The 70875-nt window shown below is 46.6% G+C and overlaps 1 protein-coding gene, 1 long non-coding RNA gene and 1 other non-coding gene across 6 annotated transcripts; 1 reads left to right on the plus strand and 2 right to left on the minus strand.

The window, feature by feature from the left end:
• Positions 1–2569: 2569 nt before the first annotated feature.
• LOC114709531 lies at positions 2570–2678 on the minus strand. Its single transcript, XR_003736943.1, has one exon. It is a non-coding gene; the product is annotated as a U6 spliceosomal RNA (small nuclear RNA).
• A 5686-nt stretch (positions 2679–8364) lies between these two features.
• On the minus strand, positions 8365–23338 carry LOC114709510. 2 transcript variants are annotated; one of them, XR_003736941.2, is made up of 3 exons: positions 22621–23338; positions 9418–9528; positions 8365–8554 (listed from the first exon to the last, which is right to left on the minus strand). It is a non-coding gene; the product is annotated as an uncharacterized LOC114709510 (long non-coding RNA). The 2 variants fall into 2 exon arrangements; XR_005091403.1 differs by lacking the exon at positions 22621–23338 and adding an exon at positions 11125–12902.
• Positions 23339–23449: 111 nt separating this feature from the next.
• On the plus strand, positions 23450–37303 carry Slc20a1 (solute carrier family 20 member 1). Of its 3 annotated transcripts, XM_028893385.1 has the most exons (11): positions 23450–23671; positions 24130–24742; positions 24935–25075; positions 25270–25355; positions 29398–29494; positions 31683–31802; positions 32982–33248; positions 33358–33916; positions 34425–34610; positions 35289–35373; positions 36369–37303. In XM_028893385.1, the coding sequence occupies exons 2-11, from the start codon at positions 24397–24399 to the stop codon at positions 36528–36530; spliced, it is 2049 nt and encodes a 682-aa protein (XP_028749218.1). In that variant the 5' UTR covers positions 23450–23671; positions 24130–24396; the 3' UTR covers positions 36531–37303. The 3 variants fall into 3 exon arrangements, with proteins under 3 accessions (XP_028749218.1, XP_028749219.1, XP_037061108.1); XM_037205213.1 differs by lacking the exons at positions 23450–23671; positions 24130–24742; positions 24935–25075; positions 25270–25355; positions 29398–29494 and adding an exon at positions 29625–29643; XM_028893386.1 differs by lacking the exons at positions 32982–33248; positions 33358–33916; positions 34425–34610; positions 35289–35373; positions 36369–37303 and having other exon boundaries at positions 29585–31775.
• The last annotated feature ends 33572 nt before the right edge of the window (positions 37304–70875 follow it).

Below are 70875 nucleotides of genomic sequence, written 5' to 3' on the forward strand. Positions count from 1 at the left end.
AAATAGGTCTGGGGTCTCAAGAAAGTGATCACACAACCCAAGGCATTTTTGCAAGGCAAAACCTTTTATTTCTTTCGAAGGGCGCTTAGTCAAATCAAGCAAAGGAGCCCTGTCCCTCACTCTGAGGGGTCAAGAGCTTGGCCTCACATTCCTAAATTTGTCTGCTTTAAAGCAACAAGCAAAATGCGATTCTGAGGGGAAAGTGCTACCTTGAGTCCATCTTTTTTTCAAAAAGTGCTGTCCCTTAAGGAATTTGTGTTCTGTCCAAGTTTCTTCTTTAAAACAAATTTTGATGGACTTTTGTCTCTTTAAACTTTTGATAGAAAGGATACATTTTGTTTATGTTTTCCACAGAATCGCCCACTTCCTTGTGCTGGAACCAGTCTGGGCTTTCTATTATCTTCTTTATGAGACTGGGTGCACCTGTGTTTGGAGCACATCTGCTCAGCAGTTGTAACGTCCTCCTGATAGGTCATTCCCTTATTCAGAATGAAGTGACTCTTGTGTTTTCTCACTGGTTCAGTTTGAGGTCTACTTCGTCAGCAGTGTCCCCAGTTTATTTCCTAGGTCTATTTGCTTACAACATTTTTCCTCATGATTCCGTGCTAAGGTTTTAGCTGTATTCTGTGGTGAGGTGCATTTCTTGGAGGTAGTAAATAGATGCTTCCTGTGTTTTGATCCACTCTACCAGTCTGCCTTTTGGTTGGGAAGTTGAGACCATTTAAAGTCTTATTATTGAAAGGTATGCATGGATTCCTTTCATTTTGTTTACTTGGTAGTTGTCTTAGTTAAGGTTTCTATTGCTGCAAAGAGACACCATTATATCTCACTGGCAACTCTTATAAAGGAAAACATTCAGTTGAGGTGGTGGCTTACATTTTCAGAGGTTTAGTCCATTATCATCATGGTGGGGAACATAGCAGCATGCAGGCAGACATGGTGCTGGAGAAGGAGCTGCTACATGTTGATACGTAGGCAACAGGAAGTAGTCTGAGACAGTTGGTGGTATCTTGAGCATATATGAGACCTGAAAGCCCGCCTCCAGAGTGACACACTTCCTCCAATAAGACCACACCTACTCCACAAGGCCATACCTCCTAATAGTGCCACTCCCTTTGGGGGCCATTTTCTTTCAAACCACCACAGTAGTGGGTCCCCCCCCTTTCTCTCTTACTTAACTATTATTCTGGTGTGGTTTATTTTTTTCCTGTGACCTCATGGATGGATATTTCTCTTCAGTCCAAAGGGATCATTCAAGTATTTCTGTAGTGTTATCTTAGTAAATTCCTTGGCCTACTTTTATCATGGAAAGTTTTTATTTCTCCTTAACTATAACAAATAGCTAGTTTTGCTAGGTATAATAATCTGTGCTGGCAGTTTTTGCTTTTCAGAAATACATCTTGAAATACTCGTCCAGGCCATCCTGGTTTTTAAAGTCTTGAGTTAAGAAATCTGCTACTATTTTGATGGGTCTTCTTTTATATGTGACTTGGTGTTTTTATCTTGCTACTTTCAATATGGTTTCTTTTCTCTGTATATTTAGTGTTTTAATTATAATTACAACATGAGATGGGACATTCTTTTTTGGTCTTGTCTGTTTGGTGTCTCAAATGCTCCTATATCTAGATTGGCATCCCCTTTACCAACTCTGGGACATATTCTGTTATTTTTTTAAATTAATTTATTTATTTAATGTGTGTGTGTGTGTGTGTGTGTGTGTACACCACTTATGTGCAGACACCCACAGAAATCAAAATGACCATTGGGTTCCCTGGAACTAGAGTTATAGATGGTTATGACTCGTCACATGGGCACTGGGACCTGAACCCTGGTCTTTTGCAGGAGCAGTAAATGCTCTTAACCACTGAGCCATCTCTCCAGCTTCTCTAGTGATTCTCTTTTTAAAATGTTTTCTATGCCTTTGGAAACACACCGTTTTCCTTCTTCTACCCCCGCCACTGGTAGACTTGTGTTTTTCATGGTGCTGCATATGACTTGGAATTCTCACTCACCTTATCATTGTCCTTGTTTGATTGTCCCGGTTCCTTTACCATGCTTAAAGGCCCAGTGTTCTGGTCTCTCCTTCGACTGGTCCTTTGGGTGAGACTTTCTCTGGAGTATTTTATTTGCTTTACTGTGTTCTCTATTTCTAGTATTTCAGATTGGATTTACCTCAGTGTTTCTATCTCTCTGATGAATTTCTCTCCCATCCTGCATCACTTTTCTTATCTCATCCAGCTGTTTGTTTGTGTTCTTAGTCAAAACTTATGTTCATTGACTTAATAACAAAGAATCTTTGATTAAGTCTAAATAAAAAAAAAAAAAAGAAATCAAAAAAAAACCAAAAAAACAAAAAAAAAACTTATGTTCTTTGATTTCTTTGAACATATTTAGAATCTTGAGTTCTCTGTCTAGGATTTCATCTAATTCACTCTTGCTAGATACCATTACTAGAAGAGTAGTAATTTTTGGAGAAGTTATGCTGTCTTGGGTTTTGTGTGTTTCTTATGTTACTGGGTTGGGATTATGCGTCTGGGGGTATTTCTTTTCTATTCTTTTCCTTTTTTAAAAAAATATGGAACGCTTCATTAATTTGTGTGTCATCCTTGCACAGGGGCAATGCTAACCTTCTCTGTATCGTTCTAATTTTTTAGTATATGTGCTGCCGAAGCAAGCATGGTATTTCTTTTCTTGGTTCAATTTTTAATCAACTCTATCTTTTTTCAGTTGAAGTATTTATAGTGTTCATGTGGGGTTTGGATGTGGTAGAGTTGAATATATGGTTAAGAAAACAGTTCCTCAGTCCAGGAACTCAGGGTCTTGGTGCAAGCTCTATACTATTACTTGAACAGGACATTAACTGGTTGAGTCACCACAGTTGCTTGGTATTACTACCATGCAAATGTCATACCAGATGACTCATAACGATGTCCCTTTAACTTCAGTAACTACTGGAGGGTAAACAACCAAGATAGTATGGTGTATACTCAGGTTTTAGTTAATAATATTAGGATTGGGAAGGAAATAAGTGGGTGAGGATAGAGATAAATAAGTAAAAAATATTGAGGTGGGTAAAGTAGCTGGGAAGGGAAAGTTGGTTGAGATACTGTTCGGGTCCACATATTTTAGTGATTATAAAAAGAGGAAGACTGAAGAGATGACTCAGCAGTTAAGAGCATTTAATTACTGCTCTTCCAGAGGACCTGGGTTCAATTCCCAGCACCCATATGGCAGCCCACACTGTCTATAACACCAGTTCCAGGGAATCTGACACCCTCACATAGACATAGATGCAGGCAAAACACTAGCACACATGAAATAAAAATGAATCTTTTAACAAATTTTAAAAAGAAGAAAAAAGAGACTGAACATCGTGGCATACAACTTTAATCCCAGCACTCAGGAGGCAGAGGCAGGTGGATCTCTGTGAGTTTCAGGCCAGTCTGTTCTACATATTGGGTTCCAGGCCATTCAGGGCTACAAAGTGAGATCCTGTCTAAAAACAAACAAACAAACAAACAAAAATGAAGAGAGGAGTGGGAAGGATAAGAGAAAGAAGACAATACCTAGGAATCAGATGGGAAGTATGAGATGTGATTGAGGAGTATGGTAACGAATGCCTCAGGATTAACTGGCCTCGGAAAATAATCAGCAGTTCTGGTGTTGATTTCTCTGTTCTAGCAGACTGTGGTTGTTGATCAGTGATGGTGGATGCTCCAGAAAGTTCCAGTTCCTGTGGAGCATCTCCACAAATGCCTCTACAAGATTGCTCCATCATTCCAGGGGAGTGCCTTCCTGCTGCATGTTCTTCTTGAATTATGACCCTCACTAAGCATGCTCAGATGTATGGGTCTTAAATTGAACATGCACTGGTTTGGACCCTTCCCAAAGTGCCTCCCTCATGTGAATAGATGTAGGCCTCCCCAACAATTCCTCACCCTTTCTTTGTTTGAGGGGAGCACTATGTTCTAGCTGTAGGTGATAAAAATCTTTCACGGTTGTGTCCTGGCTGTGAGTTTACGTCTTGCACCTGAAGTTGCTCACACAGCCACAGCTGGAATGCTGGTGTTAGGCTTGCTTTCTTCATTTTCATCCATTTCCTCCAGTCTAGGACCCCAGACCATGGGACGGTGCAGCTCACCTTCAGTGCAAGTCTTCTCCACTCGGTTCAACTTTTTGGAAACATCCTCGTAGACACACGCAGAGGTGTGATGCCACGGTGTGTCTAAATTTAGACAATTTGACGACGAAGATTAACGATCACACTCATTACTAATTAGGAAAGCTCAGGCCTTAGGATTTCTATTGTTGTGATGAACACCATGACCAAAATTAACTCAGGGGAGAAATAGTTAATTTTATCTTACAGCTCTCAGGTCACACTCTATCACTGAGGGAAGTCGGGGCAGGAGCCTGGAGGCAGAAACTGAAGCAGAGGCCATGGAGGAATGCTGCTTGCTGGCTCGCTTCTCGTGTCTTGTTCAGCCTGCCTTCCGATACACCTCAAGACCATCTGTCCAGGGGTAGCACCATCCCCCATGGGCTGGGCCCATTCATATCAACCTGGATAGAGGCATTTTATCAACTGGGTTTCCCTTTTTCCAGATGACTAAAGCATTGGTCAGGTTGACGAGCTAACACATGAAGAAAGAGGAAAAACAGGCCTAATAAAAATATGAGTCCCTTTCCACCAAAAATAAATAAATAAAAAATAAATACGATTCAACTGTTGCATAATGCGGTGTGACACCTGAGACGGTTTGGGGCAACTCTGTGTTGACTAAACATGCTGTCATGGAGCCTGTGGGCCTGGGTCTGAGGACCCACCATAGATACTAACACCACCAGGAGAGGTCCAAGTCTTCCTTGGGAGGTGGCCGGAAAGCAGAAGCCCACACACATCTGGGCTCACATCTGGGCTCCATCCGCGCCTCATTCCAGAACTCCCCAGCAGAGGGCAGTCTGAGCTCAGGCACCATTTTTGCCTGGCCACTGGTTTAGCCAGCAGGGCAGATGGGCACCTAGCCCCGTCACTGCCCACTGAAGCTTGGGCATGGAGCCCACTCGCTGGCGGCAGCAGCAGCACCAGAGAAACAGGATGCACAAGGAGGTTGGGTAAAAAGGTTGTTTTGAGTTCTCCCTAAGCCTGGCAGATGCCCGGCCCTGGCATCCTGCCACGTTCCCCCATCTAGGATCCTGGACTGAAGGCTCATCTCGCTCTCAGCCCAGTGCAGGCTGCTCACTGTTTTCATTCACAGCTCGGAATCTGTGTCTCAGAGGCATAGACTCCTAGAGGCTCCGAGGTGGGGGGAGCTCTGTTGCTGTAAGTCTACAAGCTGGCATTTCAAAGAACTTCAAAGGGCAGGTGGGGGCCCTAAACCGTGAAGCTGTCTTAGAGTTAAGAGGTGGCAGCTATGCTGAATGGGGGAGGTGAGTCTTGTGAAGAAATGTCTCAGTCCTATTGTTTTTCTAACTGAGTGACAAGAAATGTGGCTGGGGGTGGGGGTGGGGTGGCTGCAGAGATGGCTCAGCGGTTAAGACCACTGGCTGTTCTTCCAGAGGACCCATGTTTGACTCCCAGCACCCACATGGCAGTTCACAACCCACAACCATCTGTAACTCCAGTCCCAGGAGATCGGATGCCCTCTTCTGGCCCTCTGGGACACTAGGCACACACAAGGTACATACATATACTTATAGGCAATTAAAAAAAAAAAAAAAAAAACCTACTTGAGGAGGATTTTGGAGGAGTTGAGGAAAGAATATGATCAAAATATATTAAATCAACAAATTTTAATTCGGAAGAGAAAGAAAGAAAAAAAAGAAAAGTGGCCATGCCTGAGTTACATCACTGGTTACCAAATATCTCCTTATTTAATAGAAGAGTTAAGGCCCAGAGAGAAGGAACTTCTTACCCAAGGAGAGGCTCCATTCTCTTTCTCGATAGAACACTATGGCATATTAGTGACCTGATACCTAGGGGGCAAAGGCCGACTATTAAGCAGAAGTAGCTGGGCATGGCTTGGACTTCTAGATCTGTCTGACTGGTGGCCGCTGAATAATCCTAAGATTGCCTCATTTCCTTCCTCGGCCAAAAAACTCTTGTTTGGAGAAAGCAGCCTCTCTTAGGACACAGGACACTCCTTTTCCTCGGTGAGTCACAGCCTCCGAACCACTGTGGACAGCTTGACCCCAAGGCAAGACTCTTCCCTGCTCCTGCTTTTTCCAACGAACACCGCCATCAGTGGCACTCCACTGCTTTGGCCAACTCCCTATAACTTAAACTAGCTTCCCTAGACATGTTACATACTCCTTGAAATGGGATCCTAGGGATCCAGAGGATTGCCCATCTTCAATCCTCAAAGTTCATAAGGAAAACGGGTAGAGGCACACTACCTTAGGGTTACTATGCTGTGATGAAACACCATGACCAAATGCAACTTGGGGAGGAAAGGGTTTGCTTCCATAGAAATGTTTGCTCACAGTTCCATAGAACAGTTCATCATCAGAAGCAGTGAGGGCAGGAACCTGAAGGCAGAAGCTGATGCAGAGGCCATGGAGGGGTGCTGCTTACTAGCTTGTTCTACATGACTTGCTCATCCTGCTTTCTTATAAAACCCAGGACCACCAGCCTAGGGACGGCACCACCCACAATGGTCTGGGCCTTCTCCCATCAATCACTAATTAAGAAAAGGCCCTACAGGCTTGCCTACAGCCTGAACTTATGGAGACATTTTCTTAATTGAGGTTCGCTCCTCTCAGATGACTTCAGCTTGTGTCAAGTTGACATGACACTAACCAGCACAGGCACAGAGTGTGGTTTTCCTGCCATGTGCGCAGGTCTCGTGGATGTTGCATGTGCTGGCAGAGGTCTTACCAGTGGCTTTTCAGAAGCCAGTGCGTGTTGGCACTGTGTCCACCTCTGGGAGAATGAGCAGGCCAGAGCTTGGTTATGGATGTTTCCTCAGTCTCAGCCTCCTCCTGAGTAGCTGGGATTGAGCTCTGGCTGCAGGGCCGATCACAGGACTACACTTTTAGGTCTCAGGCCTGTAATTGGAAGTGAGCTAGCCCTGGGAAAAAAATGTCATTTCCTTGTCACTATGACTAACTCCAGCGGGGAGTATTACATAACAAATCCCTTTGTTATGGGCTCTTCCTTGTCCAGCTCCTCCCAGCCAGCAGACACAGGATGTAGTGGAGGTGGTGGTGGTGGTGGTGGTGGTGGTGGTGGTGATGGTGGTGGTGGTGGTGAGACAATCCTGAAAAACTAGTTTTGAAAGAAATTACCTCAAGAATACCTCCTAGGGGAAGAAGTGAGAGCCTGTACCTATTTGTTCAAGGAAAAAGGAACAGAAATAGAAGAAGAAAAAAAAAAAAAAAAAGCGGAGACTAATGAGATTAGCTATCCGCAGGTCGTGGCCAAGACAGGATGAAAAGGATAAAGTGGATGAAGCCTTTTGTTCTGACTTAGGAGCCACTGCAACATTAAAACTTAAATGAAATAAAATTCAGAAGGGATGGAGAACTCTAAAATCAAATTAAAAAAAAAAGCAGAAATAAACAAATTGAAAAATAATGTCCTCTTCATCTTATCACTTTATAGTAAAAGTAATCAAACTTTACTCTGCATGAAACAATTAATTAAACAATTCATTTAATCTCTGTGGTTTCTTTAAGTGATTGCTGCCATGGCTCCTTTGATAAGGGCAGGGATGGATCATGGTGAGCTAAAAGCCCACTAAAGGTCCCCAACAACTGAGCCCAGGTTTCCCATCAGATTGATGATGCTAGAGCTCAGAGCTCAGCGCTGAGATCCCATTATATACTCAGCGCTGGGGCAAGCATAGAGGATGAGCTAGGTGTCCCCCAGGTTCCAGGCATCTATGAGCTCAGTGACAAACATCATGAGGTCCCACAGGAGGGGACAAACGATTCCTTTTATTATCCATAAATACTTAAGTGCCATAAGGACTTGATAAATTCTGAGAGCCCTTTGTGGGTTGGCTTCCTGGAAGATAAGGAATTTGAGATCATCCTTGTTGGCAGGATTCAGATAGGTACAGGGAAAAGAGATGAGGGAAACCCTGACAGCAGAACTCACCTAGAGCAAGGCGGGAGCTTGGGCAGGGAGTGAGGAGAAGGTATTGCATGCAACACAACTGTATACATATACATCCCTTATATATACAATCATGTGACTTTCCCGTTTCATAGGAGGAAGAAATCCACGGAAGACTGAGGCACATGTTGGGTTCCTGTCTCCAAATCTTAGCCCTTTGGTAGCTCCATCTTGGTAATGGTATTTTTGCGTAGGGGGAGAGAGAATCTGCTCGCTCCTTCCGTTGATTTCACTCTTTTCTTTCCTTTCTAGTGTCCGTGCTGAGATGCAGAAGTGGGAAGACAGGCCACTCCCTGTTTGCAGAGCAGGAAATCAAAATTCTCCAGCCTGCTGCATTTTTCTGCAGCCAACCTGTCTGCAACCCCAGGTGTGTGAGGGGAAGCGCGGGCAGGAAAGACTTCGGCTTCCTCTCCCCTCCCAGCTGTGCTGGGGGCTCTGCAGGGAAACAGAAAATGAGAAGAGAAAGCAAGAATGCTCCGGGTGGTAAGGGCCTGAGCTAGGCCTGGCAGCCAGAGGTCAGCATTGGGTCCAGTTAGACGGCAAAGCGTAAGAAGAAAATCTAAATACAGACGGTTCCTATCTGACCATGGGCTCATCGTGCCCTGTGTCCTTATCCTAATCATTATTGAAGTCTGAAAAAGCCCTGGGGTGGGAACAAAGGTAACATCTGGCCTTCCTGATGCTGCCCTCCATTGTTCCAGGCCCTTCCCTATGAAACAAACAACACAGGTACCCACAGCTCCAAGAAGGTAAGGCCAACACCTGCTCCCTTTGGTCCTTTTCATTCCTGACTGTTCCCAACACCCTTGTCCTTCCCGGGCATCCAATGCAAGGTCTTGGTAGCAGCTCCAGCCATGGGGCCTGGGGCTGTAGCTCTGTAGCCATGCTTCACCAGGAACATCCTTTTTTCCTTCGTCCCCCAGCTGATGTCAGAACCAGCCACCAGGGCCCAAAGGTGGTGGTTTCTCTCATGACACCCCTCCGACAGTGTGGTTTTTACATCCTGTCCTGGTTGGTGTGTTTGTCATCTCCCCCCCTCCCACCATCCAGAGCTTTCCAGGTGCAGTAGCCAAATTTTGTTTTTCTCTTTCTCCTAGCACAAGACACAGCTCTGATAATATTTGTGTAATAGTTGAGGCATGGATATTTTCCTTTAAACCAATGTTTTAAAAACCTTTTTAGCCTCCACCCTCACTAAGAAATACATTTTATATTATAAACAGTTTGCACAAACAGACAGACAGACAACCCCCCCCACACACACACCTGTAACACAGTTTTTAAGGAAGAATACTTACAATGTTGGCTGCAGTCTGGTATTTTCTTTATTTCATTTTTTACAAGGCTGCCTGTTGTAGGTTTGGAGATGTAGCTCAGTGGTCCAGCACTTGCCCAGCAAACATGAGACCCTAGCATCAAAACCAAAAAGAGCTTGTCGGGATCTGGAGGTGGAAAGCTCCATCCTAAAGCACAGGGTACTCTGTCACTGCTAAACTGGGATGAGCTTTACATACAAACCTGATCAGATTAGAATTAAGCTGTAAACAAACGAGGGTTCAGCCGGGTTCTGCTTTGCAGACTGTGAATATGGCCTCATTACAAGGAAGGAGCCCCTGGAGCAGGGGTGGGGTGGGTGGGGTGGGGTGGGGTGGGGGTGGGGTTACTGACAGTGGCCATAGCTTCCATGGTCTGGATAAGAAATAGGCCCTAGTCCTGCTTTTTGTATTTTTCCGCTTTGGTAATTTTGTTATGCCCAGATGGCGGAGACCCCAAAAGACCACCACGGAGACCGAATCCCATATGTAAAAGCAAAGAGCCTTTATTCAAGCTCCGGGGCTCTGCAAGGGCAGGAGGTGATTAGACATTCACAGGGAGTAGTGGCAGGGAATAAACAGGTTAACCGGCCCCTCCTGTCTGCACAGCCTCACCGTGGATAAGAGTTAAGAGGAATGCCAGGGTGAGGAAGGATATTCCCGCCTCCCATCCCAATATAGCAACATTCCAGCTATAAACTCTTTTAGTAACTGTCAAAAGAACATCATAAAACATAATTGATATATAAATCATGAAATTACATTGCAAAATGTTGTCATGATTCTGTTTGTCTACTGATGACAGTAACCACACATCTTTTATAGAGAAAGGAGAAACATGGTGGGCTACATCCTAGTAGGCATGCCACCTCCATGAGGAAAGCTGAGGAGAACACTCCAGCTAGGATCTGCAGTCTCACATACCTGGGTCTTTGTTCTCTCAACCTCATCAAACACTTTCTAGGATAGCTTTGTGCTGTCGGTCAAAGGGACACCATTGGTCTGGAGAGATAACTCAGCAGTTAAGAGAGCTGGCTGCTCCTCCAGAGGACTTGTATTCAGTTCCCAGCACCCACGTGGTGGCTAGCAGTTCTCCGTAACTCCAGTTCCAGGGGATCTGACACCCTTTTCTGACCCCCTCAAACACAGCACACGCGGTGCACAGCCATACACACAGGCAAAAGCGCTCCTATACAGTTTTTAAAAATCTCAAATGGAGGGAGAGGAAAGTAAGTTTATCTTTTTGAGACAGGGCCTTCTGTAACCCTGGGTGGTCTTGAACTACTAGCCCAGGATGACCTTGAACTTCTGCCCCTCCTGCCCCCACCTCCCAAGTGCTAGGATTGCCGGCCCATACCACTAAGGCCAGTTTCTTTGGTGCTGGAGATGGGATTCGAGGCTTTGGGCAAGCTAAGCGAGTCCTCTCCCAACTGAGCACTCTCCTCAACCTGGCCATGTCATCCTTACACTGAATTTGAGGGGGTAGGCGAGGCCGTTGTTCAGAGTACTTGTCTACCCACTGGTGTGAAGACATGAGTTCAATAACAGGCAACACACACAGACACACACACACACACACACACACACACACACACACACACACACGAACAACTCTGTAAATGAAAACAAAAACAAAAGCTTAACTACCTACCTAGTACTTTTTTTTTTTTTAAGAGAATAGTTATAGCCCACCTGCAACAAATTCATGTGTTGAGCCTGACGCCAAATGTGGTGGCACCTGGAGGCAGGCCTTTAGCGTGGTGATTAGACCACAGTGGGGAGCCTTCGCGTACAGGATCAATGCTCTCAGAAGAGACTCCCGAGAGCTCCCACAGTCTTCTGTTATGTTAACAAAGAAGAGGATGGATTTCTATAGCTGATGGGCCTTCACTAGACACAAATCTGTGGGCTTCCTGACCTTGAACTTCCCAGCTTCCTGTGAGCAATAGATTCCTGTTGTTTACAGGCCACAGGTTTATGGGCTCCAGTTTCAGCATCCTGCACACACAAAGACACTAATGTGCTCATCGTTTGCCAGACACAGAGGCGAGGATGGTCCATGTTCCCAAGTGCATGTGGTTTTCACTTCAGTGAGGTAGAATGAATGGACGACCTTGACCGTGGAACAAAAAGAGACTGGAGCTCTCTGGCCCAGGAGTCTTCCGGCGTAGGAGGAACCAGTCTCTTCTAAGCCTTGGGTTCTCATCTGCAGAATTCAGGAAGCTTCACTGTTGCTCAAGATGGCTATAAGAAGGAACCAGGGGGTAGGCTGGGAAGCAGGTAAGGTTTCTGAGAAAGTCCACCTTTTTCTAACTGTACGAATAGTGGTACTCAGTGAATAATTACGGGTGAAACCCCAAGATGAAGAAATTCTAAGGTTGCCTTTTGCGAAATAACCATGCCTGGCTGCTTCAGCGCACAGAGGGGTGGCAGTGAAGACAAGCCAGGCTGGGCACAGGAGACCTTTACCCCTCGGGAAGCAATGGAAAATGAAGCCGACAGATAGGAGGCCCAGTCATGGAAAGCCCTGGCTAGACAAAGCCATCTGGATTGGGTCCTCTAGGCCACGGTAGAAAATAATGGCTTAGAAGACTGTGCGGGCTGGTTCTGGCGGAGTGTAGAGGCGGGGAAGTGGCTGCAGGTGTCCATGGATGAGTGGTTGGATCAGAGGGCAGTGTGGCAAGGGCAGGGGAACCCAGAGCCTAGTCGGGTGCCTGGTTCTCACACCTCCCGCCATCTGCCTTCTCCGCCACATCAGTCCCACATCCCTCTACCACCTAAGTCAACGTGCTGATGGCACTTAGCAAATGCTTAGGATGATCAAGATGTCGCCAGCGGCAGCTCCTTGGCAAACTCGGGCTGGCTGCCTTTGAGTGGGTCATGAGCAGAGGCGGGGCAGGCCCCCTCTTTCTTTGGTGAGAAAGTCAGCCCGGAGTCTACCTCACGGGAAGCCAGGCCCTCGGCAGCACCTGACATCAGGTGCTGTTGCAGCTGGCTGGGTGAGAAGAGAAGCTGACACCTCTCTGGGCTGGCTGAGGGCTGCTGCTTCTTCCACTCGACGCAGAGGAAAGCAGGTCACCCTGCACCCTGTCAGACACGGAGGGACTGACCGATGCCTCTGGGGACCGAACTACAGAGAAGTATTTCTGGAATGGCTGCAGGCACACCTCACTGAGGAAGTGAAACTGGTGATTCATCCATAGTCCAGTCTAACTGCAAAAGGGTTGAGTCTGGTCACCCTGGGGCCTTCCACCTTCTAATATATACCTTCCTTGGGATCTTCTTGCCTTGCCCCGAGCTTGTGAATTTACCAGTCCCTGCTAAATTGCCTGTGCTCTGACCGAAGGGCACAAAGATCTCCACTTCAGTATTTTGCCGGGATTTGGGAAAAGAGAGCGGACCAACCAGACCCAGTGGCAGGGTAGACACCTGTGTTTTTAGAGTTAAACTTGAATAAGAGGATCCCAGGGGGATGGACATAAGGATAAGGGATGAGAGGTCTTCATCATGGGTTATATGCCACAGAATGGACTAATGATGATTATGATAATGACACGTGGGAGGCCTATAGGATCGAGTCACCTAGCATCCAAATAATCCAGGAGGAGGCCGGAGCGGAAGGAGGCAGTAGTCTGGGTGAAACCGCAGGATGCAGACTGCTGGGGTGTGGAGTTTGGAGATTCAAGGAACAGTGGGCTTGAAGCCTCAGAGGACCCAGCTGGGAGAGATGCCGCTCTGGTTATTCCATCAGGGGCGGGTCCTGAGAGGGCTGCTGCTTGGCGTCATTGAGACATTTGGGGGTTACTATGCTACAGTCGCTGGAAGAGCTCTATAGCTGTATTGAGAATGGTGGGAGGAGACACGGGGTTAGTGGAAAGGTGCCTGGAGGGGGTGATTTCAGCGCAGACAGATTCCGTGAGATTCTACAATGAGACGGAGCGGACAGATGATGAGGGCTGGGGAAGGAGGCTGCTATGGACTTGGATAGGTGGAGAACACACAGAAGTCATCGAAGACCATGTTAACAAGGAACTTGCTCGGGCTGGAGAGAGAGCTCAGCGGGTACAATGCTCCCCTTGCAAGTGTGAGGACCTGAGTTTAATACCCAGCACTGATGTAAAAAGGGGGTGTGTGTGTGTGCTAGTGTGCACTTCTGATCCCAGTGCCAGTGCTGGAAGGCAGAGAGATGAGCCTGGGGGCGGGGCTCAGCTGGCTAACGACACACACACACACACACACACACACACACACACACACACACACACCCCTGTCCAGGGAGCCCCATCAGCATTTCAATGATAGGCAACCTAGGAAGCCTTAAGAAAGGCTCGAGTGTTTGGAGGTAGAAGGTCACGTGATCTCAGCAGGTGGAGAGGCCGGAAAGCAGTGGGTTGAGACCACTCTCTCAGGGAACCTGAGGTAGAAGGAGTTGCGGTCAGAGCACAGGCAACTTAGAGGTGTTTAGAGGTGAAACAGACGATAGTGAGAGAAGTCTTGGAACGTGTACCTGCTGGGGACAAGGAGGACAATAAGGACGAGAGGCGTTAAGTGACTCCCCCTCCCCCCAACACACACGCACACACCCTGGGGTAGGTGGAAATGCTAATCTGGGGTTTCACAATAACCTGCAGTTCCCTGGTTCCTCAGCCTTGTGTCAAATCTGCTGGCCTCGGCTGGTGGAAAGTCCCTAAGGCCCTGGTCTTCCCTACTGGAGGCCGAGGGAGATGTCAGGCAGCTGGATGGACCAAGAGAGCCGTGAGGGTGGTCTTAGCTCGAGGCTGGGGTCTTGAGCACCAGACACGACTCCTCTCTCCTTCTGCACCTATTCCTGCCCTGCCCTCATCCCAGGGCCCAATTAGAGCCGCCGGACAAATGTGCAGAGGGTTGTAAACATCAGTGAAGTGCTCTGAGTGGCCCCTGGCTTAGATGTGCCAGAGTGATAGGAAGTGAAAGTGGTAAGCCCCAGGAGGCGAGGGCAAGGGCTGGCTTCATCATGAGCTGTTTATTGGCAGCCAGAGCCTTGAGCCAGCCTTTCTGAGTTGCTAACTACAGACTTGGAGTCGTTGGCAGCAAAACTGTGTCTCTTCAGAGTTTGGTTACCCACGATGACCCCATAACAACCGCCATGCCAACGGCCAGCTCTGTGGGAGTGGGGATGTCAACAAGCAAAGGAGGTGAAGGCGAGGATGACCTCACTGGATAAGCAAACATACACCCCACATGGTTGGGGGAAGGAGGGACTCATCTGCTGGGCTGTGGGAGGCTGCTGGGGAGCAGACAGGCTGGGAAGAGGTGGAGGGAGGAAGAAAGAAACCTTGGTCTACAGAAGCAGGGCTCGTGGAAAGGGGAGAGAGAGAGACAGTCTTGTTCAGAAGTGACAGGCTGGAGTTCGTTCGGGAGGGCAGAGGAAAAGCTGCTTGGCTGAGGCTAAGAATCAAGATTTCAATAGAACTGTAGAGAGTTCTCTGTTAAAAAGAGAGTTAAAGAGAGAAAGGGAGATGTGGGTGGCCACATGCGATTCTGAAAGAGATTTGAAAACATCCCTCAGCCTTGACCGGGATGTGTCCTTGTGTGTGTTGGGTTGGTGTCTAAGTTGGTACATTATCATATAAATAATGAAAACATTCACGTAGCCTACAACCCAGGAGGCAGAGGAAGGAGGGTCACAAGTTCAAGGCCACCCTAGTCTACCAACAAGACTATGTTTCAAAAACAAACAAATGGAGCTAGGGGATGTAACTTAATTAGTAGAGGGCTTCCTAGCATCCATGAAGCTCCGTTTCGTTCCCAGTCCCTCATAATCCGGGTAGGGTGACATACACTGTAAGATTACTACTGAGGAGATGGAGGTAAAAGGCTGTAGAGTTCAAGATCATCCTTGGCTATAGAGTGAGTCTGAAGTCAGCCTGAGATTCAGGGGACTTCATCTCAAAGATAAGCAAACTAAAATCCGGGACACTCAAATCCAACCAGTATGCAAATGAGTGCTTTCCAGCCGCCAGATACAGTGACACAGAGAGGTGAAGCCATTTGCCCAAAGTCACGGGATGGGGGAACATTAGAGGCAGAGCCTCTCACTGCAGATGGTCTGACCTCAACACCTATGTGGGAGTACAATAGTAGAAACTCAGGAAAATGGGACTTAGAAAAAGTGGTGGCTTTCAGCCTCTGACTAAAAAAGAGTAGGTAAACACATTGTTTCTAATCTTGCCAGTCAACAAGAATCATCATTTTTGTAATTGTTTCCCGGACTGCTACATGCATCCAGATCACACCAGAGCTTGTTGGGTGTTCTGGGAGCTAGGGCTGTGGCACAGTGGCCGAGTACACTCTCAACATGCACAAGGCCCTAGGATTGCTCCCTCCCCACAAATGCAGGCTGGTCTTAGACATCTGGGGTGGGGACCTGGCAAGTTCCCCTGCTGCAGAGCCATGACTATCCTTTGAGGAGCCAGGCAGAGGACCAGTCCTTTAGCCTCCACCACTGGAAATAGATTTCTCCGATGAAAATGAGGAAGTCAAGTTTTGCTCATGAGCTGAGTTTCCCCCAACAGCTGAAATCTATTCCCATTCTCTCCCTTCTTTTCCTCTCTTTCCTTTACCTTTTCCCTCTGTGAAGGACCTAACTAACCCAGGGCTTTCTGCCACGCTAGGTAAGTGCTATCGTGGAGGGACACCCTAGCCCTTGGATGTTTTGCTACATGGTGTTGCCATGTAGCTCAGCATGGTATTGAACTAGCCAAGGAGCCCAGACTGACCTCCTGCTCCCACCTCTCCTGCTTTATTTCCTGAGTACTGGAATTACACGTATGCACCATTATCCCCCGCCTGGAGCACCTCTTGGGCCCCCAAACACTTAACATTAGAGACTAGTAAAGCTATGATAAAATTCCCCTCACCCAGCCCCAAGACCGGCATTATTTTTTTCCTACCCATTGAGGCCTGTGGGGCTGTTATTAGAGAGCCCTCTTTTGGTGAAGGAATCAAAGGGATCAATGATCCAGATTTGACTTGGAGGGGATGCTCGGAGGGGTTTCTTGCAGTGGAGGGGTGGCCTGGGGAACAAGTAGCCTGGTATAATCTTTCATGTTCTGGAAATGTTTGCTGAGTGAATGATAAATCGGAGTCTACTGGTAGACAGAGAGTGTGGGCCAGGCCTAGAAGTGGCAGGTCGGGCAGGGGGCAGGGTGTGAAGAAGTGTAGAATGTTGACTTTACCAGCTCTGGTGTTGTTTAAAGGCGAGGAAGGAGTTCTGTGTTTTGTGAGGACACAGGTTGGTCAACCTTGTGACTGTGCAGTGAGATCCACCGCAGGCTGTTTGGTGAATGATTGAAGAGCTAGGGGAAGCCATGCTGAGCCCAAAGCTGCCTCTCTCCTCCTGGAGATGACTGTGTGGATGATTCATGTCTTGCCACCCCCTCACTTTCTCAGGCAAAACCCACATGTCCTGGGGTGTGGGGACAATGAGAGGGATCTCCATTACACGGGAGGGTTCCAGCAATCCTTTCACCTTGGCTGAAGAGCTGAGAAAACAGCACTGGAGAAGAGGGGGAGCCGCAGGACGGGTCTCCTCGGAGACTTCTGACCTAAGTCCTTCTGAAGAAGCATCTGAGAATGCTGTGTGGTCCTGAGGCTGGCTCAAAGGAGAGCCAGGACATCTGGACCATTTCAGGATGATGGAGAGCGGTGCTCCTTTCTGCACTGTCTGGGTCCTCTGCCACATCACTCCCGTATGTGTGAATACAAGCCAAAGGGAAGCAACCACATGATGAGCAGTCAGGAAGGAGGCACTGCAAGTCCGGAGTGGGTAGGCCACCTCTGGTCTTGACAGTAAAACGGACCACTAGTTTCCCTGGCACAACAAAGTGCAGCTGTCCATGCTTTGGGATGCTGGCCTGAGACCCACCTCAACTATGCTCTTCACATCAGAGCGTGGGTGGCTGGGTCTTTGAAAGTACTCTACCTCTACTTCAGGTTCCAGGTTCCCCTGAAGCTAGTGTGGACAGTCATGGATACTGGCTGCCTGGTCTGTGAGATAGGGAGAAGGAAGATGTGAAATTGTCTAGAGACGGAGAGGTCAGCAGTATCCAAAGCAGATGGGGAGGTGATGGGGATTAGACTCCTTTTTATTTTATTTTTTTACTTTTCCTGATGCTATTTGGTTTTAGAGACAGGGTCTTATAGCCCAGACTGGTCTAGAACTCATGATTTTCCTGTCTCTGCATCCCAAGTGATGATTGCTGGTTCTTCCCCGCTTCCCGCCCCACTGTGTGTGTGTGTATGTGTTGTATATACATCAGCTGTCTTCCTCTATTACTCTCCACCTTACTGCCTTGAGAAGGGTCTCTCATTTAATTGGAAGCTTACTGTTTAGGTTGGTTTGGCTGGCCAGGGAGTTCTAGGGATCCCTCTCTCTGTTCCCTGTTCTCCCAGTGGCCATGCCTGGCTTTTTACATGGGTTTTGGGGATTTAAACTCAGGTCCTTATGTGTGCACTACAAGTTCTCTTAGCCACTGAGCCATCACCCCAGCCCCACAGGAGGGTTTTGCCTTGCAAGACAGGTTCTCTTTTCCGGAAAGACTTTAAGAGAACAGGGTTTTCAGCAACTCCAAGGGCAAGGCACACCTTCATTCTAGAGCGAGCATGTGTGCTAGATTCCTGTCTTCTTACTGTAGGGGAACTGGGGCCAATCTTAGAGACAGGTCTAGGAGTGCCCCTTGCTATTCCAATAGGGCTTGAGAAGGCTTTAAATACAGGTCATAAATGCAAGAGTGAAATGCAAGAGAGGAAAAAAATGTGTCCAGTGCAAGTAAGAGTTAACATCCCAATCTGCCTGACTTGCCTTTGGGCTTCCCAGCATTCCGCGGAGGTGGGGAATGTGCTTGAAGTTTGCTAGGGCTTTGACCGGATTGAACTGGCTTCATGCTCGGTGCCTCAGTTCCTTTGTAAAATAACATGAAAATACTCACAGTGTTTTACACGGGAATGTGCCTGGCACAGAGGAAGCACGTGGTCACACTGCAGATTTTATAATTCTCTCCTTTACCCGGGGACAGGGAAGTGACTGTGGAGGAGGAGGGTCTCCCTTAAGGGGTACCTTCTCTTCCAGGGATGTTCTCTTCCTCTGTTCCCTTCAAGTCTTATGGGTGGCCTCTGCAACTGCCTTGTTCCTGGTCTGGCTGCACGGGGAATGTTCCCGTGTCTGCTTGAGTTTCCCCTCTACAACAGACATCTTCCAGGATGTACATTCATGAATACTGAATGGTGACTGCAGATGAATTTCCTGGACTGTAAGTCTCTCTGAGCTCACAATGCCCACATGTGGTATTGTCTCCTCCTTTCGTCTGGGATTCTGAAGGCCAGGGGAGACTTGTCCCACAGAGCTTTGTTTTGTGTTCTGCAGTACCAGGCAGGCTGTTTTTTTCTGATCTCTGAGGGGTCTGAGACCCATGGCTTAGCGACAGTGACTGACTTATTAAGGATCCTGTGGGCAGGGATGCTGAGGTTGGCTTTAGCAGTGGTGTGTTTGCCTAGCACGCAAGCCCTGGGTTCCATTCCCTGCGCTGCCAATTGTAGATGGGTTTTTCTTTGGGACGCCAGCTCACAAAAAACAACACAGAGACTTATTAATTATGAAAGCTTGGCCTATAGCTTTGGCTTGTATAACTAGCTCTTATAACTTAAATTAAACCATTTATATTAATCTATGGTTTGCTTTGTGTTTTTTTTTTAACCTTTCTTCCATCTTGCATCTCCTGTGTCCTTTGGTGTCTCTCCTGCACCTAGATACCTAGATTCATCTCCTCTTTTCCTCTCTCTCTTTCTCTCTCCTCTCTCTCCCCCCTCTCTCTCTTCCCAGAAGTCCCACCTAACCTCTTCTTGCCTAGCCATTGACCATTCAGCTCTTTATTAAACCAATCAGAAGGCACCTTGGCAAAGACATCTTTTTTTATTTATTTAATTTAGTTTTATTTATTTATTTATTTAAGACATCTTTATAATGTACAAAAAGATTATGCCACAACAGCAAGTAAGTAAATGCATAAATAAATAAAACAAAAGTATTATTAGGGGCTGGAGAGATGGCTCAGAGGTTAAGAGCACTGACTGTTCTTCCAAAGGTCCTGAGTTCAATTCCCAGCAACCACATGGTGGCTCACAGCCATCTGTAAGGAGATCTGGCGCCCTCTTATGGCCTGCAGTCATACATAATAAATAAATCTTTAAAAAAAAAAAAAAAGAAAGAGTTCATACCATTCTTGTAAATGACCTGAATCTGATTCCTAGCACCTCCACTGGGCAGCTCACAACTGCCTGTAACTTCAGTTCTAGGGGTATTTTGTGCCTCTAGGTTCCCGCATTCAGATGCACATACCCACCCACGTATACATATTTTGAAATAAAATAAATATTAAAAAAACAACCCCCCTCGGAGGCATTGGAGTTCAGGCCTGGATGCTCCCATACTGTGTATCACATGCTGCCCCACTCCTCTGGCAACAGCTGACGTGCTGGGCCTCTCTTCTGCAGCAAGAAGTCTGGAAGAACTTGGCCCTGAGGGCTGGAGAGAAGAAGGTGGTGGGGGACTCTGATTGCAGCTAGTTGTTGAATGAGGAGAAAGGGTGTTTAGGTACGCTAGCTGCCCTTTAGAGTAGCCTTACACAGTCTGATCACCTCCTCCTCCCTGTGAAGGAGGGACCCTTCATTCTCTTTAAAGCTGAGATAACCAGGTAAAGGATGTGTTTGCCCTGGGTCACGAGACTAGTGGACCGCAGAGCAAGCAGTCTGGCTTCAGACTGTGTTCAACTACTTACTAATAGGCTTCCTAAGACCCAAGAGCAGGTGTGTACCACGGCCTTCCTTCTAATTACTTTCCTCAGCATTGAGAGACTGCTGGAACCAATGCTATCTGTGTAGTCGCTAGGGTTCCTCATCCGCTCTTCTAATTTCACTCTTATGCTGTAAGAAAACACTCTGACAGGAAGCAGCAACTCAGGGAAGCAAGGGTTTCTTTTAGCTTATAATGCCAAGTTACCACCATCACTGCGGGGGGGAATGTCAAGGCGATGGGAGCTTGGGACAACTAGTCACATTACCACCACGTGAATATGTGCATGCTTAGTGCTAGGCTAGCTTTCTCCACTTAACATCTCCTTTTATTTGATGTGTATGAGGGTTTGCCTGAATGATATGGCTGTGTACCACGTGTATGCCTAGGGCATGCAGAGGTCAGAAGAGGGTGTCAGATCCCCTGGAACTGGAGTTAGGGACAATTGTGGGCCCCTGTGTGGATGGTGGGAATCAAGCTGGGACCCTCTTGGAAAACAAGTGCTCTTAACGTCTGAGCCAACTCTCCAGCCTCTTCTCCACTCCTGTATAGTCCAGGAACCCAAACCAGATATGCTGGCTAATTTTATGTCAACTTGACACAGGCTAGGGTTATCTGAGAGGAGGGAACCCCAGTTGAGAAAATGCCTTCATAAGATTAGGCTGTAGACAAATCTGTAGGACATTCCCTCAGTTGGTGATTGATGGGGAGGTCCTAGCCCATTGTGGGCAGTGCCATTCCTGGGTTGGTGGTCCTGGGTTCTCTAAGAAAGCAGGCTGAGCAAGCCATGAGGAGCAAGCCAGAAAGCAGCACCCCTCCATGGCCTCTGCATCAGCTCCTGCCTCCAAGTTCCTGTTCTGTTTGAGTTCCTGCCCTGACTTCCTTCAGTGTTGAACAGTGATGTGAAAGTATAAGCCAAATAAATCCCTTCCCCCAACTTCCTTTTTGGTATGGTGTGGCTTTGGTTTTCCACATCAGTTAAGACAGTCTTCTAAAGACAAGCCCACAGGCCAACCTGATCTAGACAACCCTTCACCAAGACTCTCTTCCCAGGTTTTTCTAGGTCGTATCAAACTGAATATTAAAACTAATAGCCAGGTGTGATGGTGCATGCCTTTGATCCCAGCACTCATGAGGTAGAGGCAGGGGAATCGATGTGAGTTCAAGGCCAGACTGGTCTACACAGTGAGTTCCAGGAGAGCCAGAGCAACACAATGAGACCTTGTCTCAAACAACAACAACAACAACAACAAAAACCCCAAAAATCTAAACCAAAACAAAAAACTCAAACTAAGACAAAAAAACAACTCCCCCTCCAAAAAACCCAACCATTTCATGATCTCCCCCCCTCTTTTTTTCCTATTTCAAAACACTAACTTCTCTCCAGAGACAGAGAAACTTGTCTCTGCTTGAAAATACAGTGGTACCAACCCACATAAGGCCACGAGTCAGAATACTGCACCCTCTATTGGAACCAGTCACTCCTCCACATCTTACAACTCCGCCTCAGGATTCTGCTCCTGTCCCCTAGTGCACCTTATTCACCATGGCTGCCTCGCCTTGGTTGTCTCAATTTCAAGAGGCAAAAGCAGACTGAAGCAAAACGCATCAAACACAGTGGGGAAAGTCATGAGCAATTTCCTCACAAATAATTACTTTAAAAATTGTTTTAATTGGCAGAACACTAACAGCTTTTAACACACCAGTCCTTTATTCAATGTTTTATAACCTTGGAATGAAGGAAGGGCAGAGAGTGTTGCATTTGAAGATGCCAGAATTACACTCCAGGGTCAGTGTCCTGGAACACGACCTTTGTTTTCCAGCCATGACCTTGGGGTCAATAGACCTGTATAAACTATACGATTCCGACTCTACCCGATAGGTCAGAGGGCACTCAGATGACGTTTTAATTTACAACACCTTTGTTTCTGCTATTCAGCGCCCTACCTTTGGAGATGATAAAACTGCAGGGAGTTTTAGGGCGTTCTAAACCAGGTATTACTTAACTATCACTATAACTCTCATAACTTAAATCTCTCAGGCAATAAAATGAAAAGCCAAATGCGCATAACTAACCTCATGGCAAAACTACACCGTATACCACGTAGGGGAACAGGAAGCAATCTTTATTTCAAAAGGATGGGAAAACTTCCAGGATGCGAAAAGGACATCCTCTCCTACATTTTAAAACAGGCACATTTCCCAACATTTCCTACCTTTTCCTACGCTCTACAACAGGCACCACTCCGGAAAAAGTAACGAGGAAATGGACATTTCCCGAAGATCTACTGAGTTCCAGTCACATGCTTATATCTTAGCTCATATGATTCTTACTGGGTAAGAACTTGTAACCAGAATACCTGAATTAGTACTGCCTGTCGCCACAAGCCCCGATGAGCAGACAGGAAATGCATCTTTGCTGTGCTTTACACAATCCTAACCCGTCCACGGGTCTCCTCTCATACTGCTAGTATTGCACGTTCTTGAGCACTTGGTCTGAGAGATCTAGGGGTTTGGTTCAAGGTGACACACACTGCAGCATTCAGAGAGTCAGAATTCGAATCCGACGCAACATCCTCCCCGCTGCGCCACAGCCGGGGCTCCGACACCGCAGGTCCGCCGCGGAGTCACCAATGACCCATGGCTCTCCCTCAGCGCAGCGCCACAACAGGGGACGCGAGCCCGTCCTCGTGACTCCCGAATCTTTCCGTTTTCACCCAAGTGCGTGACTGCGGGAGGGAGGCGGCCACGTGAGGCCAAGGGACCGACCAGGTCCGGCCAAGGGCAAGTCCCCAGCACACGCGCTCTTCGGCGTCGCCACACAGCTGACCCCGGCCTGCGTGGGAGGAACTCGGAACGACCTTGGCTGCGGCCTCTGAGTCCCGGTGTGGCGACCTGCGGGCCTGGGCGAGACTCCCCCGCAGCCCCCCGCCCGCTACCACCCGGCGTAGCCGGCACAGACAGGATAACCGGGGCGAGGCTGCAGGGAGGAGGCCGGCCAGGCCCACGTGGACCGGCTCCCCCTTGGGGGCGGGGCCTAGGGGAGCGTCCGGACCAATCAGAGCCCCTGCTCAGCTCACCCGGCCGGGCGCGCCCGACCAGCCTGTGGCTGCGTCACGTCGGGGGCGGGGCTTCGGGCGCGGCGCGAGTCCCCCCGCAGGTCACGTGGGGTGCGGGGCGGGCTATAAATAGGGGCCCGGCGGCGTGCTCGCTAGAGTGATGGCCGCCGGCGCGCGCTGCGCGATTTCTTCTCCCAGCCTCTGAGGCGCCCGCGGCTGTTTCCGAGTGGGTGTCGAGCCCCGTTTCGTGTCGGTTCCCGCTGCCGCCGCCCGCCCCGGGCTGTGCGTCCGCGGCTCCAGCCTGCCTCAGCCCCCGTTCTCCTGGTCTCCGCTCGGCCTTCAGTTTCCTTTGGTGAGTGGCGGCGCGGCCCCCCTTGCAAAGGTTCTTTCTTCTCTGGAGCGGGGCCCGGGGCGAGGGAAGCGGGCGGATGGGCGGGCGGGCGGAGTGCGAGCTACGGGGTCCCGCGGCGCTGCTGCCCGCCTCCCCCACGCCGCACCCTTCCGCGGGCCTTTTCGGCGGCCCCCGGCAGGCGCGCGCGCGGGAATGGCCTTTTTCCGGTCTTCCACGGAGGGCGCGCGCGGCGCGGGCGGCGGCCGGAGACAGAACTGGGCGCGTGGGGCGGGGCGCGCGGGCGGGCGGCCGGGCGCGGGGAGGGGGGGGAGCACCGCGATCGCCGTGTGCCCCACCTCGCACATCCTTTCGGGGACCGAGGACAGAAGTAGCGGGCGGAGGGCACTGCGGGAGTTCGGGGCCGCCTCCGTCCCAGGGATGCGCCGCTATTGTTATTTTCTTCCACTTCGACCCCCCAGGATGAACTTGCGTCCTTTCTTTAATCCGCCATGGAATTCTGCTCCGTGCTTGTAGCCCTCCAGAGCCAAAGAAACCCCAGACAACAGACGCCCATACGCAGCCTATAGCAGTAACTCCCCAGCCCGGTTTCCGTGCCGTAGTTTACAGTATTTAATTTTATATAATATATACTATTTATTATAGCATTTTGATACCTCATTCCGTTTACACATCTTGAAAGCCGCTCAGTAATTCTCCTATTAATTAAAGAACCACTACACTAGAAAATGGCATCTACTGTGGCACCGATCACTAGTACTCTAGCTGCTGTTACTGCTGCTGCTCCCTCGGTGGATGACAAACTATGGATGCTCATCCTGGGCTTCATCATCGCATTTGTCCTGGCATTCTCCGTGGGAGCCAATGATGTAGCAAATTCGTTTGGTACAGCTGTGGGTTCAGGTGTGGTGACCCTGAAGCAAGCCTGCATCCTCGCTAGCATCTTCGAAACTGTGGGCTCCGCCTTGCTGGGGGCCAAAGTGAGTGAAACCATCCGGAAGGGCTTGATTGATGTGGAGATGTACAACTCCACTCAAGGCCTGCTCATGGCTGGCTCTGTCAGTGCTATGTTTGGTAAGTTCTTGTTGTCATACCTTCTGCTCTTTCCAGTGCCAGAACCGATTTGTGTCTTGGGGTGGTTCCGTTTTTTTTTTTTTTTTTTTTTTTTTGTCCCGAACCTTTTCCGCTTATTTTCATGAGAATGCACTGCTTACGTAACGGGGTTTTGCCATTTGCCCAATGAAATTTGATTGATTTTTGTTTCAGGTTCTGCGGTGTGGCAACTAGTGGCTTCGTTTTTGAAGCTCCCCATTTCTGGGACCCATTGTATTGTCGGTGCAACCATCGGTTTCTCCCTCGTGGCGAAGGGGCAGAGGGGCGTCAAGTGGTCTGAACTGATAAAAATTGGTACGTCTAAATTCCGAATGGTTTAGGTTTGTTCTTGTCACACGTTTCTGGAATACGGTGTATGGGGAGTGAGTGAGAGTGCGTGGTGTAGAGTAGGGGGCCACATTTAATAAGAGTGTCGGAAATGGAAGAGCTAACATCTCAGGAACATGTTTCCTTGGTTTCACGACTTGACACTTTGTGTTCTATTCCAGTGATGTCTTGGTTCGTCTCTCCACTGCTCTCCGGTATTATGTCTGGAATTTTATTCTTCCTTGTTCGTGCATTCATCCTCCGTAAGGTAACGTTCCTACTTTCGACCTTTCATGAGTCACATTCAGTCTTGTTCAAACTCACTGGTATTCTTTCAGGGGTTACTGGTATGTAAGTATGTGACTTTGGAACGTTAAAAAAGTTCTTTGTTTTCCTGTATGTTGTGGCGTTCTGTGAAAGAAGTAAGTTTTTAATACCCCAGAGGGCATTCAGGAAGGAAGAACTGGGTGGTTCTATGGGCTGCCAAGAAATAAGAGAGACTGGGAGTGAAAAATAAGGACATTTGTTGAAGGTGGCTTTGTCTAGCCATGTGCAGGTTGCCACCTTATCTAAACCACCGTTACATTCAGGACAATTGGAATTGTAACCATTGAATTCAACATGTTACAGTATCCTCCTGTGGCTTTTGAACTGCTACTTCAATAGTCTCTCCCATGCTGATCATTAACTACACATAAGCTACACATGAGGCCCTGACTTGTAGGGACTCTGCTTTCTCAGGTGGAAAGAGCAGGTGAGACAGGTTGTTAGGTGGTTGGGTTTTTTGTTTGTTGTTTTGTTTTGCCTTTTTTTTTTTTTTTTTTTGCTTAAAAAGTTCAGGTAGCCATTGAATTTACTGACTACTTGAAAATCCCTTTTGAGAGACCTAGTGGCATTTCTTTTATCATGGAGTCTGATCCTGGCTCCACAATAAATGTAGATAACAAGGGATTATGTTGGCACTGGACTGAATTACAGAAAGAATAAATGAATTTTTCTCAGGAGACAGTTGTCCTATTTTCTAGGGTGAATGGCTCTTAAGAGTCCTTTGTTATATTCTTTTAAAATTCCCCTGAACTGTAGAAATCTGAGTGAGGGGAGGTAGGAACCTTATCCCAACTGAAGGAGTGTGTTTAGACTCCCTACTTCTTGATCTAGTTCTGAGTCTCTGGGGATGATTTATGTCTTTCTCAATAGAAGTCTTTCCTTGGCTCTTTCCTGATTCTCTATACGCTGAGTGTGTATATACTCTGAATATACTCATATGTCTAGCAGGACATGTTTAGCATGTTGAGCATGAGAAATATCTCCAGCTGACAACTGACCTGGGCCCTCGGCACATGTGTTACAGTGGTGCAGCTCGGTCTTCTTGTGGGGCTTCTAATAGTGGGAGCAGGGGCTGTCTGACTAGTGCCTGCTCTTGGGACCATTTCTTCCTGCGTTGCTTCATCCAGCCTAAATAGGAGAGAGATGCCTAGTCTTGCTGGAACTTGATATGCCATGGCTGGCTGATATACATGGAAGGCCTGTACATTCCTGAAGGGAAGGGAGAGGGAGGGAAAACTTTGATTAATTAATTAAAAGTATTAGCAAATGAAAGAAGGAAATATCTCTAGATTGGCACAGCATGACTGAGTAAACAGTTCGCTGATGCGGTGACCTCTAGATTTGGTATTCTTTCATCCAGCAAGCAGGTATAATTAGCACCCCGACCATTCCCTAACTGTAGTATATGGTAATTTGATTCCCACCAGTACCCAGTAGTTTTTTAGTGTTCCTGTTAGAGCCATGTATCTCTTGACATATCAGAAAACCAGAATAATTAATAGGATGCTATTTGGATTCCTGTTTTATAAAGGTTTATGCTGGCCCCTTTGATTATTGGGAAATAGATCATTCTGATTCTGAAGACCCTCCTCTTATATGATCTCATAAAACTGATTGGTGGTCATTCCCAGAATGGAGAACAGGTGCAAAGAGGGCTTTCTCAATGAGGTCCAGAGCCTCTCATTGAGGGTGTGTGCCAACTGTCTTTACTCTCGCTGTGTTACTGGGAGTTTAGGTTGGCTGTGTTAACCGATTATTCTTTATTATGGTCTCATGTAGCCCAGACTGGCCTTGAACTTCTGGTCCTCCTGCATTCGCCTCCCAAGTTCTTGGGTTACTGGTGTGTGTCCTTACTCTCAGCTTAACAGAATGTTTCTTATGAGTATGCGGTGGGCATGATGAAGAATGATGGATGACGTTCAATTTAATACAGTGCTGACTTTGAGGCTCTGCCCCCCTCTCTGTCTCTCACTTGTTCACAATCCCTCCATATAACTGAGTGATGTATATTCACGTAATTTCCAAGCTTGAACTTCTTGGTCTCATTCCTTTCTATATTGGACTCAATAGTTCTGGAAGTCTCTAGACTTGACGGAATGGCCTAGTGCACAGCTGGTTTGTAATCTTTATCACTGTATGTAAAAGATACGTAAGTCACATGATGAGAAAACCATTTTATAAAAATCACCAGCCTAGTTACCTCTTGGGAAAAACTGGGAGGAGGTTAGAAGGGAGAAGCCTTCCTTATTTTACTGTTTTCCTTGACTCTTACAAAGTTTTGTTTTTTTTTTAACCAGTTAGCCTGTATTTCATAGTGTATTAAGACTAGTCATTCCCTGCCCTATCCCAAGCTATTCAGTCTTTATTTTAAATTTATCGATATTTTGCCACTAAGTCTCTGTAGCACAGGTTGACCTTGAACTGGGGGTAAGGGGTGGGGGAGGGACGGACGGACTTCTGCTCAGCTCAGCGAGTCCAGTGCTGGTGTTACAGGTGTATCGCACCTTGTCTACCGTGGCCCCACCCATGATGCTACTTACTTGGGGGAATATTTAATTTGGCCCCAAGGGGAAAAATATATATATATAGGCTGCTTGTTACCTAATGAGTCAATTGCTAAATAGCCTTTGAAAATTTGGTAAGAGTTCCTACCTAATGTCTATAGAATTTTCTTGAAACCCTGGGTTTGCTTATCTTCCTCAGGCTCTTGTTTGCCTTTAGGTGTGGCCTGCAACTATTTAGTTATTCAGTGGTGAGTCATAGGTTCTGTAGGTTGTTTCTGATCTGGTGTCTCACTGTTAGTGTCCTCCTAAACAGTGAGTAAAGCTTAAAATTAAGTGTTTTTCAGTGAGGGTCTAGACTGATTTGAAAAGGCATCCTTTATGAGGGGCTTTGTGCTTTTTAACTTCAATGATTTTTACACTGCCTCTCCCATTCCCTAAAGTCGTAATGATTGTCAGAAACTTTGGAATCCTATTTGGGTCTTCACCTCTGTTTCATCCTTAAGATTATCATGGAATTGTGACAAGGGTAGCATTAAACTTTTGTGCTGAAGGTTTGGCTTTCCTGATGGACCTATGTTCTCATTCTTTTAAGTGTTTGGCTTGGAAGTTTTTCTGTGGAATTATCAATAATGCATATGTATTGTAAAGGAAACTGTTTTCATTTTCAGTCACATTGGCCTTTGGTGATTCTTAAACATCTCACAGTTTTGCCTTGGGGTCTTTGCACTTGTTCATATCTTTGCCCACCTCACCCACTAGTGAACAGGTAGCTTGCACTTTTCCACACCGAGACATTCCTATGTCAGCCCCTCACTCCCAGACTTCAATTAAAATGCCCCTCCCCCATCAGCATCCTCTTGCCTGTTTTTTCCTTTGAAGTGTTTGTCAGTGTGTTACTGTATAGTAAAATATGACACTCAGTTCTATGAAAACGGGTACTTGGTCTGGTCCTCTACTTCAGGGCCCTAAACAGTTCTTGACGGTCCCTTGACTGAGTGGATGACTATGTTCACAGTTGATTTAACTTTGCACTTTGATAAAGCCTATGTCACATTCATCATATATATATACACACCATATATATGATAGTTGTGTATAGTCTGCACATTTATTTTCATTTTTGGAGGCAGAACATTGGGAAATGAGTTTTAATTTGGTCTATTTATCTCTTCAGTACAGTACATCCTGGGCCTATGTTCATGTTTACAGATGGACTTTGGATAACTCAGAAGAACTGGTTATTTGGGGTATCAGTCACATCCTTGTTAGTAAGAATAGAGAGAAAAAGTCACCTATAGATAGAAAGTGGCATTAGCTTTCTTAGGGAGCAAATGCAGGACAAAACTTACTTGGCTTTGTAGAAATTAAAGTGGGAGGTTGCTGTTACCACCTGGATTCCAAGGCCTGCCTTCGCACAGGGTGCTCTGGAAGTGGGTCTACATTAACAACTTTTAAGATACTGATCTTAATGTTTTACAGGCAGATCCAGTTCCTAATGGCTTACGTGCTTTACCAGTTTTTTATGCCTGCACAATTGGAATAAACCTCTTTTCCATTATGTATACTGGAGCACCGTGTAAGTACAAATCAAGATATTTAAATGTGAATTTAAGGTTATTTACAAAACTTGCATTAAATGCCCAATTTACCCCTTTTTGCTTTACAGGGCTGAAATCTCCTAGAAGGTGGCTGGCCTGCGCCCATTTCAGAAGGCTGCAGGCTAGTGTATGCTGAGTTAACCTAGATAGTTTTCAACCAAAGAGACCTGCTCAGATTCTAAATCACTACAGACCTTTCCTCTTTAGTCTTCACAGGATCCACTGATAATATGACCTTCTCCCTTCCCTTTCTCATATCTATGCTAAAAATGCTGGAATTGATACTGGCCTCAACTACTGAAGAGTCATTAGTTAATCTCTTCTTCAATAACTGGTCATGTAGGACTGGTTGTTGGGTGTCATTTTTCTCTCCCAGTTGGAGCAATTTCAGTTTCTAAGTTCTCAGTTTGCGCCCCTGAATTTACTTGAATGCGAAGAGTTGAATGTCTAACACCTGGTCTAACTACACGTGGAAGAAGAATTTCTGCAGCTAAGAGGAAGCATTTGAGAGGATAGGAAGGTTCTGGTGTTGACTGCTTTCATAGTGGGACTCAGGGAAGGCAAGAATTCATTTATGACAACTGAGAGATTGATAGCTTGGACCTTGTGAGGCAGAGCAGTATATAGTTCTGGCATCTAGGATCATTTGGCGTGCTGGTTCTTCACTACATAAAAACCTAGACAGTTACTGCAATTATTCTTCTGACTAATCTGTGAGAAAAATTGTGTGCTGCCCAGAGCACGCCCATGTCCATGTCCGTGTGTATGTAAATAGAAAGGTAGCAAAGGGATTTGTCCTTATGTAATAGATGCTCACATCTTCAATTCTTAAAGGATTTTAATGCTTGTGACCTCTAACCTGGTTCCACTTCTGACTACTGGATTGTGATCTGTTTATTATTGCCACTGAAATTATGTAGTAAGTCACTGAGGAAAACAGAAACAGCTAGCAGAGTACTTCTAACATTTTTGTTCTTGAAATGTCAGTAAAGAACAGCTTTCGGACAGGACTAGTCTTGATGCAAGAACTTTGCTACTCTTGTTCTGTCCTTTATGGATCATTTATAAGGAAAACCAGTTCTTTCATTCCTTTTGACTTGGAATGTGAACAGATTTAAATTGTGATAGAGACTGACTAAAGCTCATGTGTATTTTACTTTGGTGGCTAACTGCATGGTCACAGTTAAAAGCAGAACTTAAAATGAAGAGACCAGTAGTCACCACAGAACTTCAGTTTATGTTCAGTTCTTAAAGGCTAGTTCTTGTATTTTTTGTCTCTTTCAGTGCTGGGGATTGAATCTAGGGCCTTATGAAGCTAGGCTGAAGCTACCACTCTGACCTAAAAGGTTTTGATGGAACAATGTTTCCATTTTCTAAGTGACTTAACATGCAGTAAGCACAATCAAGTGAAACAAGTGCAGGTGACTACCATGCAGACAGTGGTGCCCTGGGTTTCAGTAACGTGAAGTGGTCTTGACTTGAGTGCAGGCAGCAGCCCCAGTAGCCTGCATGTAGTGGTAAGCTGGTACTGACCAACGCTGCTGATCCTGAGAGCCTTGAGCCAAGGGAACAAGAACAAGTCTCTCAGTGGCTTGTTAGTGAACTACCACTAAACCTTTCCTTTGTGAAAGACCACTGTTTAAACCCCTGTCTTGCTGTAGTTAACAGCCCTGTTTTCTGTTAGCTTGATGGTAGTTTTGCAGAGACAATCAGTTTCCCTGAAGGCTGCCTGGTACAGTGAATGTGGCAACTTTCCACAGTTGTGTCAGCACGACACTTACTGAAACACCTTCTCTTTTTAATGTTAAAATTAATCATGTGTAAGGGTAATATGTGACAGTTAGAATGAGGAGCTGGGTGGAGAAAGGGATGCTTTGGTTGATTTTATAGCTTCCGGTCGTCAATGGAGTGATTCCAAGAACATGAAGAAACTTAGTGCCTGAGTCCAGCAGTGATTCGGTGGGGCTGGTTGCTGTGGGATGAGATGGTCATTGGGTTTTCTCCATGGTCTGTATAGCCACTAGCCTCATGAAACTCCAGAATGACAGCAGCTTCAAGGGTGATGGGCTAGCTTGGGGAAGCCCCCCTTCCCCTCAGGAAGGTTTACACGTTGTTACAGGGGGCTGTTGCCCTGGGGTTTTCAAGATGCACCATTTTATCTCGTAGTGCTGGGCTTTGACAAACTTCCTCTGTGGGGTACCATCCTCATCTCGGTGGGATGTGCAGTTTTCTGTGCCCTTTTCGTCTGGTTCTTTGTATGTCCCAGGATGAAGAGAAAAATCGAACGTAAGTAATACAGTTGAGTGGTGTTCTCCCCTCCTCTTCCCTCGCTCCCTCATCTATAAGAGTACACTGTTTGGACAGACTGACAGCATAGGGTTTTAAATGGACTCCAAGTGGCCTGAGACCTAGCCATTAAGAATATGTGACTAAGGGTAGGTACACAGTAATTTTGATAGAGAAAGCATTTGCCTCAGCTGCCTCTGTGTACTCAGCTCAGACATGTGTTTCAGTGCGTGTACACATATATACTTCGTAGTGCAGACACACAGCCATGCACATAGTTGTGCTAGAGCTATAACACATGTGGAAGTAAACAGCTGTAGGTATAAGTAATCTCTTAAGTCACTGCAGAATGTTTTTGTAGTGTCATTAAATACTGAGTAAATTTTGATTGGTACTAGTCTTTGTTTCCTTAGTGTCTAAGATAACTTAGAAGAATCCTGTTCTGTCCTTTCAGTGTGTGGAATGTTAGTACAGGGATGCATAGACCGCAGTAGCGCTGAAGGAATGCTGCGTCATTGCAGCTGAACTGAGCATCTGCCCAGAGCTCTGTGCTAGTCAGCTGTGCCACATGCACAGTGGGAATGAGGCTTTCAGGACTCTGACCTCATTTTTGTCTCAGTCTGGGAGGAGAGACAAATCTTACTTTAATGCTATCCTTGTGTGAGAGGACTGAGCCAGTAGGTGAACGTGGTGAGCACTGGCCTGATAGGCAGAAATACTGCCTGGCTACCGGCTGTGGAAATGTTTAGGCGTGACTGTTACCTACAGCTTAGTTGTCGTTACTCGTGGCCTAAGAGTTAGGAGATTCCTTAGGGGCAGTCTAACTCTTTAATCAGTTTCCTTGAGCTCCCTTTCAAGATTGAGAGCTAAGAAGAGATTTACACTTGTAAATAATAAAAATAAAAACCAAGAAATGGACCAGAACCCTAAAATATTTGCTATCTGGCCATTTACAGCAGTTTATCCTCCTCCTTTTCTCCCCAGTAGAGGGTGTGGTGTGTGGCTGGCATGCTCCTAAGGGAAAGATGAGTTCCTGACATAATAAAGAGGACAGGAATGTTAGCTTGAATTTTTAACTAGAGTTTACACCTTTTATTTTGAGATGGGTTTCGGGGGTGGATAGAAAAGGATATGGAACAAAGTGGTATAGTCAAACTAAAAATTCCCTTTATTTTCTAGGAGAAATAAAGTCTAGTCCCTCCGAAAGTCCTTTAATGGAAAAGAAGAACAACTTGAAAGAAGACCATGAAGAAACAAAGATGTCTCTTGGGGATGTTGAGAACGGGAATCCTGTGTCTGAGGTGTCATGTACCACAGGGCCTCTCCGGGCTGTGGTGGAGGAGAGAACAGTATCATTCAAACTTGGGGACCTGGAGGAAGCTCCAGAGCGAGAGCGGCTTCCCATGGACTTGAAGGAGGAGACCAGCATAGATGGTACCATCAATGGTGAGTTGACTTGCCAGGGTTTCCCCATGTCCCCGTGGGTGTGGAGAGGCTGTGATTCTGGACTGATACACTTTGCATTGAATGTTACCTTTTTGGTTACCTTGGCTAGGTGCAGTGCAGTTGCCTAATGGGAACCTTGTTCAGTTCAGTCAAACTGTCAGCAACCAGATCAACTCCAGCGGTCACTATCAGTATCACACCGTGCACAAGGATTCTGGCTTGTACAAAGAGCTTCTCCATAAATTACATCTGGCCAAGGTGGGAGACTGCATGGGAGACTCTGGGGACAAGCCCTTGAGGCGCAACAACAGCTACACTTCCTACACCATGGCAATATGTGGCATGCCCCTGGATTCATTCCGTGCCAAAGAAGGGGAGCAGAAGGGGGAAGAAATGGAGACGCTGACATGGCCTAATGCAGACACCAAGAAGCGGATCCGAATGGACAGTTACACCAGTTACTGCAATGCTGTGTCTGACCTTCACTCTGAATCTGAGATGGACATGAATGTCAAGGCTGAGATGGGTCTGGGTGACAGAAAAGGAAGCAGTGGCTCTCTTGAAGAGTGGTATGACCAGGATAAGCCTGAAGTCTCCCTCCTTTTCCAGTTTCTGCAGATCCTTACAGCCTGCTTTGGGTCGTTTGCCCACGGTGGCAATGATGTCAGGTCAGTCCACATGACTGTCAGTGTTGCTGACTCTAAACAGTCTACTTACCCTCCTGTGTGCAGTGTTCAACCTCCCCGGGGACACGGACTAATCCAGACAGGATGAGGTGGTGGTAGTTAATAAAGCAAAAACGAAGTTCATTTAGATTATAAGAATGTTTTAGTTTTATTTCTGTTTAAGATAAATGTCTTTCTAGATAGAAACTGAGTAGTAAATTGTGACATCAGTGATGAAAAACTTAAGATCACTGTCTGTCCTGGGGAATGGACTTAAGGTTATCAAGCCTTGTGTCTGTGGCCTGTAAACTTCACAGGATTCTGAGGAGAAAAGGGGTCACCAGTTGGACACACCCTTCAGTCACAGCAGCCTTCATTTTCTTCTGTTGTGTGTTGGGTTTCTGTAGGGTGGCTTACTAAATGAGCTGAAAAGCTGGGCCTAGACAGTTCAGTCCGTCGGTTAACAGATTGGGTCTGCCCACAAAGTCACCACTGCTCTCTTGTCTTCCAGCAATGCCATCGGTCCTCTGGTTGCTTTGTATCTTGTTTATGAAACGGAAGATGTATCTACAAAAATGGCAACACCGATCTGGCTTCTGCTGTATGGTGGTGTTGGTATCTGCATAGGGCTGTGGGTCTGGGGAAGAAGAGTTATCCAGACCATGGGGAAGGACCTGACACCAATCACACCCTCCAGGTGAGCAGGGGAAGTGTGCCTTAGAGTAGAGCTCAAGCTTCTCGAGAGACGCATGCTGTGGAGGGTTGTACCTAGGTCTCTGCCGAAGGGAGGGTGTTGCAGTTGCTGTTCTCATAGTTGATCTGAATGTTTTCTCTGCACTTACTGTCTGGTTTGTAAACATTTTTTTATCAGTCTGCTCAGCTCTAGTGATCACGTAATTGAGTTTTCTGAGAAAGATGTACTGGTGTAAATAATTAGATATATATGACTTTGATTCTGGAGCTAAAACCTTACACTTTCTTCAGAATAAAAGTGTGAACTCTTTATTTTGTTGTTGTTTCCTTTTGAGACAGGGTCTCTCTCTGTATTCTTGGCTGGCTTGGAATTCACTATGTAGACCAAGCTGACCTCAAACTCTGAAATTCATCTTCTGCCTTCAGAGTGTTAGGATTAAAAGGCATGTGCCACCATGCCTGGCATGTCCCAGCTTTTTAAATAATGAAATGCCAGAAATACTTAATCCTCAAATGTCAGAGGCTTGGCCCTATTTAAGTAGGTTTCAGGGGTTACAGGAGATGAAAATGTCAGGTTTTGTCACTATGTAGAACAAAGCAAGATTAGATTAGGTTACTTGGGGTAGTGTTGGCTTTTCAGAAAACCCTGAAATGTTGACAAGCATCTTTTTTTTATCAACAGTGGTTTCAGTATTGAACTGGCATCTGCCCTCACTGTGGTCATCGCATCGAACATTGGCCTTCCCATCAGCACAACACACTGTAAAGTAAGTGGAATGGAATGGAATGGACCTCTCAAATTGTCCTAGCCCATGTCCTATGTGTGGCTTTACTTCTTTTATTTGATTTAGAAAGTTTTGTGCAGTTGGAGTCTTAAAAGTTGACAAGCTTAGACATGACCACGCAGATAAAAACTGACATTCTACTGTTTGTTTGCGATCATTTAAGTTCTCTCGGGCGGAGTGAGCTGTGATTTCTAGCTACAGACCTTTTGTCCCTCTTCATTGCAGTTTGTGTGTTCAGCTTCATTTTTACTAGCTTATTAGCACACACCCACACTGCTGACTGGCTTCCCCATGGAAGAACACAGTGTGTGCTAATAAACTAGTCAGCTAGTGTGGGTCTGGGTGGGCTCCTATCTCTTGTGGTAGTAAATACACTGGTTTAACAAGTTTGTGAGGCTTACTGTAAGGGCAGTCTTCTGGTGAAAGCGTATATTCAGGGCCTCTTGGGCCTGTAGTGCCAAGAAACTAACTGAATTTTCAAGAAATGTCTTGATGACCATAACGTAATGATATGAAGAAGGAACTGGCTTCCATAAAAGAACTGAAGCTGGTCCAGCCTGGGCCTGCCATGTCACTCTCTCTGCTAGGGTCTTTGTTGGGTCACATCCCAGCCACTCTCTAGAACAAGTTGTTAGGAAATCAGAAATTTAACTTACAAAAGGCAGAGAAAAGGAGTCTTGTCATATTTTAGGATATTTAGCACAGATTTAATGGTTGAATATTTATACTGCCATCATCTTGCCATGGATAATTGTAACTTGTTAGAAGTTAGCGTTTAGCTTGTGTCACAGGCCTGTAATTTCACCTTTTGGGCTACTGAAGTAGGATCCACAAGTTCAATCCTGTTTGGACAACAGCGAGACCCTGTCTTTCTTTCTTCAGACAGAAACTGTATCCATGGAGCTAAATTCGTCACTTGCCTGAGTTCCATGTCCCAGGTGTCCTTTTGCTGATTATAATGTCTGTTTCTTTCCTAGGTGGGCTCTGTTGTGTCTGTTGGTTGGCTCCGATCCAAGAAGGCTGTCGACTGGCGACTGTTTCGCAACATTTTTATGGCCTGGTTTGTCACAGTCCCCATTTCTGGGGTTATCAGTGCTGCTATCATGGCAATATTCAAGTACATCATCCCAAAAGTGTGAAGCTGGGATGAAAGTTCTTGTCAGCATCTGGGACCACCATACACATTCCTGTTCCTAGAAGAATGCTCACAGTATTGCCGAAGACAGACAAGGGTTTTCAAGTTTGGGAGCCATGGGAGGGAAGTGTAATTTACACTATAATTGCTTTTGTGCTAAATACAACTTGTCTCAAAATTAGCTATGTAAAATAGCCAGATTTCCATTGGTTCATCCTAAGGTCCCTTTTCTTCTGGGCTATGAATTCCTGTACATATTTCTCTACTTTTTGTATCCAGCATCAATTCCATTATATTTTAATGTTGTCTGTAAGATAACTTATGTGGGTTCTTTTTAAACAGCCAGGCAGAGCCATTTGATGGCGTGTACTCTGCTTTGTTGGCCTCACCAGCTTCTTTCCCAACATGCACAGGGATTTAACAAACATGTAACTGAAGCTTCCCTCGTAGTCTCTCATAGAAATAGTCACGGCACTTGCCCCCCTGTTGTAGCAGGTTCTGTTGACGTATGTGGGAACTTCTTAGAGGGCCAAGAATCTTTGGCACAGTGAAAAGAAAAGTTTATAGTAACTTCTTTGCAAACAACTCATGGACATGTTGCTAAGAAGTATGAAGACAAAGCCTCCTGGCGGTTGTGGTTATTCTTTTTGAGATTTTTGGCATTGTGGGATGGGTGAATGAAGTGGAATATGAACTTTGGGCAAATTCAATGGGACAGCCTTCCATGTTCATCTGTCTACCTCTTAACTGAATAAAAAGCTTACAGTTTTTAGAAAATTTGTTCTCGTGGTTTTTGTTTCTGTTGAGTCCTCAGAGTCCTGATCATTTAGCATTTTGACATTCTTAGGATGTGTGCACTTTCCTGAATCAGGGTGCTATCCAAGTTCAAGGCCCTTGAACTTGGCTTTCTGTGATCCCCTGAATGGCGTTGCTCCACGTAGTAATTTGGTGTGTGGCAGTTGTGCAGCCCAGATCTTCTCAGGTCTGCACATAGTTGACTTAGATTATTTCTAGCTTTGCAGTCACAGAGAAGCTGAAATGAGGTTTGTTTGGGGTTCAGCTTCATCTAAGAATTCTTGCTTGTAGGGCTGAAGATAGAGCTCAGGTAGAGTACTTGCCTGCCACACACAGGCCCCAGGCTTAATCTTTGGCGCTGCAAAGAAAAAAAAAAGCTTGGGGTTCTTCAATCTTGCTGTGCTGGCTTTTACTCTTTATCAGAACAATTAGTGAAAAATATATTTCTTTGTGAACTACGTTGATGGCTTCTATCCTGAGAATTACTGGACAATTCTTTGACATTTAGTTTTTTGTTTTGTTTTGAGTATTTTATTTAATAAAATCCATGACTGCCAGGAGAAGGCTATGCCCAAGAGGTTAGTCCACTGGGTAGGCTATCTGCCATTCCAGCTTGTCAGTTTCCCTGGAGACTTCTCAGTAAATGTTCCCACTCACCATCAGGCACTGAATTGTTGATATTTAGCCCTTGTGAACATTGTGGCAGGCCTTACTCTTAGTTTGGAACACTTCAGTGCTTGGTGAGTTTTGGCAGAGAATGGATGTTAGCTGGAGGCTCTGGGGCTGGCAGTATGATGGAGTATGATGGGAAAAGATGGGCCCAAGAGTTAAATCTGAAAACGAGGGAAGAATGTGCTAAGAGCTGGACCTGGCATTTATACTTGATTGTTCTATGGTATGAAAGCCCAAGTCTTTCTATGTTATGATCACATAGAGCACAGCGCCCTCCCCAATGCTTTCCTTCTAGCTTAGAAGAATGTACTCGGACCAAATAGGCAGAGCCCCTGAAGGTGGGAGGTGATAGGAGTTTGTATTTTCTTGTCTATTAATGGCTACCATAGACAGGGACACATGCTAGTAAGACCCCTGGCCTATTAAACAATTAAAGTCATGTGTATATTAGAGTCAGCAGTAAGATTTTTAATAAAAGACAGATCCATTGCTGCCATTTGCCTTTCCTGAGGAAGCTTCTTCCAGGTTGTCTGTTTTGGTGTTCACTGCTGAATAAACATATTACTAGTTACCCCTTTTCTCTTTTGGCCAGTTGTGTTGGGAGATAACTGGTTGTCAGCCCTATTGGTTCCCCACTGGGGTGGTTTTTCTTCCTGTCTCCACATGTGAAAATATTGTAGGCATCTTTTTTGGTTACAGTAGATGCTACTGGCCAGAGATATTACCCTGAACATTCTACAGCTCCACTGAGGTCAAAGAAACCAGATGTGGAGATTCTAGTTGGGCTGCTTACTTGGGAATCCCAAAGGAAGACTCAGAAGGGTGAAAGTCTGGCTGCTCAGAGTTCCAGGCTCAATGAGGAGAGGCGTCTCCACATAGTCTAACTTTCCTCTTAAGCATAGGCAGCCTTTGCTTTGTTTGGCTGACTGTGGATTTCAGTTGCTGTGGTTTAGTAAATACTGGTCAACAACCTGGTTCACGCGTCAGTCACCTTGATGTGTGAGTCATTGTGTAAAGAGCAAACTTCAGTGCTAGCTCTTAAGTCTGCAGATCACATTTAGAAAATACCAGCTACTCGTGATCAGTGGTCCAGCTCAGCTTCCAAAGTCTGCTGATGACTGGGTTTGTGTACCTGTTACTTCAGTCACAGATGACAAAGCTTTTGGCTGTATTGCCTCCTTCTTGAAGTAGAAATACTAGGCCACCTTCCACTGCTGTTTTGCTGTGCTCCAGCCTTTTCTGGGGCTTGAATGGACATTGTTTTTACCATTAGACACAACTCATCAGTCCAGCCTTACTTACAGTCACAGCATTACTTCAATACTGCCCCCCCCCCCCCCCCCGAGACAGGATTTTTCTGTATAACAGCCCTAGCTGTCCTGGCACTCCCTGTGTAGACCAGGCTGGCCTCGAACTCACAGAGATCCACTGGCCTCTGCCTCCCAAGTGCTGGGATCAAAGGCGTGCACCACCATGGCCTGGCATTACTTCAATTCTAAAGCTTCTCTTAGATAGCCCTTTGCTGTTGCATCTAGAGATCTTGCAAATTGTTTAGCTGTAAGTTGGGAGTTAGTTGAAAGCACCATGGCAGAAATGAACATTCGTCACGGCACTGAATAACTTCAGGAGTCAAATCACACACGGTTAGACAGGGAGGCGAAGGGGCTGGGATCTGTGGAGGGATTATTCTTGGTTGGTTGGTTTGGTTTTTTGAGCCCAAGGCCTTGCTGTAAGTCCTGACTGGCCTTGGGGTTTGTGGGTCCTCCTGCCACTCCCCACCCCCAAGTGCTGGGGTTACAGATGAGCATCACGAGTTACATGTGGGGTTGCCATTTGAGAGACTGTGTATGGACAACCAGAGGGACTTAGGGAAGGTAAAGTTATCAAGAAACAAGGATGGGAATGTGAGGCTAAGAATGCAGATGGCCCAGATGGAGTGACACTGGCCAAACTGGATGATAGTAAGGGACCTCAGAGACGTGGCACAGTAAAGCTCAAAGGGTAAAATGTTGGAAGCTGAACCTAAAGCATGCCAATGTCCCAGCATCTTAAATTACAGAGTACTAATACACTGTGCTTTCTTATTATTCCAGTCAGACAGGGTTGCTTTGCCTTTTTCTCTCTCTCCCTTCCTCTAGGGTTTCTTAGCTCAGGCTGGCCTCAAACTAACTCCGAAGCTGAGGATGACCTTGCATCCCTGATCCTCCTGCCTCCACCTACTGGGAATAGGGGCTTGCATTACACCTGGTGTGGTGAGGCGCTGGAGGACCGAACTCAGCTTCCTGCACGGTAGGCAGGAGGTACTCTACCAGCAGAGCTCCAGCCAGCCCCGGGGGAGCCTTTCAGTGGCCAGCTTAGCAGTCACCTTTCGGGGCGCAAGTCTTCCTGTCTGCTGTGACATTTGCAGAGCAACAATGCATCTCCTTCCACTATGCCCCTGTGATAGCCTTTACAGCCATTTTTATGGCATGTCAGGGAGATCAAACACAAAAGTTTTCAATCTGCTTTTCTAGGAATTTTTTGAGTCGTTTGTTTATAGGTTAGTAACATTTTATTTTTTTAAGTGAAAGATCAGGGCTGGAAGGTAGGTGGCTCAGTGGGTAAGATGATTGATGTGAAAGCATAAGGACTTGGGTTCAGTTCCCCAGTCCCTGTGTAACATGCTGCTCATGGGTGGCAAGATGGCTCAGCCCGGGAAAGGTATTTGCCAGGTAAGCCTGTAGACCTAAGTTTAGTACTCAGGGCCCACATAAAAGTGGTGAAAACCAGTTCCACAAAGCTGTCCTCTGACCACTCTGTGCGCACACACACACACACACACACACACACACACACACACAAATAATGAATAAAAAAATTAAACATCTTTTTAAAAAGTTAAAAAAAAAAAAGCTGGCAAGATGGCTTGACAGATAAGGGCATTTGTGGCCAATCCTGATGCCCTGAGTTTGACACCCTGATGCCTGGGCCCCACGTGATGGAAGAAGAGAACAGACTCCTGTAAGTCGTCCTGTGATCTCCACGCATGCACCATGGCATCTGTGTCTCTTGTCCCCGTGAAACTAGTCAGTATTAAACTAAAAACACTGGATATGCTGGTGTGTGCTTGTAACTCTAGGGCTGAGGGGCAGAGACAGCAGAACTTAGCAGCAGTCTAACAAAAGAGCTCAGGGTTCAGTGAGGACCCATCTCAAAAACGTAGCTCAGAGAGCAACCGAGGGAGATGGCTGTCATCGACCTCTGGCCTCAACATGTGCACACACAGGTGAGCACCCCTCCCCCAGTACACACATACACCACACACATGCACAAGGTGAAAAAATGTGCTCAGTGTTTACATGGGAACATTTTCAACAATTAGGTGTAGGAAAGAATGAGAGGGCTTCACTGCATTCCCCGTCTCAGCTCATCACCCGAAGGAAGGCATTGTCAGGAGCTCGCATACCTTTTAAAGAATTCCGTCCACATGTATGTGTATTAACATCACATTCGTGGAATCTTTCTGAAAAATGAAGCTCTTTTTAAAAATATTTATTCTTTGACAACTTCGTTCATGTTTATAACGCATTTGAACATAGCCATGTACATCCCATTCCCTTCTCTTATCGCCCCCTCCTACTCAGTCAGTACTCCCTCTTTACAACACATCCTCCTCCTATTTTCATGTCTTCTGAAGAAAAAAAAAAATAACCCACTGAATATTTTTTTGTTTGTTTTATTTTGTTTTTTTGAGACAGGATTTCTCTGTGTGACAGCTCTGGCTGTCCTGGAACTCACCTTATAGACCAGGCCGGCCTCGAACTCACGGAGATCTACCTCCCAAGTGCTGGGATTAAAGGACCTCTTGGGCCATGAGCTCTTGGGGAGGTTCACAGTACCAGGCATTAATTCTCCTCCTGTAAAGTGGACCTCAATCAGAAAGCGGTTGGTTACAAGTTCCCATAATCTTCATGCCACTGTTGTGACAATAGGCACATCTTCCCGGGCAGGTTAGTGTTGTAGCAATCAGGGTCCAGCTGTGGGAGATGATGGATGGCTTTGCCAGTGGCTGGCATAGCACCTTCTGATGCTATGAAAGCAGCCAGTAAGAAGGACATTTCCAGGTCAGTTCCAGCTCGATGTCCTACAACCCAAGTATGTGGTGTCCTCACCAATAGCTGAGTTCTAGAGGGCAACCAAGAGCAATGGCCATAGTTTGCGCTTCTTTGGAGACCTCTGTGAACTCTGTGGAGACCTCTGTGAGCTCTGTGACCAATAATCGTAGGGAGTTGTCCTGAGCGTGGCTCTGGAGTTTTAATTTAATAACCCATGGTTTGTGGGAGTAGCATTATTCATCATCCATGCATGGTGTCTCCATTCAAACTCCCTTAAAAAAAAAAAAAAAAATTAGACCTAGCCAGCTTCTTGGGCCTAGTGAAGTCAGGGACCTTAGAAGAAAATCTACTAGCCCCACTTTGCTAGATCAGTTTAATTCCTTACTACATTCTAAATCTTGCCCTCTACCCACAGGGAAGTGTAGCTGCCATCCCTCATCAAGGAACCCACTTTTTTTCTTTCATTTTTCTTTATTAAGAAATTGTCTACTCACTCCACATGCTATCCACAGATGCCCCCTCCTCCCTCCTCCCACCCCCCAGCCCTCTTTCCCAAGCCACCCCGCCTCCCCACATCCCCCAAATTGAGGTCTTCCAAGGGGAGTCAGCAGAGCCCGGCACACTGAGCCTAGGCAGGTCCAAGCCCCTTCCCACTGCACCAAGGCTGTGCAAGGTGTCACACCACAGGCACCGGGTAAGGAACCCACTTTTTACAGAAAATGGCAGCCATAACAAAAACCACAACTGGGCACATGCAGAGATCAACAGAATGTGAGGATCCCAGCCCCAGTGAACACACATACATCACAGTTCCCGCGTCTATGGCTCAGGGAACGTCGCAGAAGAGGGGGAAGAAAGTCTGCTGTGAAATAGTCTTTCCTAGAAATGGCTGCGTAAACAAGACCAGAACAATGGTAATGGCAATGCCCATGCTAAGGAGGAAAGGGGGAAACTTCACAGGGTCCCACAGGGGCCCTAGACAAAGAACCGCAGGCAGCCATTGACTGCTGGGCAAAGGGGGATTAGACTCCCCCAGGAATGAGGCCCCCTTATTGGTTGTCCTATCCAGAGTGATTAGCCCTGAAATCATACACACACAAACAGCGACAATGAACTCAGCAGGTTGTATTTATATATTTCTGTATGCACAAACACACACACACACACACACACACACACACACACACACATTAAAAAAACAAAACAAAAAAAGAGGCCATCAACTTGAGAGTTGGGGGCGCCTGGGAGGGGTTGGGGGGAGGAAACAGAGAGGGGAAAGTGATGTAACGATTTCCATTAAAATATTTTTTCAGGCCAGGAGGTGGTTGTGCACACCTTTAATCCCAACGCTTGGGAAGCAGAAGCAGGCAGGTCTCTGCATTCCAAGCCAGCCTGTTCTACAGAGCAAGTTCCAGGACAGCCAGGGCTACACAGAAAACCCCTGTTTCAAAATAATAATAAAAATATATTTTAAAACCATATTTTAAATGAGCGTATGAAGTAGTGGGTCTGCCTAAGGCTTCCCATACACCCTTAGTTTGGGTTAGCTCATCCCCAACACCTCCTGTCCTCCCCTCGCCCCCACCCCGTTCCTGAGCTGTTTGTTCTTGGTAAGCCCCCGTGGAGTCTAGAAGTCAGATGGCGTCATTCCTAGAATGAATGTCAGTCTCAAATCACTGAGAAGCCTCCTATCGTAATGGACGAGTACTGTACAATCCTGCCAGTGGCCTTAAGTGTTGCAAGCTGGGCCACACTGGGCCAAGCCAGGCTTTCAATCTTTATTACCTGCTTGGCAGCCAATAAAAGCATTTGCTCTCCCCTGCCCTGCTCCTTCACCTTCAGGCAGTACAAAGCAGCTTGCAGAGCAAAGGTAGCATGTCAAGTCTTGCTCAGTAAATGCTCTGATGTTCCCTGTAAAACGGAGTGCCTAGTCTGCTGATCCTTCCCTCTTCCGTAATACATGATGTTTGCACACATCTTAATTACCTACGCTCTTCCCATGCTTTCACTAAAACCGTGTTTAGGGCTCTGGCTTTCTTGATAGGGGTCACCGAATTCATTCCCCACAGTGTGAATAGTTTCTGTTGTTCCTTTGCCCCAATCTTGACCTGGACTAAGAAACCTGACTTCTTTAAACTTCTGTTGTTTCTTGTTTTCTCTTTGACTTATCTGTGCACATGTGTGCTTGCACACGCAGGCACATATGGAGGTCAGGGGTCCAGAAGTGTCTACCTCCATTCCCCTCCAACTTGCTTTTTGAGGCAGGGTCTCTCAGAACCTGAAGTTTGTTTTTCTGTGAGGTTGGCTGGCCAGCAGGCTCCAGGGGATTTTCCTGTGTCTGCCTCCCAGTGGCGGTGTTCCAGACACGCACTGCCGTGCGCGGCTTGTATGTGGATGCCGGGGATGTTGAACTCAGGTCCTCACGCTCGTGTGGCAGGCAGTTTGCTCACAGAGCCGTCTGGTTGTCACCTCCTAAATTTTTACTGTTTCGTCTGAGAGATGGTACAGTTCAGAGGCTTGAGAAAGGTCGGGTGGCTGGACATCAGTGGAGAAGGTGAAGACGCTCCTACCAAACCTGCTTTTGTGATGGAGTGTATTGAGTACTGAAATGAAACACCCAGAGTGCTTGTCTTCCTGAAGGCTGGGCTGTTGATATAGCTGGGAATGAGGCTGGGGGGCTTGGTCTCTGCCGAGCACACTGCGGTGCAGGGCAGAATGCTTCCTTTAAAAAAGAGCAAGACAGTTATTTGCTGGGAAAGGGTAGCAGGTCTCCCTGCCTGGGATATTATTGCTGAAGACCTAGATAGCAGGTCTCCACTTCCATTCATTCTATTTCTGGAAGCAAATGTTCTCTAATTGCAGGCTGGAGCTGAATGCCTCACAGTGTTTCCCACTGTGCTAATTGGAAAAATATAATCTTCAACTCACTGTGTCCTGCTTCGCACAATAACGGCTAGCAGCTGGATCCCCAGCTCAGTTCCTCAAGTGAACTAGTGCTTTGTAGTTTAGCATGAAGGACAATAGACCCTTGGGGGTCCCAGAGGGAGCCTGTACTGTGTGAAGAACCATTGGAGAATGTCCTCCAGCCTGAAAACATGTACCCATCGACTTCTGGCTTGTTCTAAAAGCCTCTATTAAATTTAATTTCAATTAAAATGTTTGGGGAGCCAGCTCCTGGGAATATTAATCAATATGGCCCATTAGTTGAACAGTCCTTTGACGGGTCTCACATGTGCCTTATTGATCTGGAGTGAAGGTAATTTTCTTTTACCTGACATCTTGGCGCCTGGCAAGCTCTCTGTTGGCCTCAGTGTGTTCAGCTTTACCAGCCTTCTGAGAATCACATCAGCAGGGGAGCAGAGAGTGGGTAAGTAGCGCTTGTGTTTAGAATCTGGTTTCTCCTTTAGATGGGTCTAGTTCTTCCCACATAGAATCATCACCGACCATAGAGGAAGGCTTTGCACTCCGAGCTTCCTGTGGAAGCAGAGATCTCACTGCCAGTGGGATGTCTCCCCCGTGCCGTAGTAGCGGGCTGAGAAGCAGAGCCTTTGGGACCTGACCTGTCGGGGCTCAGGTTCTAGCTCTGCCCCTTCCAGTTGGGTGGCCTGGGAGGCTGATTCATCTAAGCGCTGGTTGCTCATCTAAAGGTTGTCGATGACGACAGCACTTATGTCCCAGGATTTTCATGAGGATTAAATAAAATAATGCATGTGATCTGTGCCATGGCTGACCTCAGCCCCTGGTCGTGTTTAGTGACTGATGCTAGTCTCTAAGCAGGATTTTTTTCTTTTTTGCGGTTGCTGATCATGCTTTTATTGTGGCATTTCTGTTTTCCTCTTCCTCCTTCCTGAGTTATCTGTGTAACTCAGGGTGGTCTGGGGCATCCCTGTGTCTCAGCCTCCCCACTACTGAGATTCCAGGCTTGTATCACTATGCCTGGACTTTGCAGCTTTCCTGACAAGGTAATGGTCTACTCGACATCGATCCTCCACGCATCTTCTCTTGAGTGTATTATGTGACAAGCAGTTTTTCTGAAACGGTAACTTCATCTGAAGTCTGAGCTAAGAGTGTGTGACCTTGTATTGCTTCAGTTTAGGTTGAGCTGTGAATGACATAAAACCTCAAGAATGAAGAAAGTTTGTTTTTCTCCCTATGACAAGAAATCCCAGTCTGTTGTAACAGCTTCAGGGTGATCAGGGTACAAAGACAGGCTCTCTCTGTCTGGTTCCGTCTTCAACATGTGGTTACCATCTCCAAAGCCAAGTACCTGAAGTCATCGGTTATCTCATTGGGGATGGCAAGTTTGATTGCACCACTGAGTCCTAATGAGCAGGAAGTAGTACATATGCCTTAGACAGGTGTTTGTGTACTGCCGAGGGTGGGTACACATCCCACTCCTGGTACCAGTTTGCATCAGGATCCAATCAGGAGACAGAAGTTATGAGCTTTTTAATTTTTGTTTTTGTTTTTTAATTGTATGTGTGTTTTCCTCAATCACTCTCCACCTCAATTCAACACGAAGTTTGTCATTTTGTCCAGCTTTGTTAGCCAGCTTGCTTTGGGGATCCCCTGTCTCCCCCTTGGGGTGCTGGAACCACAGGTGAGCTTCTATGCCTACCTGACATTTACTTGGGTGTGGGAGATCTGAACTCTGGTCCCCTCGATTGCATGGGGGACCCTTCACCCCCTGAACCATCGCTCCACCCCCGCCCCCCATAATAGTTATTTTAACAGAGAATTTAGTCTTTGAATTTTAGGTGTTAAGTAGCTGTAAAATGCTGACCAGGTGACCGAGACAGCGAGGAGGGCTCTGAGGCATCACTGAAGCGGCAAGAAGAAGGCAGGAGGGAGAAAGGAAGGGATGGAGTTACCAACAGGGGGACCTTGTGCGCTGTGTCCTTGCGGAAGACTGGAATGGGTGAGTTTTTGTGGGTGGGAGCCAAGATTGCCAAGAATAGTGCTAGTGGCCGGTGAGGGTAAGCGCTATGAGGACCGGCCAGGTCTGTGAGAGCCAAAGGGGAACTGGGCAGCCAGGAGATGCTGCTGAGGGAAGAACAGTGAGGTTACCTTTTCAGAAAAGGAAGCAGAGCCCGAGGAAGTTCCTCTTCCTTTTTCCAGTGTCTTCCAAGCCCTCTTTGAGCAGAGCAAGCCCGCAGCCACCGGCAAACAATCCCTCAGGAGTTTCCAGGAGCAGGGCTGGGCTTGAAGCTGGGCTGCCATGGCTCCCGGCCCACTCAGGTGGCACCTGATGGCATTCTCCCTTTTCAACGCATTTGTGCTCCGAAGAGTGGTGCATTATCTGAGGGGTGACGGTCAGATGTCATCACGTGACCATCCTGCACCAAGCGGCTTCACTAACTGCAGGTGGATCTTGTGTGGGTCTCTAACCACTAAGGAGACTTCATAATGGATTCCTAGTTCTCTCATTCCTCGCACAATTATTAAGTGGCATTCACTGTAAAGAAGAGCTTTCTTGTCTCCCTCACACTCTGCCCTGAGATGTGGTTTTCTTGTTGGGTGGATTTGGAGTTCTACTGAGGCTCATGGGGAGAGCAGATAGACAAGTGTCAACTCCTGAGGTTCTCTGTGACATTCCTAACCCTGCATAGTCTCTTGATGGTGTTTGAATCCTCCATGAACCTCAACTTCAAGCAATAAGAAGGAATGGCGACAGCTTGAGCTCACAGTTGGCATCCTTTATCGAGGGCCTTCATTCTCCTGAGAGGACAGAATGGTCCAGTGGTTCTCAGCCTTGGACATAGGTCTTTTCCAGGGATTCTATGATTCCACATAGGTAAAGCCTGGGTGTCAAGATGTTTAAATCTCTAGTGGGAACTCCAGCATTCTTGCAGGGCTGAGAATCCTGAAGCAAGCCGCTTAGACTGAGCACACCAGGACTTCTGGTTAGAGTCCTTTGGGTAGCATAGGAGGATAAGTAGAACCAGGAGTGTACATTGGTATGACTTGCTTTCAGATCAGCACTTTCAAAAATCCATTTACTGCTAGTGGGTGATCACTGGCATAGCTACAGATTTGATTTACCACCTTCAAAAAGGGTCACTGTTCTTAACATTTATTGCAGCTCCCTTGGTTCAGATCCAGGTAATTGGCCTTAAGTACTTTTCATGACCCCAATTTTAAGCCTGTTTGAGCTATGTGGAAATGGGAACACAGTTCTCTGTCTTAAGGATGGAGTGAGGGGCAGTTCAGGAAATACAAGGGATAAGTAGGTGCTGTTACCCACCGGGCCTTGAGTTACATACTGAATATGGGTGTGGTGGCTCACGCCTGTAATCCTAGAACCCAGGAGATGGAGCCAGGAGGACTGGTGTGAGTTCCTGGTCAGTATGGGCTGCCAAATGAGATCCTGTCTCACGAAAATGAAACCTAACAAAGAAAAACAAAAAAGACAAAATACCAACTTTTTGTCAAATATTTCATTCATAAAAAGGTATGAAGAATAAATAAGTCAGGCTTGGGTATGACTAAGTCATGAAGCATGTGCTTAGCTTAGCATGTAGGAGGCTTAGGGTCAGTCTCCAGCACCCAAACGCAAAACCCAACTAAGTAATAACAAGTAAATTAAATAAAATAGCGAACACATTTGTTCCCCACACTAGAAGTACTTATTCCACCATTTTCATAAGATTATGTCATAACTTGCTACTCGACATTTTACCCAAATCTGCATGGAGTTGCAAAGTGCAATGAAATCATTGCATGGGAAGAACAAACAAAAATACCACCAAACATCCGGCAGCATTTCAACGGGGGAATTTGTATTCTTCTTCAAAGTTGTATAGCTAAAACATTAAAAGTCATGGGGCCAATAAGATCCCCAGTGGGTGAAGGGGGTGACAGGAGTGTAAACCCTGGGCGAGCCCACATAGAGTCCACATAGCTGTCCTCTGTTTTCCACATGTGTGCGATGATGTGTGCACCAACACACACACACACACACACACAAAGAATAAACAATTTTTAGAAGTTGCACAGTTGTAAGACGATAAAATGAAGAACACTTCCCAGCTTGAGAGTTCAGGTCTTGGATGTTTTTTTTTTATTTTAACTACACACAAGTATATATCCCTAAGAATGGACAACCTCACTTTTCATGTTTTTAAGCCATATGAAGATGATCTTATACTTTATGTAGTCTTATACACATTACTTCCTTTTGTTTGACATGGCAGTGAAATCGCCAATTTGTTATCCATTCTCATCAATATTTTGGTGATTTCAAATTTGGGGCAATTCCAAAGAGTTCTTCTGATTTGAGGAGATAGATAAATGGCAGAACACTTGCCTAGCTCCAGGTTCAATCTCCAAAAAAAAAAAAAGGAGTGATTCTATTAGCAGTCCTTTAAAGGTGCAGTACAGGGGATAGAACCCAGGGCCTAGAACATGATAAGTGTGACATCTCTAATCATTCGTTAGCTTTTTTTTTTTTTTTTTTTTTTTTTTTTGGTTTTTCGAGACAGGGTTTCTCTGTGTAGCTTTGCGCCTTTCCTGGAACTCACTTGGTAGCCAGGTTGGCCTCGAACTCACAGAGATCCGCCTGCTCTGCTCCGATGCTGGTTTAAAGGCATGCGCCACCACGGCCTGGCTCGTTAGCTTTTTATAAGGATTTCCTTGGGTGTTCCTGCCCAAGAGTAGAGTTGTGCATGTTACAGTCTTTCGTTTTAGTTGAAACACTGGCTAACTAAAGTGGGTGATTCTCTCATGAGCATTAAGTCTTCAATCAGCACCTTGGCTAACATTTGATATTGTCAGACCTGAAGTTTTTTGCCAAATATGTTATTTGCTAAACTTAACAATCCTATCAGGTGTTTTTTTTTTTTTTTTTTTTTTTTTTTTTTTTTTTTTTTTTTTTTTATTTCAGTTGACGACTTAAGTATCCGATGATAAATTACATAAAATAAAGTCTATTAAATAATAAGCAAGTTGGATCTGACCCAGGTCTGCAGGATTGCAAAGCTCTTGGTTAACATGAAGTCATGGAGACATGGCGGGACTCCCGAGACTGTCACTAGAGCTGAGTATGAGCAAGTGTGAGAGAGGGCCGAGATCCGGGGTTTAGGAACCTAAGTGCAGGAGGGACAGAGAGCAAGTGGACAGCAGAACCTAGAGAAACCACTTGTCTATATGCTCCAACATGCAAGGCTGGTATTAGGAAGGGAAAAGCTGAAACACGGCCGTGGATTCTTTGACCCTCTTTCCACAGTGTGGAACCTGGGCTTTCCTCCCTAAAGGGCTTCCAACCGCTTTGCTGCACGGACATTGTCAGAAGCAACTATTAGTCTCCAGGGCCAGGCCTTAAGACTGTGACAGCTTCTGCTTATCTCTCAGATCGCTTCCTCTGTGGGAAAGGTAATTGTTGTGAAAGAATTTGGACTGCTATAGAGTATGGTAGTGCACACTTTTAATCCCAGAACTTGGGAGGCAGAGGCAAGCAAATCTCTGTGAGTTTGAGGCCAGCCGAGGCTACATAGTGAGTTCCAGGACAACTAGGGACATGAAGAGAGACCCGGTCCAAAAAAAAACCAAAAAAAAAAAAAAAAAAAAAAAACAAAAACACAAAAAACAAACAAACAAACAAACAAAAACAACCCAAAACGGATTGCTCCTCAAATTGGTACATTGTGGGATATCCCAGCTACCTCTCACTTGCCACCATGGGCGTCAGCATCTTGGAAGTTAGTCTTCCAGCCCGGGTGAGATACTACTTGAGGGCAGTGGAACAGAGAAGGCCAGCCAAGTTGAGCCTTGTCTGGATTCTCCATCTTGGTTTAACTGTCCTGTTTGGTTAAGCTAGGGCTCTAGCGAAGGTAGAGGCTGAAGCGAAAATGTTTTATTCTTTGCAGAGATCACAAACTGTGTGTATTTCAAGGCTGAAGTTTTCCTAATCCAGCTCTCATGAGTTTACTTTTCCTGTGTTATATAAAAAGCAGGTTGCGAATTGTAGCCCGTGACTTCCCACCCCCTCTCTTCATTTCCCATGTTCTGGCCTGGTCTTTGCTTGAAGTGCATACTTAATTTATAATAAAAGATGTAATTATGGAACGGATAAATACAATTTAGATTTCCTGTGTTATATAATTTTGAGATGAGTTTGGCCAAAGGGAAATCAGACGATAATTAGGGTGGCACAAATTAGTCAGAACTGGCATTAATTGACCCCCCATTTGTTTTATCTCATTTACTGCTCACAGTAACTCAGTTGGGAAGTTACACCTTCCTGAGGAGATGATTAAGGCTTTGGAGAGACTGAGAAAGCCATTTGAGGTCAGAGCCTGCACGAGAGGGAACGTATCATCCAGGGGTGGAGGAAGCACACGGAGACATTCAACTGGTGCACCAGGCTGAGAGAAACAGGGTCTGGATATCCACTGGATTGCTTCTGCTAAGGTGAGCGAGTGTTTAAAGGTTATTTAGAAATGGGGCTTATAGCCAAGCCTGGCAACCTAGGTTTGATCCTAAGAACCACATGGTAGAAAGAATGGACTGACTCTTGCAAGTTGTCCTTTGACCTCCGTGGGAGTCCACATCAAGCATTTTAAATGTAGATACATTGTTGAGAGACCACTGATACAATTTGGTGTGTGCTTTCATAGTTCTTCCCAAAGAAAAGCCTGCAGCTTCAGGTTATCTGGATGCCAGAATGGATGCCCCCAAAGCTCCAGTGTGTGCACGGAAAGTAGTCTCCACATGAAACTTGGGGCCTGTACTTTGGGATCTTTAAAGCCAATAAAAATAAGTGTATGATTTGAAAGAAGGAAAATTAAGCCCAAGGGGTTATTTTAGCTCTTTTGGGGTTTGGTTAATCCCAAATTAACCAAATTTGAACTTGAGGTCTTAAATTATTATTAATTTTCCTCTATAAACAATATAGGGTTGGCAAAGATGACTCAGTGGATTAAAGGTGCCTTTTGCCTAGACTGACGGCATAATTACTGTCCCCGGGACCTACATGGTAGCAGAAAGAACTGACTCCTATAAACTGTGCCCTGACACAAAGGTACTTTGGCACACGCCTCCCTCTGTCCCACCTCCTACCCCACCCCAACCCCGTCACAAATTAATTAGTTAAAGGGTCCAAAAATGAGCCAAGATACAGCATTAGGCTAAACACAGCCCTATCCACAAACATGACAGTGATAATATGACTGAATGGCTGCCATGTGGTATGGGCTTTCCCAGTGTGGTCTACAGGAGATCCTTGAGACACAGGGACCATCACAGGCCAAGCCTGGCTTTGTCCCCAGCCTCTCCACCTTGACTTTTCAGAACTTTCTACTGAACAGGGCAGAGTTCATGGGTAGGAGGCACTGGGTTACTTGATGAGGCAGGATGATAAGAAAATGTCAGGCAGGCAGAGAAGATGCATGTTTTGCAGAGATAGGGAGGCTGTTCCTGGTATTGCTTTGCAGAGCCCTGGATTGGCAGACACCGGGGGATGGTTACCTCCTTGCTCCTTTCTGTCTAAGCCTTCTTGACTCTCAGGGGCAAGGGTGAGAATGAGGGTGGGGGGCAGGAGCAGCTAGATGGGGGTCTTGAGGGCCTTTTTGGCTGTAATAACACCAGATTATTTTGTAGACAAAATGCTACTTCATGATCTTTGTCACATAGGGTTTTGCTTTTTGTCCAGGAACAAGCCAGAGCATGCAGTAAGAATTTGACTTTGTCTGGAGTTGAGGCCACATGAATTTCCTGTGCTGTTAGCCTTACCCTGGCCTCATAGGGTTTTTGAATCCCGGGGTTGGCAAGAAATGCTAAGGATGTAATGAAGATGAGGTTAGAGAGAGTTTCTTCGATGAGACAAGTACTTTGAGCCTCCTTCCCTTTGAGTTTCTTCAGTACTGGGGCAGAACACACATGAGGGGTGGGAGGTATTCCAGTATCCACCCCTTCTCTGTTCCCAGAAGTTGCAGATTTCTGCCAGGCACATAAGTGATCCCAGCTTGAAGCCAGTCAAGACAGGTTAAATCTATCTTCATCCAGGACAGACATATGAAAAACTCTAGTCTATTCAGGGTGACTTTGGGGACTTTTGCTGGGATTGTTTGTGAGGTGGGGAGCATGCAGCCTCAGGTTTCCATCCACGGAGCACCTGTCCAAGTCTTTGACAAGGAATGGAGGCAAAAAGCTGGCCCTTTCAGTAAGCTACTGTATGACGCCTCTCTGCCCTTGCTGCGCCCTTCTCAAGATGGTCAGTGGTCCAGGCCAGTTTGGGCTGCTTCTTCACAGTTGCAACAATCCTGAAACAGCCCCGCCCGGTGCCAGGCATGCTCTCAATAGAGAGGTTTGGAAGAGATGGAAATCTCTGATGTTTTGGGAGACAGTGCTACAAGCCCTCTTGGACGGTGGGCTCCTGGGCAGGCAGCCCTGGCTGGCTGGCTCATCCTGGCATCCCCTGGTAGAGGGAGGACCCTTCTTAGAGGTCAGAAAGCCTTCAGTTCCCTGCCGTGTGTGCGTGCGTGTGTGTGTGTGTGTGTGTGTGTGTGTGTGTGCCTGTGTGTGTGATCCAGCAGGCAGGCAGGCAGGTAGGAGTCCCACACCTACTCCAGGCCCCCATGGTTAACCCCCTGCAATCAGTGAGCCTATGCATGGGGGCAGGAGAGATGCATCTACCCTGTGAACCGGCCCCTGTGTCCTGCCTCCGTCCTTCCCCATCCCAGCTTAGTACCCGCAGGTCAAAACTCTGCTCCCTCCCCCTGGTTTTGGTGTATCTGGCGCCTTTTCACCTATCAGCCCCAGGCAGCTGTGGGCCTGAGGGCCTCACCCCAGTCACATTGCCTTGATGTTAAGGTGCCCTGGTGATCCCATCCCGCAGATTGTGCCAGGGTCTCTCTTCTTTCAGTTCTGCCTGATTGTTCAATAAGATTTTCTTCTCGGGAGGATTAAAAAAAAAAAAAAAGTCTGGGAGAACTAGAAATGAGTTTAAAATGAATATAAAACTGCAATACTAAAAATAGTTGAGTACTACTAGCCCAAGAACAGGCATCATGTTATTGGAATAGAGTAGAAAACTAAGAAATAGACCAAAGTGCTATTGTATATGAGAATTTACTGTGTGGAGAAAGCAGGCAAAGCGCGTAGGTCAGTGTTTCTCAACTGGGGCTGCCTTCTCCTTCCTAAGGACAGTTTGAAGTAAGGTTTTGAAAAAAATCAGTCAGTGGACTCGTTAGCCATCCCTAATAAAGTCTAGAAGAACCACATTTCATCCTTGTGATAAGGACTTTTACAAGCATACAGAGTGGAAATAATGAAAGTAATATTGGCACAGTTACCCCATGATCCTGCAAGAGCACTGATCAAACCACATACAAAACAGGAGCAAGGGGTTAATATTTTCAATATGCAAAGAGTCTGCAGAAATAACTAAGAAAAATAAAAGAGCTCACAATAAAAACGGGCAGAGGAAATGCCTGACAAAGAATGTTACTTAAAAAAAGAAACACAGAGCCAGGCCTGGTGGCACACCGATGAGCCCCAGGGCTCGGGAGGCAAAGGTGGACAGATTGCTGAAAGTTCCAGGATGACTGGAGTTTCATAGTGAGGTCAAATCAGGCAAGGCTGCATGCAAAACCCTGTGGTGGTGGGGGGGGGGGGGAGAGGAGATGAAGAAGGAAAGACCTAAAAAGAGGAAAGGAAAGAAGAAATGAAAGAGGGAACAGCCAGTCAGCAGGGGGTGGAGGTCTACAATCCTGGGAGGCTGAGGCAGAAGGACCCCGAGTGTGAGACCGGCTGCCGGCTAGGCTGCGTAAGGAGACCTTATTTTTAAAAAGGGGGAGGGGACTCCACGTGGTCAACAAAGGGCGTCTAATTTTCTTCAATGAGCAGAGGATCAGAAACTGTGCCTTTATTAACCTGGGAAAGATGAAAAGTGGTTAAAAAGGACACCATCCTCTCTCGGACGACGAAAGCTTAAGGTTACAGCATTCAGGGTGCCATAGACTTTGTGTGCAATAAAATGCACCGGTTTTCAGTATATGACAAGATTTAATAAACGCGTACACCAAGGTAAACATCATCATAATAAAGTTAAACACGTTTTAACTGGCGAAGTTCAAGACCTGTCATCTTGCATGTCCCCTCCTACTCCTTTGCAGCCAAGACTCCTGCTCTTGCCTTCTGTTGTCATAATCTGCCCTTTCTAGAATTTCATAGAAATTAGATTAGATGGTTGTTGCCTGGGTCTTTAACAAGATGTCTGTGAGATTTTACATGCTGCTATGGATATCTGCAACAATTCTCTTTTTATTACTGAGTAATATTCCATTGTATAAGCATACCATAATTTTTAATGACTCTCATTTTTAAGCTGCAAATACAGTCTTTTCAGCTTAACAGTAGTGACTTTGGAGCCACTGCGGGTCTACAGATGGGATGAGCAGGACTTTTGCCTCCCACCTGCTTCTGGGAAGATCGGTTTCTTCTTGTCCTCTCTGGTCTTACCTTAGGCCTAATGAAGAGTGGAGCTAGCCTTTTGCTCCCTGTTTAGTATGTTAAAAAAATTACTGCACACACAATATAAAGTAACACAAAGACGTTCCAAATAAAAAATAAAAATAAAAAGTATAGACAGTCCTGTCAGTTCCACAGATTGATTTAGAGACTCAATAAACATTAAAAGTCCACAGATCCTTCACCACCTGCCCCTTTAAGAGGTCTATCTTTTTCTAGAATGCATATTTTATCTTTCCTCTTATATAGACATTAATATATTTTTAGAATAATATGTTGCTTTTTTATTTTAAAAATTTAAAGCATTAAAAATAATACATAAATATGGCTTTTTAAAAAATAAAAAAAAGACTTTTTTCTTAGAGCATCCACTGTGAACATGTTGGTGAGTATCTTCCTGGCATTTATAAGATCCAGTGTGCACTGTGTGTATAACCTGGGGGCTGGAGAGATAGTTCAGAGGTTTAGAGCATGTGCTGTGCTTCCAGAGGTTCCAAGTTCAATTCCCAGAATCTACATCTGGAGGCTCATAGCCACCTGTAACTCCAGCTCCAGGGGATCTGGCACCTTCTTCTGGTCTCCTCTGGTACCTGCACACATGTGGTACACACACACACACACACACACACACACACACACACACACACACACACACAAATAAAAGTAAACCTTTTAAAAAATTAAGAAATAAAATGGCTGGAGAGATGGCTCAGTGGTTAAGAGCACTGGCTGCTCTTCCTGAGGACCTTGGCTTAATCCTCAGCATCCACATGGAAGCTCACAACTTCTCTTGTGACTCCAGTTCCAGGGGACCCAATACCCTCTTCTGGACTCTGAGGAAAGTACTCCTATACATATGCAGGCAAAGCACTAATATGCATAATATAATAACAACAACAACAATAATAATAAATAAAAAAACCTAAAACTAAAGTAAATCTAGGTTTCCATGCTCTTGACTTAGTCCAGTAACATGGCAATCTCCCTTGTCCCTGATACCTGGATTTATTTATTTGTGAGGTGTGTGTGTACATGGGTGTACATGTGTACACTCTAGAGAATGATCTCTGGTTCCCTGCTCTATTTTTTTTTTTTTTTTTTTTTTTACTTTATTCCTTTGAGATCCAATGGGACTCTCACTGTGTTGACAGCCAGTGTCTTTACCCACAGAGCCATCTCACTGGCTCTGACGAGTGGATTTTACTGAGGGCTTCATGTCACCAACTTCTGATTCAAACACTGTGTGAGTTTATCTGATTGGTGGAGCTCTGAGTCCACATCTTCCTGTAGAGAAATTGGGAACTCGAGCCCCTAGCATTTCAGGTTGTATTGTGAAGGAAAGTCTGCCTTCTAAAAAGGGAGATCCCTTACCATAGGGGTGCAGAATTTAGGGGCCCGAGAGGATGGAAATTGCCCGCGATGGATGGCACCCTGCAAAACCCCAAACATCATGTTTCATCTGTTCCCTGTCTCTTCCTCTCTCTTTATTCCAGGTCCCTCATGCTCCTCTTGGGCTGTGAGAAGCTCTCTTTCCTTAGATGTACTGTGGAGGCAGATGCTAAGGGTTTAGGGCCCTTCCTCTGCTCTCCACGTGGGAGAAAGGCTGGAAACACACATGCCTGTCTCACCTGAGGGGGGTCCCACTCTGCATGATGTCTGGTACCTGTTCGGGGCTGCAGAGAGGCGTGCTCGCCACTCCCAGGCAGGCTGAGTTCCACCTTGTGCTCATTGGTGTTAAATAGTGAATGACTTGTTATTTCTTTTTAAAAATATTTATTATTTCATTATATCTGTCCATGGGGATATATGTATTATGCTTTATTATAGTCCTCTCTTATCCTCACTAAGAAGCCTTTTCCTTCCCACTAACCATTTCTTCTTCCCAATGACCTCTTTCCTGCTTTCATGGTGTGTGTGTGTGTGTGTGTGTGTGTGTGTGTGTGTGTGTGTGTGACTACACCACTGAAATATGACACCCCCCCCAGCAGCCATTACCATGGGCATATAGGATCTCAGTGAGGGGTGGGACCTCATGATCCCCTTCCCCACACATGCTGGAATATTGATGAAGATTCTGTCTTTCTTTTTTTTTTTAAAGGTTTTATTTTATTTTTAACTATACCTAGGTGTGGTATCTGTGCATATGAGTACAGATGTCAATGGGGGCCAGAAGAGGGTGCTGGATCCCTTGGAGCTGGCGTTACAGGTGGTTGTGACCTTTCAACTCAACTGAGGTCCTCTGGAAGAACAGTACCTGCTCCCAACTACTGAATCGTCTTCCTAGCCCTGAGACCAGGACTTTCTTAAAAGCAACTTCTGCTGGACCTTAGGCCTCTGTCAGTCCTCAAGAAGCTCACCAGTGCTGGCTGGCCCTGTGTGCGTGCATATCACCGCCTGTGTCATTAGGAGACTGCTCAGCCCAGCTGCACAAGAATCCTAGTCCTTAGCACCTTTGGTGGGAAGTCCTCTTGGGCCAAGTGGGCTCCCGCGGAGCTCTTTCCAGCCAAGTCTCCGTATGCCTGGTGGGCGGTGTAGAAACCCAAGTACCGCTTGGCAGGAGCTCTGCCGTGGGAACTGTTACAACCCAAACAGTCACTGTGTACACAGTGCTTCACATGTCTCCTCCGGGTGCCTGGCAGCAGTCACTGGAAACTGCAAGACTCTGTGCAAGCCCTAGAAATGTCTGTGTTACAGGAAGTGCCCGCGACTCACCGGACAGCTTGCTATAGCATCTTCTAGGCACCCGAAAAGCCACTGAGTATTTCATTTGTCATCTTGAGGGAAACATACCCAGGTCAGTCCTTCCACTACTGGTCTGAAATTGAGATTTTTGGTCATCTGACCTCCTAGTGCCTTGCTCTGGATGTGACAACTCGGTTTCTTTCTAATGAGTTTCCAGTTCAAGGTCAGATGCAGTGTAAGAACACCTGCTCCAGGCGAGCCCCAGCCTTTGCACTCCATTCTGGACTTTGACCGCTGTGTGGAGTGAAATGTGGCCAGGCTGACTCACTACACAGCCTCCCAGACAGTGAGTGGGTGATCCTACTGAGGAGTGCAGAGCTCATAATGATAAAACCTGGCAAGCTTGAACTTGACTACTGATTCTGAGTAGCAGAGAAGGCAGCGGCAGTATCCACAGGACCCCCACCCTCCCCAGCTCTTCAGGGTCTGTATCTCCCCCTCTCCTGCTGTGGGCCGCCTCTGTCCCCTGCCAAGGTCTCTCACCACCCTGGCTTTCTTTGTTCCCTCCTCCAGAGCCCTAGACTGTCGGGCCTCACCCACAGTAGATGCTGGAGTCATCGATGTCCAGGGTGGCTGTGTCAGTTTTTTCGGTTCTGTGACTTCTATCCCTGGTCACTCTGGGCAGCTGGGTGGGCAGTGGTCAAGTGTGGGAGAGAAGACACAGGAGGCAAAGAAAGAAATGAGTGCCTGAACCTGGGTCTGAGGGCTTAGCTGATGAACACTGAACTTCTGGGATTTAAGCATTCCAGAATGTTCTTCCCCTTTAGCCAGACTCTGTTCTACAGGATCTTTAGATCCTCAGAGAAAATGAAAACATTCCCACTGTGAACCTATTAAAATGCAAAATACTGTCATTTGTGTGTTTGGTTCTAAGACCCAGTAAAGAGGGCTGGAGAGAAGGCTCAGCGTTAAGATCATTGGCTGCTCTTGCAGAGGACCCAGTTTGGTTCATGCTGGCTCACAACCATTTATAAAGTTCTAGGGGATCCGACACCCTCTCTGGCTTCTGTGGACATTTCATGTATGTGGTATATAGGCATACGTAAAGGGAAAACACCCACATGCATAAAATAAAGTGAAAAAATAATAATAATTAAAAAGAGACCCAATAAAGAGGGCCGGAGAGATGCTCAGCAGGCAAAGAGTTTGCTGAGCATGCACCAGGGTCAGAGTTCTAATGCCCAGCACCCATGTAAAATCTGAGCATGGCAGTGTGTGTCTGTAACCCCAGTCGATGGGGTTGGCAGAGATTGGCAGAACACGGGGGTTTGCTGGCCACACTGTCTAGCTGAAATGACAATCTTCAAGTTGATTGAGAGATCCAGCCTTAAAAACAAGGAGGAGAGTGATAAACGGAGACATTTGATAACCTCTGACCTCCACATGAGCATACACAAATGAGCCCCCCATCCCAACATGTGTGGGGACTCACACACACACACACACACACACACACACACACACACACACACACACTGAAACAACTTCTCAGCTTAAGTTTTTTTTGCACCTGAAGCCATATGGGGCATCCACAGAGAGGAGAGCAGACAGACTTGGTGGGACCTGGAGGGGCTTCCTGCCAGCCTATTCTGCATCAGCTTGGCTCTGACCCTGCCCTGGCAGTCTGCTTGCTCAGAGAAAAGCACCTGTCCTTTCTGGAATATGGTTCAGGTAGCTCCCCAGTGGAGGCTGAGAGAGCACTGCCCAAAGTGGGCCTGGAACAGAAAAAGATGGGGTATGGGGGAACAAAAGGAGAAAGAAAGGTGGCCAGCATGGTCGCTGTGACCGGAGGGGCGTGAATGAAGGGGCTGATGACGTCAGGGAGACCAGCAAGGACGAGGCAGAGAGAGGTGTGAACCTAAACCACACCAGGGCACCCAGCACACTTCTACTCTATCTGTGAAAGTCTCTTCTGCGTTGTCTGGAGACTCAGATGGAACACGGAGGATAAGCATCCTAGCATATGAACTGGACGAAGGAGAGCCTGTGACCTGGAAGAGAAACTGGGGTGGGCAGGATAGAAGTGGAATGGCCACAATCCCTGCTGCTCCCTTGACTCCTCAGGCAGTCTCTATACTCACACCCAGGTCCTCAAATCCCTCCCCTGTGTTTCCATGGAAATGAGGCATCCAACCTGACCAAGTGCTTGAGGAGTTCTCCTTAGTTTGTCGTTATTGCTTAGAGGGAAAAGACTAATCACCAGTGTCTTCTAAACCAGCAACCTGGTGGGAAAATAGGTAATGGGCAACTAGGTGAAATGGGCTAGCCTCAGGAGATATCTGCTTATCCTCCACAGGAGTTATGTATCTGAAAAAGGCACAAAAGATGTCTAACTTAAGAAATCCTGTCCTGCTGGACTTTTAGTCCTAGCATTTGGGAGGTAGAGGCAGGCAGATCTCTGTGAGTTCAAGGCCAGCCTTGTTCATAAAGTGAGTTCTAGGATAATCAGGGCCCCATAGTGAGACCCTGTCTAAACTAATCAACCATGTAGTCAAGCAACCAACCATCCAACCAACCAGCCAATTATTCAACCATCCATCCAACTAACCAACCATCTTACCAACCAATCAACCAACCAACCAACCAACCATCCAACCAACTAACCAATCTACCAACCAACCATCCATCCAGCCAAAAAAAACTAAAACAAACAAGCCAAAAGAAATCTTGTGCAGCTGGCCTTAGAAACCTACTTAGTTCCTGGTTAAGTCTCAAGCAGAATTTTTGCTGGATTCAAAGTCTGAGACGCTTCTAGATTGATCCTGTAGCTGCTCAGAAAGCTGCCTGAGTTTTGTACATAGCAGCTTTTCAAATAATGTGATATCCTGGACTCTGGATGCCTGTGGGGTTTCTAGTAGTCCTTCTGTCTGTCCGTCTGTCCTCCCTCCGTCCCTCCCTCCCTCCCTTCTTTCTTTCCTGTAGACACAAAAAATATGTACCTTTTCTATTAAAACAGAACAAAAATAAGAATAAAATGTCCACTGGGATGGTGGTTCTTGCTTGTGATCCCAGGACTCAGGAAACCTCAGTAGGAGGATTGTCACACATTAAAGGCTAGCCTGGGCTACAGTGTGAAACTCTGTTTCAAAACAAACAAAACTCAATGCACATCAATTCTCTAGTTTGACAATTCAGATTTATTTAGCATTCTATGACAAATCATTTTGAAATGTTTTTAAAATCTTATGCACGATTTTATATCTTGCTAACACAAATTTTTCCTTTGTTTTCTTGAAGCAAGTTGGAGTTTATTGAGAAAATGTTTTAATATAGATTTCAACATAGGCAAAGAAGGAGAGAGAGAGAGAGAGAGAGAGAGAGAGAGAGAGAGAGAGAGAGAGAGACTTAGAAAAAGAATAGTACACACCCAAATGTCAACATAAAATCTAAAACACATCTTTTATCCTAGGGTGTGATTGTGGTACTCAGGGTATAATTTTGGTTTTGGTTATAATTACCTCTTCTTATATGGTAATTACCCACAGTTTTTCATTTACTTTTATGAACAGGTAATATAGCACATGGCTCACAACTTCAAAATATGAACCAGGGTATTATGAAAACAACTTTACCCCTTATTTCTTTTCTTTCATTCCCACGGCCTTCTCCGTCTTCTGGAGTTCAGGTTTTAGTTTCTAACACGGTCTTCCAGCATTTCTTTACAGAAAGAGAGGCAATCCAAGCATGGACTCTCATCCCATTCTTTTCACAGAGCCCGAGACACCTATTTGTCCTCCAGGCTTCCCCAGCCCCAGTTATTGGCACATCTTGGAAACATTTCCTTATTCATAGATGAAGGACAATTTCTCTCTTATTACAAGTGAAGTCTGATTGACTTTCACAAGAGTTGTATGTATTTCCTGTGTAGATCTTGATGAGTTGAAGGTAAACATTTGGGATGCCATAAACTTAGCTGTCACCCCTAAGATGCTCCCCTCTTCCTCCTTTCCTGATGGCAAGAGTTTTTAGCCCAGGCTAGCCTGACTGGAACTTACTATATACACCAGGCTGACCTTTAATTCCTGGCAATCCTCTTGCCTCCTAACGCTGAGATTACAAATGAGTGCTACCAGGCCTTGCCTCTTGCATTTTGGAGCATACTATGATGTGAACCCTAGGTGACGGGCTCTGGAATCTCTCATTGCTCTTAGGCCTCACAACCATGTCTTTTAGTTCCTCCTCTCCCTGCCCAGGAGCCTCCTTATTCATTGTCCTCATTTTTTTCTAATAGCTGTGTACAGGCATGTGGATAAGGCAGCCCATCATGGAGGGGTCTTCCTGTGTCTGGTTCGCCCTTCATGACACTATATATGACTTACTCCTGCTGTCATAGACCGTGCTGCCATGAGTGTCTGTGTCCACTTGCCTGTTCTGGATGTATGTCAGCCAGTCTCATGTGTGTAGAGGATTTCTCTCAATTTTAATAGATGCTGCCAAGTTGCCTTCCCGAAGGGGACGTGCCAATTTACACTCCTACAGGGATGGTGTGAAAAGCCCGTCTCCTCATGTGGCATCAGTGTGCTCGCCACCAGCTGGATTTTTACCAATCTCATAGGTGAAAATTGCTGTCTGTAGCTTTAATTGCAATTCTCTGATGAGTTTGATGGTGTTTTTATGCAGTCAAGAGCCACTTGCTCATTTATCTTCCTTTATTGATCTCTCTACATATTATAGGAAGCTTCTTCCTTCACCTGTGGCATGAGATGCAAAGTATTCTGCCTTGCAGACTGTAATGTGCCTTTTGTCTTTATTTCTAGTGTGTTCCTTTATTTATTTATTTATTTATATTTATTTATTTATTTACTCATCCACACATAGATAAGATCTAATACCATAGTCTAGGCTGGCTTGGGACTCACTATGTGCTCAAGATGACCTCAAACTTGTGACAATCCTCCTGCCTCAATGCCCAATAGCTGGAATTACAGGTATGTACCAACACATTTTTTTTTTTAAATTATAAGCCACTATACTTGGCATACACACACACACACACACACACACACACACACACACACACACATTTGAGAGATGATATTTAGCCCAGGCTGGCCTTGAACTCATGGATCTTTCTGCCTCAGCCTTTTGGGGTTACAGGTATGCACCAACACTCCGGACTTTGCTTACAATGTATGTTTTCATACTATTTCCTCGTGTTTTCCTTGTTCCACAGAGCCCGGAGAATGTCATCTTAACCTCTGGGTCTCAGGAGACACTCAAGGAGCCTGGCAATTTTTGCTCATCCATCTGGACATGTCTCTTGCAACAAGAGTTTAAACAGGAAATCAAGCCAAGTGTTCCAGCAGTGCCTCGGTGACAATGTCTTGTGTAGATAGATGCACCTTTCCTTAGGGGTTATGGGGTCTTGCCAGAGTGGGCGGAGGAGTTCCAAGGATGTGAGCATCTTCTAAGGACGGCCAGGGGTGCGGTCCACCCCTCCGGCGTCTTTGCAAGGCCGTTCTGTCAGAGGGGCTGTGCTCGTGCCCTCCTGACCCCTGGGCTCCAGGCTCACGGTGTTAGTCAGTGTCCTGCCACTGTCACAGAATTCCTGAGACGACATTCACAGAGAAGAAAGGCCTATTTCGGCTCACAGTCCGGCAGTTTCAGCCCATGACTGGTGGGATCCATTGTTTGGGGGTTTGTTGCAAAGTGAGGCAGCATGTCGGGAAGCTCCTGGTGGAGCAAACCTGGTCATCTCTTAGCCAGGCCTCCAAAGAGAGGAGGAGAAAAAGGCTGGGGTATCAGTAACCCCTTAAGGGACGTGGCCCCACTGACTAGAGTATTTCCCACTCGGCCATATCTCTTATCTAATTCCACCATTTCCTGATTGGAGTACAGGCTGGTGACTAAACACATGGATCCTTAGAGGTCTTGTATCCAAACCAAGCTGTGGCTAATTTAGACACGAGTTCTGAATTTCAAATCTTAACGCCTTCAAGCAATCTTTAGCGTTCCCCAGAGATCCCACTCTCTCTCTGGGGACTGTGTCCTCATGCTATCTCTGACTTCCAGGCCTGTTCCCATTGGCGCTGTCTCTGTTCTCTGCATCCAGATGGCAAATATCAGGCCTTTCGATTTTTGCAAAGGGAACTGCCCACACAGTCATGAGGGGCAAAAGAGGTTCCCCTGAAGACTGGGAACAGGAGTGGGATGTGTGGGTGACAGAAGAGGGGTCTCCGCATGGAACGGTGCAACAGGCATCTGTGTGTAGACTGCCCGGAGCTTGGGGGCACCACTGGCCTTGGACTTGAGCCAGCCCCACCCGCCTGTGCTCTCTGGTTTTCTCTGTCACTGCGCCCCCTCGTCAGGGCGGGCCTTCTGACTGGGCATGCGTGAGTTTGGTCTAGTCTTCCCATCTCACCTACTCAAAGCTTATCTAGAGGAGGGGAGCGATCATTGGCTGTCCCCTCCAGCGGCCTCCTCTACTGGAGTGGGAACTCTTTGGTTTTTGCTTTGTAACTGTTGATGTTTGTTCTTGTGTCTTCTCGAGCTCCAGGTCAGGGCATGTTCCAATGTGGGATCACGGAAGGAAGAAGAATGGACAGGAAGGCCACGGGAAATTATGACTGAGAGAGAAAGGACAACATGAAAAATGTAAACTAAAAGAAAACTGGGAGGAGGGAGGACGCAATATCAACACAAGCTGGAAAACAGGGGGCGGGGTGAAAAGTAAGCCCCTCCTCCACCCCACCTTCAGTCACTTAGTTCTGTTCCCCCAAAATAACCGTTGTCACCAGAGTTTTTGTTTTGGTCTCTTGGGAAATGTTCTATCCCCCCTCCCCACAAAAAAGAAAGAAAAGATAAAAAGAAATGGCCATAAAGCTCTATAGTGCCCAGCCTGTGCAGCGTCTCAAGTGCATTCCCCAGTACTGAAAAAAGCAAATAAAAGGAAAATGAGAAAAGGAGATAGCCTGTTACACATATGGCTTCACTCTTTGAAGTAATTTAGCAGTGTTTCACTACTTCTAATAATAAATAAATAATAAGTGTATGTTCATAAATACATACATATACTCACACGCATTTCCTGTCTGTCTCTGCCCCCATCACCTCTTGTCTCAGCCTCTCAAATGTTGGGATGTGTGCATGCCATCTCTGGCTCTTGTATTTTCCTTCATCTGCACAAAAGGACACCCAAGTAACCTCCTCCCTGGAGAAGGTATCCAGGGGGAGGCGTTTTCTAGAATGAAGAGAGACTGCCATGGCCAACATTCCTGACGTCAGATTTAGTGCCAGGGTGTGAGGGCGGTCTGATTGCCCTTCACTTGGTGGGCTATGTTCTTTCCAGCTGTCTTTGAGCCCTCTGTGAGGACATTCTGAATCTCCCCACCCCAGTGTGTGAGCTGCAGCACCTTCCTGAGAGAAAAGCGAATTCTTTCCCCTCATACGCATTGGGCTTGGTTGGCCACATGACCTCTTCGGGACAATGGGAAGAGAGTGGTGTGATGCATGCCACATCCCAATCAAACCTTAAGTGCCAATGTGGTTTTCTACTTTATGCCGTTAACCCGTGACCTTGAGTCTGGAGCTAGGGGCTGGGCTGTTCCTTCAGCATGAGCCTCAGGATAAGAAGAAAACAAAAGTCATAGTTGATTCACATCTTAAGTAATTGGACATGAAATCTTATTTGCAGTAATCCCCTAAAATTCTGCGGTTGTCACAGCAGCCTAACCTCGTGAGAGCTGACTAACGCTGGAAGGGTGCAGGGCTAGGCTTGGTCACAAAGTCCCGAATGGATCCAGGATGAAGTCACCTGCTCACAGTGGCCTCTATGTTTGATCCAGTTTGATCTGGACCTAGCACTAGCTGGTTTACAAGAATCAGGATATGACACAAGCCCTGTGACAGCCCCGACTTTACCGGTGGTGACGTCAGGTGCTGTGAATTCTCAGGAAGTCATTTTGCAAGAGTCCTAAATAATTTTTTACTTCTAAAATCTAGCTTAAAGAGGAGGAAATTCATTACTGAGCTGTTGGTGAAAATCTGGATGCCCCACCACAGGGACATATTTTATACATTACTCTATATGATAGATATTTGAAGTCTTTATAAATCATGTTACTGGGGCTGGGGAGGTGGCTTGCTGTGCACAGCACTTGTCATGCAAATGTGAGGCCCTGAGTTTGCACCCCCAGATTCCCTATAAGGAAGCCAAGCATGGCCGCACATGTCTGTAATGCCAGTACTCCTATGGGGAGATAGGAGACATGTGCTACCATAAACACATATCTTCACTTGCACACAAGAATTCTCGCACACAGACTTGCATGCATACACACACACACACACACACACACACACACACACACACACGAGCTAGAGTTTTCCTGCCTTGCCCACAGTCAGGACAAATCTCTGTCACCTGCCAGTCCCACAGCTGCTCAGACCCAACCAAGTAAATACAGAGACTTAATTGCTTATAAACTGTACGGCCGTGGCAGGCTTCTTGCTAACTGTTCTTATATCTTAAATTAATCCATTTCCATAAATCTATACCTTGCCACGTGGCTCGTGGCTTACCGGCATCTTCACATGCTGCTTGTCATGGCGGCGGCTGGCAGTCTCTCCCTCCTCCACCTTCCACTTCCCAGAATTCTCTCAATTCCCTTCTCTGTTAGTCCCGCCTATACTTCCTGCCTGGCCAGTGGCCAATCAGTGTTTTATTTATTGACCAATCAGAACAATTTGACATACAGACCATCCCACAGCACACACACATACAATAGCTGAATGTGTAATGACATGGGGAAGATGTTTCTATAATTATGAGTGAGATAAACATGACAAGGAACTACAGACATATGCCAGGCTAAATTTACATAGCAGATGAGGGATCAATCATGCAAGCTCATAATTTTCTTGTTTCTTAAACTTACATTATGTGAACAAGTATTTCTCCTCAGATACATAAATGTGTATTTAAAAAGACCAGGGGATTTTGCCAAGCATGGCGGTGCACACTCATAATCCCAGCACTTGGGAGGCAGAGATAGGCAGATCTCCATGGGTTTGAGGCCAGCCTTGTCTACACAGAGAGTTTTAGGCCAACTAGGCTATATAGTTAGACTCTATCTCAAAACCAAACAAAACTTGAAAGCAAGCAACAACAAAACCAGAAAAAACAAAAAAACAAAAAAACAAAAAAAAAACAAAAAAAAAAAAAAAAAAAAAAAAACAAGCCCAACTGGCAGGTTTCTTGGGTTAACAGTTCTTTCTCTGCACTTACTATTTTGCAAAGGTCCCGTGATGAGTGTGTGGTACTTCAAGCATCAGAAACAAGCAAGTACCATTTAAGAGTCCTGTGCGGTCACCTCCAGGCCTGTGCCTCTGGGCTGGGCTACCCAGGGGCCTTAACTGGGCCTCCTGGTCTAAGAATAAGCTTGTGTGTTTAATTAGGTCACTCTCCTGCCGACCTAGAATCTCTGCTCAGAGCTTAGTGTGGACTGCCAGAACCCCGAGGAGACCTAGCAGGTCCTCTGAGGCTGTGCCGGGCAGGCAGGCGCCACTGTGCTGCAGCCTGCCTTTAGCTTTGTGTGAATTTGAGACACTTGTCCACATTCCCCCAGTGGGGCTGCCACCCTCATGCCTCTCCAGTGGATCCTCTTTAAAAATTCGTTTAGCCTGCCTTATTGAAGAGACCGTGAAGGCGTGTGAAGTAAACCTGAGAATAATTCATTAATTCCTAGTCCTGCTGTGACAGACAACCATTGTTTATTGTTCACTCTGCCTTCCTGGTATTTCCTGTGTCACATACATTCATGCCGTGGAGTGGCTGGCTAGGAGGTGGAGGAGAGGGAAGTGACTTCTCAGAAATTGTTTGGCATGGGCACCAAAAAACCTCCTGGGGGAACCATCCAGTGGGACAAGGGAGCTGATGGCCATGTGGCCCCCACACAGGGCCTGTGTATAGAGGCCAGTGATGCCTCTTCTGTTTCTCCAAAATTTTTATCCCATGTGCCATTGTAACAGTGTGGGACATGGTGTGTGTTCACACGTGTGTGTCCACAAGAGAGGCTGTATATGTGTGTGTGTCTGTGTTGGGCAATGTGCACGTGAATTCAGATGCCTGAAATAGCCGGAAGAGGGCGTCAGATCCCCTGAAGCTGGAGTTTCAGGCAGGTGAGCTGCCCACTCGGGGTGCTGAAGACTGAACTCCTGTCCTTGGGTCCTCCGGAAGAGCAGCACATGCTCTCAACCACTGAGCCGTCTCTCAGGCACCTCTTACAACACGTCCGTTTGGCATTGTCCTTCCTTCAGCTTCTTGGCTGCGCTCTGAGAGCCCTGGTTCTCTTTCTTGGCAGAGATGCCAGCCAGGGAAGCTTGTCATGGGCTGCGGCGTCCTGTCCCTGTCATCTGCTTCCCTTTGACACTTGTCCAGGCTCAGCACCTGTCCCACCGCTACCAAGCACGTCTGAGTCTGCTGCTCTGCGGTTTGCCCCTGCGCCCGCCCGGGCTCTGCCCAGACCTTTCCAGTTTCTCTCCGGGCTCTGCCCAGACCTTTCCAGTTTCTCTCCCGGCTCCCTGCCCGATTCCCCACAGCCTCCTCCGCGGGATTCCTCTGTCTCCAGTCCTCTTGCTTGTCCCAGCGCCTCTGTCAGTCCGCAGCTCTGAGGTCCCTCCCGCCTCATTTCAGCCTGGCCACCGTTCTGTGCTCAGTCTCCAGCTGTCACAGACACTGACGTAAGACCCCCTCATCTCAATCCCTTGAACCCAAAACGGAGAGGTGGCCATGCTCGTTCAGTGGCAAGCCGGGACCGGCCACCACGTACATGAGTTTTTTGGTTTTTGCCTTTATATAGTCACCTAGGAGGATGAGCGTCATCCACTGACTACAGTGGTTGCTGTCCTGGGTCCCACCAAAAGTGTGATTGCATACATCCAGTAAATCGTATTAGTCTCCAGCTCAGCAAAATGTGGGATTCAGAGGCATTTCTGGCAGTCGTGTTTCAGATTAGGAGCGACAGACCTGCAACTCCCACATCTGTTCTGGCCTAGGTTTTCCCAGTTCATTAATAATACAGCTAATCCCCCTCCCCTTCAACGCTCAGAGTTTAAGAGTGGCTGAGAGCTGGGGCAGAGCCCAGGCAGGAGCCCAGGCAGGAGCTGTGGGGTACCTAGATGATGGGCAGTGTGGACAGGCAGCCAGGCAGGGAGTCATTTGACTAATCAGGATGTGAGGAGTCTGGAGAAGGAAGTGGCTGGGATGCCGGGGAGGATGAGGCCAAAACTCTGAGACAGCAGCTGGACAGACAGACACAGACACACACACAGACACAGACACACCCCTGCGACACAGAAACAGCTAGCTCAAGCTTCTCAGGAGAAAGCAGAACTTTGTCCGAAGAGAGAATCTGTTGTTTTTCAGCAGTTGGGCATACACATCTTGGTTATTCCATTTGCAGGCCCGGAGGCTGCACAGTCGGGGGCCTTTGAGAGCCTTCTCCAGAAGTCAGGGACTGATAGAGAATCACCACTTCCCTCCCAGGGGGGCACAGCAGGGAAGCCGCACCCATGCACCCCTCCCTGGGGTGGGGCGGGGTGGGCACAGGAAGCCCTTTTCTGTAGTTATGGCCCTTCTTAGACTGTGGACAGAGGATGACAAGTCACACGTGTGACTCGGGGTTTTGACTCAGCTCCTAGCTCAGGCTGGGCATGAGGCAGATGCTCAGTGACTCTGTCTCACTACAGTGACCTCTGTGTAGGAAGCAAAGGACACAGGCACCATCTCTGACTCCCAGACAGTTTCTGTGTGCTCTGGGCCCCTCGGCTCTGGCCTATGCTTGTGTGACTCGAATCCCAGCCTGTGTATCTCTGTATCCCTTCCTGGCTGTGTTGTATTGTGCTGTGTTTTTGTGAGGGGCTGGGAGCCAACGCTCAGGACCACACACACCAGTCAAGGTCTCTACCATGGCTCCCAGGTCTTGTAGGTTGCAGCGAGGAAAGTTGGGGATCCTTGTTGAGAAGGTCCCCTCACTCAAGTTATCTTCTATCTAGATCTCAGTATAATTGAGAGTGTTTGCTGTGGTATGGGATGACTTTCCTCAGGCCCAGGCCTTGCCTCAGGCTCTCGTCAATCTCCCAACGTCCTCTCTGTCTGATTAGAGCCTTCCTCGCTCCCCTCCCCACAATCTCTCAAGTACTACAGACTTAACTGCTCCTCCAGTCTCGTGTGTGCCCTCCGCCAGTTGTGACCCTTAGACTCTTGCCCAGGGCTGCAAGAGTTGTGGTCCCTCTGGTTTTCCAGATGGGGTAGCAGAGGCACCTCCTTAGTGGTCAATTTCGTCTAAACAAGGAGCCCCGAAGAGTCTTGATTTTCTTTTCTTTCTTTGAGATAGAATCTCGTGTAGTCTAGGTTAGCCTCAAACTTGTTATGTAACAAGATGATGTCCCTGACTTACTAAACCCCCTGCCTCCGCCTCCCAAGTGCGGGGAGTATGTACCGGCATGCCCCGATAAGAGCCTGGCTCTGGTGGTCCAGTTGAGTGGAGAGCCTATGGCTTCTGGCTTCCCCAGCACCGAAGCTGTGCTCTCCTGCCTCAGTCGGGATGGGCTGGGTTGCCGCCATGTTTGCTCTCCGCT

The sequence above is a fragment of the Peromyscus leucopus genome, chromosome 4 (assembly GCF_004664715.2).
Source record: "Peromyscus leucopus breed LL Stock chromosome 4, UCI_PerLeu_2.1, whole genome shotgun sequence".
In the NCBI taxonomy this organism is placed as follows: Eukaryota; Metazoa; Chordata; class Mammalia; order Rodentia; family Cricetidae; genus Peromyscus; species Peromyscus leucopus.

Coding starts and splice junctions, on each gene's coding strand:
- Slc20a1 (XM_028893385.1), top strand. CDS start 24,397: ATGGCATCTACTGTGGCACCGATCACTAGTACTCTAGCTGCTGTTACT. Junction 25,076..25,269: donor GTCTGAACTGATAAAAATTG/GTACGTCTAAAT, acceptor GTTCTATTCCAG/TGATGTCTTGGTTCGTCTCT. Junction 34,611..35,288: donor ACACCAATCACACCCTCCAG/GTGAGCAGGGGA, acceptor TTTTATCAACAG/TGGTTTCAGTATTGAACTGG.